The 71,631-nt window shown below is 36.6% G+C and overlaps 4 protein-coding genes and 1 pseudogene across 10 annotated transcripts; 2 read left to right on the top strand and 3 right to left on the bottom strand.

Annotated features, from left to right (window-relative positions):
* Nucleotides 1-1,100: 1,100 nt before the first annotated feature.
* LOC104597890 (U-box domain-containing protein 26-like) lies at nt 1,101-2,715 on the bottom strand (annotated as a pseudogene).
* A 15,490-nt stretch (nt 2,716-18,205) lies between these two features.
* On the top strand, nt 18,206-24,828 carry LOC104597891 (uncharacterized). 6 transcript variants are annotated; one of them, XR_016085622.1, is made up of 6 exons: nt 18,206-18,345; nt 18,619-19,599; nt 20,309-20,421; nt 22,587-23,476; nt 24,305-24,561; nt 24,685-24,828. XR_016085622.1 is itself a non-coding variant. In XM_010259665.3 (6 exons), the coding sequence occupies exons 3-5, from the start codon at nt 18,935-18,937 to the stop codon at nt 23,456-23,458; spliced, it is 1,674 nt and encodes a 557-aa protein (XP_010257967.1). In that variant the 5' UTR covers nt 18,206-18,345; nt 18,619-18,688; nt 18,819-18,934; the 3' UTR covers nt 23,459-23,476; nt 24,305-24,828. The 6 variants fall into 6 exon arrangements, 3 of the variants coding, with proteins under 3 accessions (XP_010257967.1, XP_010257970.1, XP_010257964.1); XR_735272.3 differs by having other exon boundaries at nt 20,309-20,445; XM_010259665.3 differs by having other exon boundaries at nt 18,619-18,688; nt 18,819-19,599; nt 20,309-20,445; nt 24,305-24,828.
* Nucleotides 24,829-30,914: 6,086 nt separating this feature from the next.
* Nucleotides 30,915-33,439, bottom strand: LOC104597892 (protein DROOPING LEAF-like). 2 transcript variants are annotated; one of them, XM_010259669.3, is made up of 7 exons: nt 32,764-33,439; nt 32,191-32,319; nt 31,805-31,907; nt 31,615-31,663; nt 31,397-31,472; nt 31,234-31,293; nt 30,915-31,142 (listed from the first exon to the last, which is right to left on the bottom strand). In XM_010259669.3, the coding sequence occupies exons 1-7, from the start codon at nt 32,830-32,832 to the stop codon at nt 31,065-31,067; spliced, it is 564 nt and encodes a 187-aa protein (XP_010257971.1). In that variant the 5' UTR covers nt 32,833-33,439; the 3' UTR covers nt 30,915-31,064. The 2 variants fall into 2 exon arrangements, with proteins under 2 accessions (XP_010257971.1, XP_010257972.1); XM_010259670.3 differs by having other exon boundaries at nt 31,805-31,898; nt 32,764-33,435.
* Nucleotides 33,440-38,176: 4,737 nt separating this feature from the next.
* On the top strand, nt 38,177-45,098 carry LOC104597893 (N2,N2-dimethylguanosine tRNA methyltransferase). Its single transcript, XM_010259671.3, has 12 exons — nt 38,177-38,536; nt 39,813-40,103; nt 40,314-40,401; nt 40,789-40,910; nt 41,140-41,279; nt 41,373-41,445; nt 41,756-41,844; nt 42,007-42,112; nt 42,778-42,990; nt 43,625-43,819; nt 44,162-44,239; nt 44,625-45,098. The coding sequence occupies exons 1-12, from the start codon at nt 38,390-38,392 to the stop codon at nt 44,871-44,873; spliced, it is 1,791 nt and encodes a 596-aa protein (XP_010257973.1). The 5' UTR covers nt 38,177-38,389; the 3' UTR covers nt 44,874-45,098.
* An 11,632-nt stretch (nt 45,099-56,730) lies between these two features.
* On the bottom strand, nt 56,731-59,848 carry LOC104597894 (UDP-arabinopyranose mutase 3). Its single transcript, XM_010259672.2, has 4 exons — nt 59,385-59,848; nt 57,764-58,014; nt 57,506-57,674; nt 56,731-57,263 (listed from the first exon to the last, which is right to left on the bottom strand). Exons 1-4 carry the CDS (start codon nt 59,703-59,705, stop codon nt 56,928-56,930), a joined length of 1,077 nt encoding a protein of 358 aa, XP_010257974.1. The 5' UTR covers nt 59,706-59,848; the 3' UTR covers nt 56,731-56,927.
* Between the last annotated feature and the right edge of the window lie 11,783 nt (nt 59,849-71,631).

Genomic DNA, 71,631 nt, shown 5'->3' with positions numbered 1-71,631 from the left:
AAAAAAAATTCATGAAATTAAATGATAGAAGCTAACGACAGCTTCAATTAGATCAAAAGCAACCTAGATGAATTTGGATCAGCTACCAACACAGTCCAAAGAACATCCCAACCATCCATTTCAGCCATACATCAGTAACATCTGCCCATGAATAACCAATGTGCGACAGGTAGAGGTGTAAAATGGAGCCCACACAATTATATTGGATCTGAAATGGCCTGTGTGCCATCGTGCTGAGCCATTATAGGCCGATCCAAAATTGAGCCGGACTGCAGGTGGTATAGTCCGATTTACACCTCTATGTACCGGTGAAATAGACTGTTGGGACAGTATTATTGAAAACATTGTACTCGCGACACAGCCTGATTTGCACTTTTATATGCGGGTGAAATAGACTGTTGGGACAATATTATTGGGAGGAGATAATCTGTGCCCACAGATATTTATATTTCATTGGGAGGAGATCCAACTTGATAAACATGTTTCAAGGTGCCAGCCGGTTTGTTGGCCAGGTCCGAGGTCCCTCGCTGACTGATAATTGAATAGAGTCCTAATGTGTAGCGCTCCTCAAACGGGCCTCACAGCACACATCATGAAAATCTCTGCCCGACGTCCGTACTCAGGGATGAGTATCATGACTCCCCCAAGAAAAAATTCATTAAATAAAAATAAAAAATAAAATGTTACCATACCACTATACCTTAATTACTACTATATATAATGTCGTATTTACTGGTTCAAAGTGTTTGAATTCTAAGTTGCGTCTTGAATATTTTCACAAATAAGAAAATAAGAAGTGTTAATAAAATATTCACCTTTCAAAAAAAAAAAAAAAGGGAAAGCAGTCTGAGTGGATAATCAACAACACAATAAGATCATATTTTGAATAGTCAGAAAAAAAAAAAGTTAGAAGGAAGCTGCTTTTTCAGGAAATGATGGGTGAGACTACATGCAAAAGATGGTACTATTAATAATGCACTTCATATTCAAATTGTCTAAATATCACCATGATATTTTAACATTCCTTTTAAATTCACTGTAACTTTTCAAAATTTCAAAGGAACCTCATTTTTTTAAGGATAAAATATAAAAATTTCTGATTTCACTTTAATAAAAACTTTCCTTTTATTTAAAAAAAATTAACAAAAACTTTCTTTCTATCAATGATCAAGACAGAAAACTGTTAAAAAGATGATATTTTTTCAAAATACCTTTTTACCCCATTTACAATTAATGTGCATCTGTTTTTACTAAAATAATCCTGTCTCAGCGACTCCATAATCCAAACTGTTCATCTTCTTCCTCATGATGCAAAACTACACGAGAACCATAAGTCTGTCCTTGGCTGACCCCATCCCCAGATTGAACAGATTCACATCGTGAGGCTTGCACTCCTGTACTTCAACATTTGGATCATTCTCAACCCCTTCAACATCATACTCATTGCTGTCGCTAATGGCCAAAGATCCACTCCCCGCTGTTGATGACACAGGAGGGCAACTCTCAGGGTGGAAGCCTCTGGTACCATACTGTAATTTCCACAGTGAAAACACAGATTAACTTAGGCACCATACTGTACTTTATTTGGGTCCTCAGCCCACATCGATCTAAGCAACTTGAGCAACATCCAGGACTTGTTCTTGGCCCTGGAACCACACTGGCTCTGAAGTAATAGTAGTAGTTGTTTCAAGACACCAACGCTTATTGCTTCTTCTCGCACCCTCAACGAGTCGCGTAGCACATGATCAGCAGAGAGCTGACTGCACTCTCACTGCCTTCATGATCAGATACTCTGAAAACCATCTTAACAAGAGCATGAACTGCACTTGTGTTCTTAATTGCAGCCTTCTTGCCGCTCTCTAGTCCTAATAGAAAGCTCAAGCGTGGCCAATGCTGTTGATGCTTGGCGTATGTTGGCAGTAGAAATATAGGCTATAAGGCCGTCCACCCCGCCTGCCTTAACAATATTTTCTTGATTCAGGTCTAGAGGAGAACACAGCAGATATGGCTTTAACTGCTGCATCAGAGGCTTTTGAGTTATGATGCAGGAGAGTTATCAATCCTTGCAAGAAATTTCGGGTTTTCCGATGCTAAATTAGAGTCTTCTTTGAGCATATCTAGAGAATCCAATTTGCTGAAAGCCAACATGTTCAAAACACAAGTGAGAGATTGTTCTGCGAGCTCTGAATAATCTCGGTCGAGTTTTTCTTGTCGGCGACTACCGACGTTAACGAATAATAGTCGCAGTAGTAGTGGGAAGAAGCCTAACTGGATCAAGCCATACCTCCACGCCAAATCCTTGGACAAAATTCCGAGTTTCCCGAGTGTTTCTATCTTAGTTGTCAAGGTTACTTCGTGAGATTCAAGCTTGTGCTTCAGGTCGGCCAAGGACAGGTCTGGATCGATGGTTTTTAAATAATCAGGGTCGAAGCCGTAGTCCATGCAGAGCCACTGGTCTATCAGATGCCGAAGCGTGTGATTGGGGACTAGGGAAGGATCGTGGAGCTTTTGCATTGTTACAAGACAAGTGAGATTCCCAGCTGCAAGCCATTTTTCAATGCTGGATCGACCATAGGTCTGGCCTGTACATAGAGTGACTGGATCTGTGAACAAGTCTAAACTAATGGGGCATCTGAACAAGGGAGGAATGGTCATCTGATCATCCCAAAGATTGTCGAAATCGATACAGTGTCGAGATCCCGTAGAACCAACACCTCAATGTCGGAGTGCGGCAAAGACCCAACTTATCAAACGGTCCCCTCTCCCCTTCCATGCCAGATTCCTGCTCATCTCTCTATACCGGATTGCCGTAATTTCATGGATTTCGACTGGAGCTTCATCGGCGACGAATGTAGGTTCTCCACTGCATAGAACACCCCTCGGTTTGTAAATTCCGGTGGGTCCAATGCACCCGTTACTCCTGCTAAAGAGCGTTTGCGGCGATAGCTTCTTCCTGAGACCCAGCTCTGGCCTGGCCTTTGCTTTGGAGCACTGTTCAACCTTGGATGGGTTGTGCTCAGATCGTAACGAGAATCTGGATGGATTGTCCGTCGACCTTCTGTAAAAGGGAATTGAATGTAGAAGTTGCTGATCTTTCATTTCCTTTTCGGCGTTCCTCCGATCGGCCATCTTTTGCCTGAAAAACCAAGAAACCACCATTACAGGAAGTTGACCGGCCTTGTCATTTTCAGGCAATCGGAGGAACAGAGTTTCACGCTCAGTACAGAGGGCAAATGGTATTTTAGTAAAAATAAGTATACAATAACTCGTACAAAGGGCAAAGGGTATTTTAGCAAAAACAAGTATACAATAACTCAAACAGGGGTAAAACAGGTATTTTGAAAAAAATTATATCGGTTTTACATTTTCCGTCATATTCATGGACGGAAGGGAGGCTTTTATCGATTTTTTTTTAAAAATAGAAAGGAGGGTTTTGCTAAAATGAAAATATAGGAAAGGTTTTTATGATTATCGGAAACTTCAAGGGAGGTTTTTATATTTTATCATTTTTTTAAAACTCGCTATCACTTAAATTGTATTTGGTTTGAAGGAAAAGGCAACGAAAGGAAAGAAAGAAAAACAAGGAAAACATTTACACACATAGCCTGTGTTCATTGACAGAAATTATCTACATCAGCATAAATGTAATTTTTATAATCAAGCTGCTCCTAAATGACATGTTAGCTTTATTAAACATATTTTTTATGTTAGTCTAATTTTTATTCAATACACCTTTGTTTTAACTGACATCTATAGAAGTGGACGTTAGGTTCTACAAGCAGCTATGTGTCCTCTTTTTGACCATACATCTTTTTTTGATTTTTTTTTTAAATTTTTGAAACTCCTTTTTTTACTTAAAATATATTGTAAAAGGGCAGAAAATTTTTTAGACTGGAATATTTGAGATATATTTTTGTTATTTTTTTTATTAAAGTTTTGCTTTATTTTCCATTTACAATAGAACTAAGGGCATCCGTTAATCTATTTAACGTTGACTTATTGATATAGGGTTTATTTAACGTTTTGAAAAGTTATAGTGAATTTAAAAGAAATATTGAAAAGTCATGGTGAATTTTAAACAATTTCCCAATCTAAAATTAACGATTTCAAAGATCTCAATAGTCAGACTGGTTGATTGGACACTTGAACTTTCTCTACCATTTTCTGTGGTCAACTCTATGGTGTATATATCAGTATTGATGAGGCTGTTGAATCTATACTACTTAATGGCATGCGATTATTTTCTAAACAAGTCATTTTTGTGTGATTAGGTTTCAAATGTGGTAGGCTAGTTTGAGGCTTGTGTAACCTGATTCACTACTTACACCAACCTCATAGCACTTGTAGCTGTACATCAGGAACATCTCCTATACTTGGTATGTTATCATTCATGAAGAAATGTTCTCAATGCACAGCTACAACTTGGTGTGAGGAGCTCTCCACAGTGCCCAATCATTGGTAGGACACTTGGACTTGTAACAATGGCTGCAGCTTGGGAATTGGGATGATTTCTCTAAGCTCAGGGGCAATGCAACCCAAAGTTCAACCGATGATTGGAATGGGCCGGCAATTTCAGGCCAAGCCCAACCCAGCAGGATTTGGTTGTGCCGAGCCCATCTAACGCTTATTTCTATCTTTGTCTAATCTTCTTTTGTAGGGTAAGCACAAATGCTTACACATTAATTTGGCACAAAGTAAACCTATTCACTTGATGTGTGTGATTGAGTGGTCATATGTCTCTATGGCTATATCGTCTATGTCTGATGTAGTGATCGATGGATATATAAGTGGGTCAACACATGAACATGAACCAACTTTTGTAATATTCATGATCAATTAGTGATGTTAGATGGGGACCTCCCGCCTGATGGACAATGACAATGAATTTGGACGGAATAAGAACATCAGATCCGAACCATCTATGTGTTATGTGTTGGTGGTCAATTGACGACGACCAACCCTTCCGGCTTCCGTGTCTACTAAGTCAGGACTCAGGAGGAGGATCTGGAATCTGCAGGCATCAGGACGATCATACAGATACAGCATAGGTAGACAGATGGATATAGATGATGCAAAAGAGGTTCAATGAAAATGACGTGGCTATTACTTAATATATCATGTGTATGTGAATGTGAAGTCAAGTAATACGGCAGCAGGCACATGTTTTTTGGATATGGAATATGGTAGCTTCTATCTTTCAAATTTCAAATTCAACAACCACCACCATATCATTAATTTGCTGCAATTTAGGTCTCTTTTCTTCGCTTCTCTCTTCTTTCTTTATCTTTATGGCTTATTATCTCTTTCTTAGTTTGTTTCCGACATCTAATAAATAACATGTGGCCTGTCCCGACGACTCCGAGTTCGTATGCATTCCGGGGAGCAGGACCCAACCGGGTTGGGCGCTGAGTCAGTGAGAGTGAGTTCCCTCTGAGTCTTACAACAAATACCAACTACCAACCAACTAACCCCATCATGCATTAATTAACATCTCCCACCCTCCATCTTAATTAACACATTTTAGTTCCCCACATGGCTTTCCTCATCATATATCTGCCCCCACTGCCACCATAAATCCACTACTGTTCCAGAGCTAAAATGTTACAGTGCTGTAAACTTTCAAACCCTAGTCGTCAACTTGGATCAAGAATAAAAGAAAATGGGCGCTGTGACTGACTTCATTATAATATTGCTTAGTGAAGAAAACCTGTCTCCAGAAATCCAAGCTTTGACCTGTCCTACGCCTAGCCAATAACTCCCCTCTTGTCTCGGATACATATGATTTCAGTTCTAATAGTGCCTTCAACCGGGCTCGACCACCCAGACCCAACTCGGGTGGAACTGAATGGGTCTTTGCCCGAGTCTTTTACTGCCTTAAGCTTAAAAATGAGTTTGCTGCGCTTCATTGCTTGGGCATTCATTACTCAAGCTCAAGGTTACCCTTGAAAGGGACGTTGGGCAAAAGAAGGACCTCACTCATTACAATGAATGAATCAGTCAAAGACTCACATAACAGGACCTTAATTAGGTCTCTTTAATTTCTTGACTGATTATAATGAATCAGTTAAACCCTCATTTAAACCAATCTGATCTCCTATCATAATCCTACCCACTAGACACTACGCTGTACATTGGAAGCATCTCCATGCAAATATGCAAGATGTTCTCAATATGTTGCTCTAGTAATGTGTGGGTAAGGTATCTGAACAACATTTAAATGCCCTCTGTTTTCTTTTTTTTGGCAAATAGAGGGGAGAGTGGTTACCGTCAGGTTCAGATCTGCTACTGACAAGACGCTCCCAACATGTCCCAAACTTGCCATTGTAGCTGCACATTGAGAACGTCTCCCCAGTCCCCACCAATAATAACAAGGGGGCATATTTCCAATGTACCGCTGTTGGGACTGTGTGAAGAGTGTTTTGTTGGTGGCAGATCCCTGCCCCATTCCAGTCCATTACCCAACTATCCCATGGGTCCTATCATAAATTGCTTTTCTCTAGATATGTATCTTCTACGTGAAAAATTGTCAACAAAATTGTCCCTTTCAATAAATATATTTTATAAGTAAAAAAGGTTAAAATAATATTTATCCAAAAAAAAAAAAAATCACAAGAACACGGCTAAATGCACCCAGATCAATGACTTACCAGACAATGGGAAACACATTTGATAAAAAAAGAAGGGGGCCCCCCCTCAAAGTTAAGACCATGCCAGTACAAACTCACAAGGCAATGAATTAGTGAGATACTACCTCAATCAAGGTCAAGACTCAAGACCAAGTCGAATATTGCCTTGTTTCTACAGATCAAGGTTTGGCCAATGCTTTCAGCAACCAAACCACACCAACTGATCTGATTCTAGAATCTAGACCGAGGATAATTAAATAAAGAAGAAGAAAAAAAGAACCGATTAAACCCATTAACTGGCTCCACATGAAAATAATGAAGCTTGGCCTTAACAAATAGTCAAATATAAACTGCATTTACAATAGAAATGAAAAAGAGGAAAAGGGAGGAGGGGGTGGAGGAGAACAAATTAAAACTGGGAGTGAACTAAATGATGCGTCTGTATAAAGAAATAATGAAGCAGAAGAAGATGACACTCTTCTCAGGCTCATGTTCATTTGTCCCATCCACAACACAAACCCAACTCACCTCAATACCCATGAACATGGCCAGTTGGTGAATTGGATTAATTATGTCCGTCTCCGTAAATTTAAGTGAAAACATTAATTAGGTGGTAGACACTAGACAGGTGGGGGAACAAAAGATGTGAAGGTTGCCTAAGCTTGAGCTTAAAATGTGAAGAAGTAGAAATTAGTAAAAACTGATGCAAGTATTTTCAAAAAATAAATGTCATGTCCATCCAACTTTGGTTTCAATCCAAATCCCAGGAGTGGATCCCGTGACCTTCTTTTTAAGTCCAAATGGGTAGAGCTGCACCTGCACCTGCACCAACTTTATATGATGAACTTTCCTTGAACCTTCTGTTTCTTTTGGCAAAACAAAAGAGGTCTGATATGGTAAAGATGTGATGGGCCCCTCTTCTCCCCTTCTCTTCTGTACTTGCTTTTTTTTCTTTAAAAAAAAAAATGTTTTGAACTTATGCTTTAATTTACTAGCATAGCAATCATGGTAAGAGGACACAAGTTTCTGTAATCATGGGTCATTCACTTTTTACCATGTCGTTTCACTAAAGGCCTAAGCCAACATGATCTTTGCAAAATATACCCATCTCTCTCTCTCTCATCTCCATGATGGTGAAGAGGACATGTTGATTTAAACCAAGGAAAGGACCATCTTCGGTCCACAATAATGGAGCTGCCTATCCCTTTCCTTTCCATCTCTCATCACTCAGCCAAACAGAAGCAACACAGGAGCTGAGGGTCGACAAGCAAGAAACATGTAACGTGTTGAAGGAATAATTGTGGAGGGGGTCAGTCACTCATCAGTCTGTCCAAATACACGCCACCCACATCAACTTTCAAGTTTCATCCATTCCCACTTTATTCTCTTGTTTAACTTTGTCTTAATTACGATGCCTATCTTTCCCTTGAACTGCCCAACCGACCAAATCTTCAAATGCTAGCTACCCACCCTTGGGCCTTGGCTTTGCCCCTCCCTTCTTTTTCTTTGGGTGCATGGATTGGAGATCGTAAGGGTCCCATTATGTCCACTTCTCTGGTTTAATTATTATAATTAATTTCCAATGGACCCACCACCGGGTTTCAGTTCACATCTTCCTTTCTTGGATGACATTCCATCACTGTTCTGGATTCACCCACTTTGCCCCATTTCTCTTCTCTCTTCCTTCCACTCTAAATTCACTGGTTTGAGTTTAACCCTGGAATTAATGCAGTTTGAAGGTTAATTAGATCCATAATTCCATATACATTCCACCCCACTCCCTATATTTGAAATCGTCTGGGGACCAACTGTTGGTAATGACCTTCCATGATTTCTTGTTCAACTCTGTCCCTTCGTCAGTCATCATCCCATCCCCTGATGTATAAATGTAAAAAATAAACATTTTTCTCTTCTCTGGTTGCTGGCAATGGATTTCGTGAAGTTAAATCCTTTGATCTTAATTTTGCTAGCTTTTGAATCTTGATAAAAAGGAAAAACAAAAGAAGAGGAAGTGATGCACGCATGGTTAACTGTGGGAATGTCCCAAAATTCACATCAAACACACAATAAGTCAGCAGTAGCACAGTCATAGCTAGGTGGTAAGCTACTTTCTGGGCACCTTCCGTTTACAGAACTTACTGATCATGCAATGATTTTGGCGAACCGTGTTTCATTGTTCTTGTTGGATTACTTTTTTAAGACAGATTATTGTCTTTTACTGTGCTCATTAAGCATCATACTTAGTCCATTTTATGTCTAATTTGGATTACTTTTTCTCGAATAAAACTTTTCCACGTCAATGATTTACTCCTCCACCTTTCTTTTTAGCAACCCAAATCCCAAAGCAGTGCATAGATATATAAGAGCAAATTTCATGGTTAATTGTTTAAAGAATAAAGATGGCGTTAATTAAAACCATATAGAATAATTGTGTAATCGTTTTCGTGATTTTGAGCCATGATGTGTTTCTGTACTTTAATGGAAATCAAGATTAGTTGGTGGTTGAGTTGCTTAAATTAATTCGGTTTGGCTTCCATCAAGAAAAAGGACGAATCCTGTTCCTATAGTCGTTCTCGTTGCAGATAATTTAGAGATTGGCTGGGTCGAATTTAAAAGTCGCATAATCAAGACAAAGAGCTTTCTGAGGATGACATAAAAAGACAATGTTGCCATTGTTTCAGGCCTTTGAGTCCTACCCAGAGGCCAGAGCCAGCAATAGCACCACAACTCTGCTCCTCTGGAAGACTAGACTGAAGCTCATGAGCCAATTTTATTAAATGAATAAAAAAAAAGTTTAAATTAGTTTCTAATAATCTTTACAAGGCAAGGAGATTAGGGGACGACCCACTTAGACTTAGCTAAGGCCATCCTTCCACAATTGGATAGGTTTTAAAATTTGAATTGTTACTTCTAGAAGATGGGCCATAGCCCATACGGGAGGGGGAGAGTACAAAATAAGTAACAATTTCAATTTGTGTTACTTCACTTTCTCAAACAGAGCAAGGCATGAAAAATCACTTGGGGCAATAGGCCACAGGCCACAGGCCACTGATGGGCCTTTACCTCTAGGAAGCGTTATATCTGAATTGGCCCTTTGTTGAAGTTAAAGTGGGTGGGCCCTGGTTCATTGGATTTTGGCTCCTTTCCATAAATCGGGTGCAGCTTTTTTTTGGGGATTTTTGGACCAGTGAATAGTCCATACAGATTTTGAGAGGGACAAGTGCTCCTATAGGGAATTGGGTATCGCTTTCACTCAAAAAGTGCCATGGCTGTCACTGCACATCAAGGCAACTTCTCGTCGCTTCACGTTAGGTGGTATCCCCACCCCCCATACCCATGTTCCCCAATCTACCATCACACCTCAGCCTCACATCTCTGCTTTTCTTCCTCAACTATCTCAGTTCATGGATGCTTCATTTTTGATTTCTCATCAAACACGGGTTTCTTCTTCTTTTGTCTTTTGTCTCAAATCAATCTAAATTAACAATTAATAATCATATTTGTCTGTCCATCTTTGTTTATATAAAGCGGTTTAGTTTGGAAAAGAGTACAAATACAACAATGCAAAATCTTGTAATTGATATTTCTAAACCTTGTATATGTCTATATTTATACTCTTCCCAAACTCATCTTAAGGCTGTGTTTGGTTGCAATGCAAATAAATTTGCATTGTTGCAAAACTTTGGCAGTACAAATGATTTGAGTGTAAATTTTGACCTATTTTTGTTTTAAATTTTAGTTTATTTTGTTTGATTGCAATACAATTGAAGTAAGTTAAGATATGGAGCAGAATAAAGTAAAGGGCTTTTTACCATTCAGTCCACCCCTAGGTGGAGTTACTAGTAGACTAAAACAAAATTTGCACTCCCATGCATTTCAGCATTTGCACTGCAGCCAAACACAGTCAAAAGAAAAATAAGAAAAACACACAAAAAAAAAGAAAAAAAGAAGAAAGATATAGCATCCCTAAGACTCAGTTTGGAAGGAGTACAAATACAAATTTGTAGAGTGCAAAGCCTTATATTTTGTATGTATTTGTATTGTACATATTAGTATTTGTACTCCTTCTAAACTGAGCCTAAGTTACATACTTGCAAGTCATTTGTGCGTATGTATTTAAAAGTAATACAATTGCAAATATGTGGAGTGCAAAACTTATATTTTGTATGTATTTGCACTGTACATATTTACATTTGTACTCCTTCCAAACTGAGACTAAAAGAGTATAAATACAAATATATACAAAATAATACAAAATATAAAGTTTTACACTACAAATATATATTATGTATGTACTATGAAAATACATCCAAAATATAAGGTTTTGCACTCTATAAATTTATATTTGCACTCCTTCCAAACTGAGCCTAAGTTACATACTTGCAAAGGCATTTAGTTTGAATGTATGAGTGCATGGATGCAAGGTGGAGATGCTAAAAAAATGATATGGAGTTTTCAATCAGTTTCACTTTTTGGAATCCAAAAAGGGTTTCATTTCTAATTCTATTATCTTTTGGGAATGATTTGGTTTTAAATGGCATTTATGTCTTCAAGTGGCCTGGAGCTATGTGCATGATTTGGGGTCTCTTTTTACCTTTATCTTCTTTTTTGTTCAAACGGGTCCCATTACAAATGAAGTCTTTTGTGCATCCAAATTGTCTCTTAGCTTTTGATTTTATAAATATATTTAATTAAAAATCTAAATTGTTATTATGTTGATCTTCTTCTACAATTTAGGGGTAATGGTCAACTTAGGGGCGATTCTGATTTCATGAATTTCAAAAGTTGGAATCACTGTAAAACACCAAAATCCCACCATGAATTAACCATTTTGTTTCATGTCTTGAAATTGAGCCATTGCTGCCAATGCTTTGAATGCTCCTCAGTTTTAAATGCCACTTTATTATTGTTATTATTTTTTTTTTGAAGCTTTTGAAATTGAAAAATCTCTGTGACCTACTTTCTCTCACATTTAAGTTGATGATAACTTGATATAATGTGTAGGGTAGGGCCCAGATGAGGAAAAAATAGAAGCAGTTTAAATGACTTGTCTTCTTCTTTTTCTTTTGATCTTGAGAAAAATCTTGGAATGAATTACTTTCTGGGACCCAGTTTTCCAGAAAACATCTGAGGAGAAACAGCAATGGTAAGTTGTCCAATAGCCATGATTTAATTTGGTTTCCTCTTTTTCCTCTCTCTCACAAACACCAACCAGAGGCCGCTACAGGCTACAGCCAGATCCTATAGCTTGAACAAATGTTTATGTTAGGCTAATGCAAATGTAGTAGAAATCACTTAGCTTAGAATAGAATAGCAGTGAGCAGTAGCATTGGAAGGTGTGCTGATGCCTGAAAGGTAGATGTCATTAGAGGATCTTAACCCTAAGTCTAGCACCAAGCAGCTACCTGTTGGAAGTTATTAGTTACTACTGGACTATCATTCTGAAAAAGTACTTTCTAAATCATGGTCTTGGGAATATTTGTTCCTTGGGAAATGGGGCTTTTTTGTCTAAGTGAACTATTTGTTTTTACAGTCAAATTCCTGCTTAACAACAAACAAAACTACTTTACTTGAAACCAAAGCATTTCCATGCACACGCACATGAATACTAACATCCAAATTAACAAGAGATGGAAGAGCTGTGATGGGTATCTTTCAGACATAGTGAAAAGGAGATTTTATGAGTATCCTATGAAGGGTACCTAGCAGAGATTTTCTTTTTTTACTTTGGTAAAGGATTGTTTGGCATCAAAGGAAGAGGTGGATGTGGTGTGGTGGTGAGTATGGACCATGTGATGTGACTCCTGAGTGGTTGGATAAAGGACAAGCTTTACAAAAGGATGGTTGGCTTTTAGTTGGTATCCATGAATTTGATATAAAGGAATTGTCATGCTCTTATCATAAACATAAAGAGGAGTTAGTGCATTAGGTCACTCCCATCTTTTGCTCTTCCCTGATTGGCTCACAATAGCATATACAAAGAAACTTTAGTGTCCCTCCCCTGTCATCCTCCATTATCACTCTGCACTGCTACAACTTAGTGCTTTCCAATGCCAACATTATCTTCATCTCAGGACATTTAGCCAATTAGCCAACAAACAATAAAAGCATTCCACCCCAATAAACAAGAAACTCTACACATATTATATGGTCTTATAAAGTATGAGCAAGCTATTTTAATTTTTAATATAATATAATATGGAGTTGCAATCAATCACCATTGTCACAGCCTTATCCTGTGACCAACCATCTATTTCTTGACTTTAGGGTTTGGTTTTGGTGCTAGGGGGCCCCATTAGGACCATTGCTATATCCTCAGAAATGAAATTTTATGTGTTTTTTTACTTCTCTAGAGTAGTGGGCATGCCGAATCATTTTCACCCGCTGTTGTTTTGTGGTTGGTGATTTAGGTGATACCTCCAAGGCTGCAACTGTGGTTATTCGAAATTCAGACTTGATAACATGCTGCCATGTGGCGTCGCCCTCTTAATTTAGTGGTCCAAGGCCACCGGAGCCACCACCACCATTTCCACATGGAAGACCCAATGCAGGCCAGAAGATGGCAAAATCTGTCTCTTCAAAAAGGGCAATTTTTATCAACGGCCGGGCTAGGTTCAAGGAGGTCTTTCAGTTTTTAGATTCAAAAGTTAGAATAGAATAGAATAGCCTTGCCCTTGACCAACTCGTGAACCAGAGTAAGTATATGGCTCACTGTCACAGCCTCATCACCCAATGTCCTCATTAAGAAACCATAAAAAAGACTACTCTATTTCCATTTTAGCTTAACCGAAAATATATACCTTCTCATAGTATAATTTGAAGTTATGTTATGTCTCTAATTTCCCTTTAACTACATTATAATGAAAGAGACAAGATAAGAACAGTTTGGGACATTATTATGTAACCATCCGAGAGAGTTCTTAATAGGACAGATGTCCTACAAGGCCAAAAAAATTGGATAAGGATCGTTTGGTTGCGGGATAGCATGTTGCATGCCAAGAGTATGAAAGAATTGGGAACTAGCTACGTATAAATAGAAACACTATTAAAAGGATTTAAAAAAAAAAAGACAAATATATACCCATTTTAATAAGAGCAAAATACCCATATTTCTCAAAGAATTACTTTAGGATATTAATTAATAATTATTTAACCATTGTTCATCCGGGGTGGGGGTATTTATACTATCAAATATTTCTTTTTTAGGTATTGATTATGAATGTGTCCATTCATTATTATAAATGGGTGTTAAGTTGGATGTATACTTTAAGTTCAAAGATAGTTGAAAAAATAGCTAACTGAGGGGTGATTCAGTTGGTAAATTAGCTTGTTACTTCCAGCATAAATGTGGATTCTATTTCTACAACCACCAACTTTGAGGAAAGGGGTTATTAATGTGGTGTCTATCACCAAATACCCCCCCCCCCCAAAAAAAAAAAAAAAACACAATTAGTAGCAATAATCTTATTCTTGGTGGAGGGCCAATTATATTGCTAAGTGTGAAGAAAAATTGGATTTCAAATGTAGGAGGAGGTTTGGGGTAAAAACTGCAGCTAACAAATGTCCTTTTATGTTGGTTAATGAATAAATTAATTAATTAATACAGGAAGAGGCTCAATGATGTACACAGTTTACAGTGCTACTTTGACTAATAAACTTGTAGATCAAATTAATGCAAATCATAACTAAGTTGATTGTGAAGTACTCCATAAATTAAATTAGTAAAGCATTACCAATTTAGTCATGTGCAAAAGTCAATAATAAAAGATGATGATAATAATAATAATAATAATAATAATAATGTTATAGATATGATTGCATTAAACAAATTAGAATGATGGAACATAACTCATGTAGACATATAGTGGACCCCATGTAGTTGGTATAAGGCTTAGATGATGATGCCTATGTTAGATAGTGATTTGTGAAGCTACCCCTAAACAATTAAAGCATTATCAACTTGGTCTTGTACATCACAAAGAAGGTTGCACTAAAATATCAAAATAGGATTCATGTAGCTGATCCCGTATATGGGATAAGGCTTAGATAGTGATGGCTAAGTTGATTGTGAAGCTACCCCTAAACTAGTAAAACAGAGTGTAATGGTCAAACAAGATTCATGTAGATGACCTCATATGGGTGGGATAAGGCTTAAGTGATGATGATGATGATGATGATGATATTCTCACAATAATAGAATTAAGGCTCCGTTTGGTTTATCAAAAAGTCAAGGCTAAGTTATTAAGAATTTTCATTAAATTCCTCAAAATATTTCCCTCAATTCTCTATCTTATTTTTTTTTATATAAACCAAACACACCTTAAATGAATAAGGTGGAGATGCACTATTGGCATTTACCAATTAAATTTAAAAGATAAAAGAGGGGATATAGAAATGTAGTATTTTATGGAATTAAATACACAAGGTTCAAAGTATTGACATGTATCAGCTTGTATAGGCCGATACGTATTGTTTCGGGAGCTCTACGATACGCCCCTACAAAGTATATATCGGGATTCTGATCAGTTCAAGGGGTGGAGGAGACTTAAACCGGCCCCTCTGAACGTGTTTTGAAAAAAAAATAAAAAAAAAAGTATCTGATATGGCCCAACATATAGATATTTTGAACCTTGCAAATACATGCCAACAAAGAGTTTTCATCTTGTACATCACAAGCAAATAATAAATGAGTATATTAAACAAAATAAGTGAGCAATCACTTCCAAGATGTCTCAATCACAAGGCCTCTCTTAGAAGTTACAGAGTTAGTTTAATTGACATGTTGAGATGGGTGAATGGTAAGCAACGAAAATAGATCTTGGGTCTCTGTTGCAATGAAGCAAGGAACGTGCCAACTGGACCACCAACCAGCTGGTGGTGAATGGTAAGAATAAGAAGAAGAAAATTCGATGACAAATTTAAATGAACTTAAGTCCATCAACATAGTGATATGATCAAGGGTAGTGAACTAAGGTAGTATCTTGTGATCTTCTATGATAGAAATTAGTAATTTAAGATAAGATTGGTGCAAATAAAAACAAAGTGAAAATGGTGAAAGAAGGGAAACAGACAAAGTGGGGCTGAAACTTGGGCAAGATTAGCACTAATCCACTTAAATTGGATTGGGTTGAAGTTTGGGTTAAGGTTAGGGTTGAAAAGCATGAATCCGCCTACATGTTATACTTGTATGTATAAATATTATATAAGCATGTATTTTTGTACGTAACTACTTATGTATATGTATTTGAAGGTAAGGTAATTTGTTTTTCCCAAATTGATCTCAACCCTTGACTTCAGGAAATAAGACTATTTTACAAAGGGAAGTAGAGAAATCGGGTCAATACCCAATCCAAACCTAGGTTGGGGTTCAACAGCTCGGATTTGGGTTAAGTAGGGTTGACCACTCCTAAGCAAGGGTAATTTAATTAACATGTAAATCTTTGAAATGTGTACTTCGAATAGTAACCATATAGAACATTGTTGAACTTTGACATTCTCACTAAATTTAAGCCATCTAATACAATATATAATATATTAAACACCTTACTTACTAATGCCTCAATTAAGTGAAGACTTTCAATATGGAATAAGATTGACAGAGAAAAATATATATATCCAAAAACTTATATGTTGACAGAATATATGACCCAGGACAACCTATTGTGGCCCCAAAATTTAAATAAATAAATAAATAAAAATGGAGGGGAAGGTTTGCTGTTGACAATGACGATCATAAGAAGATTCAAAAATCAATAATGAAGGTGATATCTTTGCACTTAAGAAATCATCTCATGGGATTCTTCTGTCCCTCCCACATGAAATTGAGGAATCTAAGGACCATGTTTTATAATATTTCAAGGGTGGTCAATACTTCAACCAGGAATTATCTTAACGACTGCATATTGTTATAAAGGGGTTTTGTCCTTGTTTCTGTACTTGATTATGCATTTTAAAAAGTGATCATTCTAAATATCTTCCTCTCATCCGCTTGAAAATTTGGTTCTGATCTTGTTTAGACAGCATTGAAAAAGTAAAAGAACCAAATCTTATCTTATCTTTTCATTTATCACTCAAGTTTATATGAATAATGAGGCATGCAGTATAAACTAACTCACAAAATTGATGGATGCAAATGAGAGGCTGAGAGAAAACATTGTAAAATTAAGGAATTTTGATAAAGAAATTTATTCAACTCTCGGTCTTGGTAAACTTTGACCCTACAAGCATGCATGGTGGGACCAATAAAAAGACAGAGTACAAGACAGAGTTGGACATGTCTTTTCATGGAACCCACAACTTGTTTGAAAGGGGAAGAAATCCAAGAGTTTCCTCTAACTAAACTCTTACCGGCCAGACTAATTTCCCTAATCAAATTGTAATTTTCAACCATGCCTTTGTTTGAATATAAATCAATGTATTTAGTATTTACCATTTAGAAAGAAATATCATTAAGAGGAGAGTAGTCCCCTTGTCAACCTCTTTACAATTACACAGAGCAATCTTGTATTATGTATAAATAGAAGAAATTTTAATGAGATGAGCATGAAGCTATGAACCACTCCCTCTCTTCTAATTTGCAACTTCAAAGTTCAAACCTTTCCTTATCTAACCCATACCTCTCTCTCTCTCTCTCTCATTTTTGGTACGACACTACACATGCTTTCCACTAGTTATTGATGATGACATTCAATTTAATAATACATGCTATGATGTTCAAACTTTAAGACATACCATTTTTTTACTCTTAGGAGATATTAAGCCTTTTTCTGAGATTTTAACCATTACATCAAATAACTGCATCAATTCTTTTCTTAAAAAAACCCTTGTATTTGTAATATGTACTTTTTAGTAGTTATTAAGGGAGATCCACTGTGAAAAACTTTTTCAACAGAGTGTGAGATATTGAGTCCCAAATTTTGGGTAGATCCCACAGTTACAGGTTTTAAGTTGGCATTGAATGCTCATGAATCATGATCCTCCTTTTTGTCTCTGTATTGGCCTCAGTTACTGTGAAACAAGTGGTGAATGAGATCTGATCTCCAAGATGACAACTGATATGAAATTCCATGGCTACATGTGTATGGTTTGGAAGTTAGGGTGCAGTGCAGACCCCTACCCACAGTCTCATTACCCATCTTCCTTGAAACTCTCTGCTCTCCTACAGCTACTGGGTCTCACGTGATATAATTGATTTTCTGACCGTTGGATCCAAGGAGGATTTATGCTGTGTAAATCGAGTAGGACAAAAAGTTAAGGGAACAGCTCAGCTCACTCAAGTCTTTGGAAATTGGAACTTGGAGTCTGGGCTTGGGAAACAAACGGGGCTGCCAAGAAAAACCAAACGGAACGTGCTGACAAAGTTTGGCTTGGCATTCATCTCCGTGGAACAAATCCCGAGACTGATTAGGATCCGACGGATCATCTATCCATCGTATCATCGTATGGTTGGTTCTTTAGGGTGTTGTCGTGTCCTTGCACCAACACTGATCAAGGGGAGAGAACACAAAAACAGGTGGTGGTCTTGCATGTAATTTTCATTGTTTCCTCTCTCTCTCTCTCTCTCCCCATCCCCTCTCACTCTCAGTCTCAGTGAAAAGCTACAAATAGGCCACGACAAAGCTTTTACATGGGGGGTTGTGGATATAATGTCGACTTCTCTTTCACTGTCTCTGCTCCATCCTCACTCACCTCACAAGTTCACCACGTCACTGTGACTCTGGTAACAGAAATCTCTATAGCTCATAATTGAAGCATTTTTAAATTATTGTTTTGGTTCATGTGCTTCTGATTTTTCTTCTCAAGAGCTCATTGAGAATTTTTACTTGGTTTCCAAGTTAGAAAGATAATGAATGTATGCAGCTGATTGAATTTGGTGGTTTTTTTTTTTTTTTCAAAAGAGATTTCTGCAGCTTTAATGATGTTCTTAATTTATATTTTTCTCTCTTGATGGTTTTTATTTATTTATCTCCTTTCTGCTCATGTGGGTTGTCAGAAATTGAAAGTTCCAACTGGTTTTGAGCTGCAGAGACGGTAAAAAGTTGGACGTTTCTATTTGAATCGAGGTGGGTATTTTATGTGGATTGTCTGCAACCGTGCTGATTCACTCTTTATGGAGTATTGAAGCTGCTGGGCCTATGGAGACTCTTTAATGGGTTTTCATTTCTTCTGTTGTTCTGCTCTGTTTGTTCTCAGTCATTAAATTTCGAACTGGATTTTGGGTAAAAGTGCAAAAGGAAGAGATGCTTTTGTTTCTTCAATTGTGCTGGGCTCTTACGTAAACTCTGAAGCTATTCATTCCGTTCCGCCTGATGGAGTCTTGGAGCTATGGTTCTGAAGGGAAGGGTTTTGTATTATCCGATGAAATGATTTCTCCTGCTGATGCACTTACGAGAAGTAGAAAAATGTTCATGGGTTGGGACTTAAAACCCCCCTGTAATTACGAAAGCACCATGTTAGTCCAAGGTCGAGAGGCTGTCGAGAGCCAGGGTTTCATGGAATTGGGTTTCCCTGACATCATCAAGAAGCCACTTCCTGACAACCAGATTGATGGGTTTATGGCAAGTAAGACCGATAGCGAAAGAGAGGCATCTTCTTCTGTAGTTACTCTGAAAGCATTCTTTGGAGAAGAGGAATCAAGTTCGAGGCTTTCGAGCTCTGTAGTGGACTCTAATAGTCGGGACTCTTCACTCATCGATTTGAAACTAGGGAGATTGGCCGACTACAGGGACTCAAAGAATGGTGAATCCTCCAAAGAGGCGCCGATTCTGTCCTCCGTGAGGTCATCCCTCCCAGCCAAAAGAGCCCGCACAAATTTGAATTCTCAGACTCCCTTTTGCCAAGTTCATGGTTGTGACATGGATCTCAGCTCCTCAAAGGAGTACCATAAGCGGCATAAAGTCTGTGAGGCTCACTCGAAAACTGCCAAAGTTATTGTGAACGGAGTTGAACAGAGGTTTTGTCAACAGTGTAGCAGGTCGGTCTTCTGCCTTCCAAACTTCTCTTTGAAGTAACTTTCCGTTCAGTATATTAGGTTCCCCATATCAGACTATTTCTCTCAATGTTTTGTTTTCCTTTTTCTCTATTCTTTGGTGATAGGGAGTGATCTATTGACTTCATTTCCAAGATTTGGTAATGAATTTTGAACTCAGTAACTAAATTTGATTCCCTTGTTTGGAGAGGGGGGAGTGTTTAATAGCAGCTTGTTATTACTGGCGTGATCTACTATATTTTGGATTTTCGGAATTTTATAATTTCTCTTGGTTGCGTGCCTGCATTGTGTCTTTTGCAACACATGGTACGGAGGCTAAATTAAATTGTTAGGAGCAAATAGCAGGACTTTTAAATTGCTTCAGTGAATCTAAGAATTCTTTTCTATTTTCCCAAGTTAAAATAGAAACATAAGGATTCATTGGTAATGCATTAAAATTAACACTTACATGTTACATCCAGACCAGACCTAATTGATTCATACCTTAATTTGTCAACCTTAAAGTATCAGTATTAGTTTGAGTTACAACCCCTTTAATAAATAATACTTCCAGACTATGTTTCATGAACATTCACTTTATATTTCCAGTTTTGAGTTCAGACATTGTTGGTTAGAGCTTAACCTGGTCAAATTAGTTTGGTTCTTGGCAACTTTTTTATACGTAATTGATGCAAAATAGCTCTTGGTTATTCAGGTTTCATTTACTGGCTGAGTTTGATGATGGCAAGCGCAGTTGTCGTAAACGCCTTGCAGGCCACAATGAGCGTCGTAGGAAGCCCCAACTCGGTAGCCAATCTGGTAAACCTGGCAAGTTGCTTCCATCATACCATGGTATTAGGTCTATCTGATCTCTTTTCTGAATTCTCTAGAAACTATTATTATCTTCTTTGCTAAACAAATGCTAGAAATAGGTCTGTGAAAGACGTTACATCTCAAGTAGTAATGAGTAATGACACAAAATGTTTATATTAATTGTCTTCCTTATATTTTAATGCTGGAATATTATTCCTTGCCAACTGAAAATAGAGTAAAAGCCTTTTCATACGACTATGAAAAGAAAAGATTTTGTGGATTATTTATTTTAAATTATATTAGATAAGTTTATTCAATTAAAGTTCAGCATCCATCTATTATATTATTAGTTGAGCTGAATTTTATAGGAGAACAGGTTTACAACTAGACCTGTTCATGGGCCGGGCCGGGCCGGGCTCGGGCCGGGCTTTTACTCATCATTAATGGAAATACGCTAGGCCCGAGCCCGAGCCTGGCCTGACCAACGGGCCTATAACGTGGGCCCGAGCCCGGCCCTGATAAAAAGCCCGAAGCTCGAGCCCGAAGCCCGACCTAATAAAAAAGGTTACAATTTTCCCTATTCAAATTAGAATTAAAAATTCAGATGGTTTTTGGCCTACAAGATGGTTTTTTTCCCTTTCTTTTACGTTTTAAAACACAATTTTACATTCTTAAATCAAAAAATTTATTCAAATGGACATAATCACATAACCCTTTTTAAGTCTAATTTTAGGTCGGGCCGGGCCGGGCTCGGGCTGGGCTATTTTGACAAAACCCGAGCCCGGCTCAAATTTATTGTGGGCCGGGATTTTTGGCCCGAGTTTAAGCCCGCGGGCCTATAAACATGTTCAAGCCCATCCGGATTCTTTTTCTTATTTCAAACCTATTAAAGTTGTTATTAGTTTTGTTCAAGTTCCCCCATGTTTTTCTTATATTCTCACATGTCAATAGTTTGAAAATTTTCTCACTCTTTGTGACATTCCAATTATGCCATATAATAAAACATGTGGTTATTTTACTTGGCAATTAATCCATGAAGTAAGAATTTGGAAATGATGAGTTTTAAGGGCATAGTTCTAGTGAGGCAAGTCCCCCCTGTAGACTTTTCAACTCTCGGATGTTCTTTGGAGGTGGCATCTTGAGGATGGCCCTGATTTTAGTTGGGTCGATTTCAATTCCCCTGTGTCTAACTACAAATCCGAGGAATTTGCCAGATGTGACCCCAAATGCACATTTGAGCGGGTTCATCTTGAGTTGATGTTTCCGGAGTCCGTCAAAGATCTTCTGCAGGCACTTCTTTAGAAGCTCCCCGTTTTGTTTTGACGACAAGATCATCGACATAGCACTCAAGTTTGTCGCGAAGGGGGTCTCCGAGTATAACAGTCATGGCCCCCCTTTAATAAGTTGCGTAGCCCCAGCATTCTAGAGTCCAAAGGGCATATTACTTTGTAGCAATAGACTTAGATGTCTTTCAAGAATAAGAAAGTGATATTATGAGTTTTTGAGCATATACCAATTGTCACACTCAGCTCATGATGATGGACCTCTGAGCATTTTCCTTTAGTTATGATATACTAAAATTCATTATATTTTCCATTACTATTGCAATGCATCTCTGTTTGCCTACCTCCTAAAATGAGACTTCTACCCCATTACTCTTCTGGTACACGTTGCCCATTTAAAACTTTGAAGGACTTTTACTTTTCTTAATATAATCTCATAAAGGAAAAAGGAAAAGTAAATCTTCTTTTCCTAGATTCACTGATTAGCACTGCATTTCCTCACATAAATAATCCACATGCTGATCTCTGAGATTCATTAGCTGTATAGGTGAGGTGATAAATTATATGAGGTATGGATGGATATGGAAGATCTACAGCTAGCAATAAGTAGGCTGCTATAGTGGGTTCTATGAGTGACCTGGGGAAGAGAAGAGTTTGCTTGGAAAGAAAGAAAGAGCCTGTCAAGCTAAATTTAATGGGATTGACCCACCTTGCTTCTGATTACAGACCTGACATCTGTGTATTGAAGCCTCAAATTGTGCTGCTTGAGTATATTCTTATTAAATGTTACCATTCTCCTCAGTTCCTTAGAAATGTATATCTGTAATATTGCACTTAATGTATTTTGTTTACGTAAGTTTTCCATTCAGCCATCCTGACATTATGGTGGTTCTGTAGGTGCGAGATTTTTGGGGGGTCCATTATCCACAAAGCCATCCTTTATCTGCCCAGACATATTTCCAAATGGCATGCTGCGTCCAGTGAAATATGAGACCAGTAACTGGTCAAGACAAGTAAAATTAGAAGATACAGTTTATGGTCCTCAGCCAGCAATACCTATTACAGATGGGAATTTGCTTCCTAAGTCCTTTCTCCCTCCATATGGTGTAGAAAAACAATATCCATCCTTGCATGGTAATGTAATTGATGCAACACCAGGAAGCATTTTTCATGAGAATGGTAACAGGTACCATGATTTAGTGGGTCCGAATTCTTCATCGCGATCAATGTTCAGAAATGCCTCATCAGGAAGTGAAGACTTCACTGTTTTTGATACAGCATCAACCATTCAAGGATTATCTGGAGTCTCTGACTCCGGTTGTGCTCTCTCTCTTCTGTCAGCTCAATCACGGAACTCGTCAAGTCATTCATCAGGAATTCCCATGGCTCGGCCCCTGATTATCCAAGGCAGCCGAGCTCCATACAGTATTAGTCAATTTCCTGAGAAGTTTCTAGGAGTAAGCTCACAGGCTTCAACAAGTGTAGCATCAACTAGGTTTTCATCATCTGGACTGAATGCCCTGGAAGTTGATCATATGGAACCTGTACTGGTCTCTGATGCAAGCAATCCTGTTGATTTTGAAGTGCGCACGGACGGAATTTTCCAAGCATCGGATTTTGTGAGTTCTAAGGATTCTCTCTCTCATGACCATGGCCCTACTGTTAATTTGCTTCAACTTTCATCACAACTTCAACGTGTGGAACGGCAGAGGCATTCTCTTCAAGTAAAGCAGGAGAATGATGTCTTTTACTGCCTGCCTATCACTTAGAGCAATATGACAAACTAGGTACACAAGCATTTCCTCTGAAATTTTTGTTACTATAGTTTGAACCAACTTTCTATTATTCTTTCCTATTCTCAGAACTTCTATATGGAGTTGGAAATGGGAGAGTTTTGTTAGTTTGATTGATCAACCTCTTTTTTATTGGTAACCATTAGCTTCATTGTTTATGAAATTAAGAATTAGTTACATAAAAAAACATGCCTAGCATCCCCGATTGTTAGGCTAGCATCTGCCACCTAACCTTTTTTTTTTTGCCATTTAAATTTCATGCTCAATTACTGGACCCCAAAATAACTGGATTCTGTTTAGCCCCTGTTTGGCCATATCATCTGCCAAACAGTTTTCTGATCTATGAACCCAAGAGATGTTGATTTCCATCTTCTCCAAGCCTGTTATCTCCCTCATGATGCTTTGGTATTGACATGATCTTTGACTGTTGATCTTTAACCAATGCACAGCCATTCTAGCATCCCCTTCCACCATTTCCTAATTCCAGTGGTCAGAAGCTGGGTGTGGTTGGACAAATTTGGTGACTTTGATGCCACCCAATTCACTAGTTGTTTGGTTTGATGAGCAAAGCACTAGCAAAATAACAGGACGATTGGGCCATTCACTTTCAGTTGCTTGTTGAACTTTACACTCAAATAGTGCATTATGTTAGTGCATTATGTTAGTATAACGAAAATGTAGGCTAATCTGTTATAAAAATAAATCCCCAGCCCCACATTTACATGGACTGTTCTAATGGTTTTTCTCTCTTTCAGATTTGAGAGTACTTTCTGGAAACATGATTTGTCCCTAAGGTTAATGGAATCTTTGCCATCTGTACAGGTTTCTAAAGGATGTGGCAATTGGATGAATGCTTCATCTTATCTTTTGAACTAACATGAACAAACTACTAGGAAACAGGCAAGGAGGAACTCCAACAACCACCGTGAAACCTCTGCACATACTGGAAACTATCCTTCCAGCCACCTTTGATTCTGTGAACAAGTCAAGTGATCATGCCTTTTCTAATCTGTGAATAATAAATGCTATTTTGGCTTTGGTACTTTAATCTTTTGTGTACGTTCTCCTTAATTTCTCAGGTACTAAATTCTTTTGCTCTCCAAAGTCTGTCTTCTTTTTTTTTTTTTCGTTTTCCTTCTAGACCAGTGAAAAAAACTCTGTGCTGGTACATGGGAGCTAATTGAGTGAATGCTATAAACCAGGGCGTCAGTTGTGGGGAAATACAGTCGTTGGAGAAATAACAGACACTGCCAATTTTGGAATGATGATGTATTTTCTTTGTATTTACATGCTATGTTAGGAACTTGACTTCGGCTATTTGAAAACTTTGACAAATTATTGTTTCTCATGCAAGGCCATATTTTGGTTTAAGAAGAATTGAGGAAAAAATGCAGGAAAAGTTCCCAAAAGATGGTAATGATATGTAGGACAAAAGTCTAATTTGATTCTTCATCAGTGCATAATCTTGTTAATGTTAGTTCCAATATTATGAACTCAATAGAACAATCCTTGGTGACTTCATTCTGTATGCTACATAAAATTCAATCATATTCGAAGTCTAAAAAGCTGGCAAACTATTTGAAGCTTCACCATAAAGAGGCAGCATATTAAAGATGTATCATTGGAGGGTGAATTGCTAGACTGGGTGTTAATGTTATTGGTGCATCTTTTTTCCCTTTCTGTAATCTGTTTTGCTTGTAGCTACTTCATTAGTCATTACCCACTGTCTCTTTGGAAATATTCCCTCGATGCGAGAGTTCTTACCCATCCAACTTCCATTAAATAGAGTATATTGTTCGAACTCCTTAAATCTTAATTTGTTTTCAAAGGCAAAGTGGGTCTGGTCACACACACGATCTCCAGTCCCTACTTCTCTCCCTTTTATTTATTAAGTTTTTTTTTTTCAAGTTGAACCAAATGATTTTTAAAACTTACCAAGCAACGAGGATTAAAAATGCCTTTTAATTTTTTTTCCCTCTTCTGAAGCAAATAACAGGAAAGTGGTCAAAAGTTAAAATTTGAATTGTAAACAGCTGTGAAAATGGTGTACTGATCAGATGGTATACAAGTAGGGAGATTTCCTACACGTGGCAAATGTTTTAAGGCTGTAAGGCACCCATGAATGAAGAGGCCAGCGAGATGGGACTCTCTGGCCTCCCAACTGGGTTGCCACCTAGAAATATTGCTACATCTTTTGTGGAAGCTTCACCAAAAAACCCGATTAGCACTTTAGCAGAGCTTCTCACATATGTATAACCGCATAAGACTCTTGCCTCCTGCCTCCGGGTGGAAAGTTCCAAGAATGGCTACTCTTCGTATCGCTTAAAAGAGCAAGGGCCATCATGCCTTCTGGGTCCTTGCATGTGCAATCTACTCTGACCAGAGTAGAAGTATATTCCAGTAGCAAATTAGCTAATAAATCCGACTGGCTTGTCTGTGTATTAATGACTGGATCGAGTTTGATGAATTTTTATTGGTTTTCTGCTCAAATTCTACCTATATTACAATACCTCACCTCTTGAATTGTGATTACGTATCTAAGATGGTGAATCAATAAAACCCTCTATTTTCTGAGAGTGACTCATAACCCCAGGGTCAGAATTTATAAGCTCAAAGTACATTTGTGGTAGGTAGTAGCTCGGAATTCACGGGCAAGTATGGGTGCATAGAGTATGGTTTTTGGACCTTCTGAATGTTTATAGCTTTGCGGTGGGAATTAGAAATTTGCATCAGGTCTGTTTATAGTTTTCTGATTTTCTTTTTATTAATGCTTATTGGGAAGTGAGGACCAGTTATTGAATGGATCAAACATGAGCATGATCAGATAATCTTTCCGGACTTTGTTGTATCTTGGAGCTGAAATGAATGTATTAAACAATAATACATGTGAGAAGGGTGAAGTAAATAGGAACGGGATCTGCTCCTTACACATGGGCGTCTTACAGGCACATCCACCATGCCTTGAGAACATTTTCCATGAATAATAACTTAAAAGTATGAGAGATGTTCCCAATGCATGATAGGATGTACCTGTGAGGAGCAGATCCGGCATCAAATAAACAATGGAGACTTAAATAGGCTCCAGGCTGTAGGTATAGGTGTAGGAGTCCTCCTTCACTGTCTCGATTGTTAAATTGAATGGATCTCGGATCTTCTTCTGTCAAAAAACTGTTCGAATAATGAATACAACATCTTTGGTGTCGATTGTTATTTGGATATCCGACATAACTGACACTCTTGCCCAACTAAGGCTGGGGTCTTTTTGAAAAAAAGACTCACCCACCCACCATCTTGATGATACGACTACTCTCTCTCTAATAATATAAATCATGGTCCATGGGCATATATAGCCTATCCTTGAAATTGGGAAGTACGAGCTAGAGTTAGATTGTCTGCATTATCCCATCTTTACTAAAATTTTCTATTTTGACAGCACAGCAGAGCAGCACCAAAATCCTTGCTCTTGTGATGATGTCATCACGAGTGGAGTACAATTTAGTAGTGTAGTGTAGGATACAGTGGTGGCCTATGACTATGAGGCAGCTGAGTGGCAGACTTTGGTGACAGGTGTTGCACATTTGCTTGTGTCTTTGATATGCTTACTGAGACTGATGAGTATGGCTACCAGTACCAGATCCCATCATCATACCAGGTGGGATCTGGGATGGTATGGTCCACTCATATGTGTGTCCAAATTACACCACATAAGTAATGAGACACCTGTCATAGTGTACAGTGCAGCAGATCTGAACTCAAGGTTTGCCACTTGGACAGAGCTCAGGGGAGATGGGATGAGTCTCATGAAACCAAAAACTGTCACTACTTTGAAAGCCGGCTGCGGCATATTAGAAACATCTCCTCGTGATTCTGCCCATATATCCATATGTGGTTGCAGGTTGGATGCTGTTTTCTCATAGTTTTTTTTTTTTTTTATGCTTTCAAGCGGCACAGGGTAGAATTTTTACTCTGTTAAGTGGGATTTGATCCCAAGTCTCAGTTAGAGAACTCACTAACCGAGTCTGTTGGCACCTTTCAAACACCAATCTAAAATTTTAATTTGTTGAAGCATGATTCAATGCTTGTGAATCCGGTCTCCTTCCTTGTGAGCTTGATCATGTACTATTAATTCCAACCCTTTTGGTAAGGCATTAACATGATTCAATTAATAGTCATATTTTACTTCTCTCTCTCTCATCATTGTGAACATTTTACATTGCTTTGGTCCCCGGCTTGGGGCTGGGCCCATTTCTCATGAAAAGGTCAGATTGTGGCATAATGATCCAAATCGACCCAATCCAGCCTTATTAATTACATTGTGTGAACTTTCTGCATTTTTGAGTTCCAATTGCATCATTTGGTGTTATCTGTTCCAATCCGATAAGAAAAAACCCAATTAATTATGTAACCGCAAATACACTAGAGTAGTGCAAGACAAATATACATACCCTGTCTACTGACAGAAATTCTGAGCTTCTTGTCTAAACTGATGAAAATATCCCTTCAGTTGGAGTCTGGATATAAATCCTATCAAAAAACAAATATAATTAAGCATAGGATCATGAATTATAAAGATGCATGATGGAACTCTTACACTTAGCTTTTGTTAATGCTCAAGGAAATTGATCATCGGTGCATGCTTACTTGCTTCCTAGCTAGCTAATAATAAGCATTTTACATTACTCTTGTGAGGTGAATTTTGACGGGTTTTATGGTTTCACCAGCCGGTGTACTATGCAAATTAATTAGTTAGGTCTGATTCTAAATTCTATTGGCTGTTGCATGCATGGGAGCCATCGATGTGTTAAGAGATATGACAACACAGAAAGACGAGGACTTCTTTCTCATAAATGATCTGTATGAGATATTTGAAAATTTGAATGGTTGTAGGTTTACGGTGGAATTCAGAATTCTGAGGTGGAGTGCAATTCAATTATCCTTTTATTTATATTATTCAATGTATTGAGAGGCAAGCCTGACAGTCTCACAACGAATGCTGACAAGTAAATGACGCCAGAGCTTGCCGGATTATTCCCATGAATCTCTGATGATCTAAGGGGGAGCTGATCGAATCATTTGGGGTCTATAACTCAGAAAGATCAGAGCTGAAGCAGGGTAAGGGTAAGCTTTGCCGTATTTCGCTTGTAATCCTTCAAATATCTTCACAAGAATTAATTCTTGTTGATGGTTTCTATCTACTGTTCCAAAAATCAGAGATGCCTTCCGAATCAGCAACACCATTTTCGGAGGGCGCATGAATAGAATTATAAAATGGTTCATCATTCAGCTCTTGTGTAGCCTTTGACTATGAGCCCCAAATTGACCAAATCCAGTTTTAAAATAGACGGATGATACAGTTTGTTTATTCACTTCTGGTTAGCCAAAGCACAGAACCAAGTGTTAGTTGATCAATTCAGACCAAGTGTACTTTTTGTTTTTTAGATATGGGACTCTTTCACTCCTCGTACTCACATGTGCATCTCAACAATTCACCTCTTGGATAGGTATACATCTAACCTATTTAGGGTGTATTTGCCATAAGTGTATGATTTTATTTTTCAAAAACAATCATATCAGCAAAGAATAAATAGATTTTGCTCGTGTTGCAGTTTTTCTTTTTCCGTTTTTCAAACACAAAACGCATAATCATTTTGTGGAACACCCCCTTAATGATCCAAATTATTATCAAATAATAACCATTAATTAATTTAGTGGGTCTATTAAGATATCATCATTTATATGGTTATTATTTTTTTTGGTATCTATCATTTATATGGCTAAGGTCACAATATGATGGAATTCTAGAGTGGCAAGTTCCATAATGAAAGTGCTCTTACCAATCACAATAACAACAATGACATGTCCTACTAAGCAACCGGTTATCTAAGTTGAGATGAAGACCCACTCTGAGAAAGATCTCACTCTAAACAATGTTTAGGTAAACAATATAAAGTGAGGTGTTCCGAGGTGTGAGAGAGTGATACCCTCTCGGCCCAGGTCTCCAACAAATTCCCTATTTTATTCTTCTTGTAAATTTTGGTGGTAATACAAATGATTCTATTTTAACCATCTACGTGTAAATCGAATTGACCCCAGTTAACAGTTAACATTTTACATTGTTTCAGGCTCGGGCTTCTGATTCCGATTGAGTCTATTGAAATTTTGACAAAATCGCAACTCTAACCCAAAAATATTGCAACCCTAACTACTACACAACTGATCTAATAGTTGGCCTAGAACATTAGTCCGAAGCAGTGTAAAATGTTAATTCTAGCCACCCCAAATTGTCTATATCGACAATTGGGGGGAGGGGGGGTAATTGCAATTTGAATTTTGAAGGGAGAGCATTATTACAGTTATAATTAGGGTATCCCCATATTGAAACATGGTCCTGTTCTACACATGTAGACGTTTCCACAATTGGCAGACATAAGGAAGGAGTGAAGCAAAAATAAGGATCTTCTGCTGGTGAGATTTGGGAAATTTCAGATTTCGCCTTAATTAATTAGCTACCCTTTGACAAAGAAAACAAAAACCTTGAATACTATGCAGCAATGTCACATCGTCACATATTATCCAAAACTAGCTAATCATACCTAATGTGATGATTAAATTATAGTTGCTTTAGGGGTTTGATCAATTAATTGTAATTAAACCAACATTGACAAGGATGGAAATCTCTATTATGTCCATATGGCATCCGTTTTCTGACATTATTAAAAAAAAAAAATAAAGGAGAGCAACTATTTTACCCATTTAAATTTAAGCAAATTGAAGAACAAACTGAGGCCATGGGGGGATTTGAAAAACTACTAAATAAATGAGTCTAAGGAGTGCATACAATATAGCAAATGTTCATGTAAAATTTGGAACCAACAATAAAGAATACGGAAAATTTTGAATAAATAAACATATAGTACATTAAAGGATTGGCCAAATACATATTCGTGTTTAATATCTTCTCATAAAAAATTGGCATGTTTTATAGGTAATAAAAATATGTTTAATTTTATATTATATTATATATATATATATAATTTTTAAATTTAAAAATATTTATAAAGTCTAAATTTCCCAATTGTTTGGTACCCTATTTGAAAACCCAAATTATTTACATATTATACATTTTCCCAAATTGATCATCAGTTTTATTTTATTTTTTTCAAAATACAGAAAGATTACAATGGTTATTAATTCTCACAAGCCATGCCACTAATTGATCACACCTTACCCTAGCGCGAAGCATTTATACACTAACTAAACTTACTAGAATGTTTTCTTGTAGAAATTCCGAGCTCCTAACAGATTAAAAGGTTTGTTTATATACAATTAATTAATTGATTGAGAAAGATGACCTCCTATTTTATGATTTTATCTGGAATTAATATGGTTATAACGTTAAGAGTATCTAAAGCATTTTCTCCCTCAGCAGATATACTTCAGATTACACAGGTACATAGATCTCAACATTCTGTACATAGTTCAGTCCATGAAGAACACAACCATCATTAAGCATAAGATTGTGCAAAACTGCAAATTAAGGAGTCTGAAAGAAGTTAGCTGATGAAATGACCTATATATCTGTCTATCTCTTGTGCTCGGTGGACTCCAATTTTTTGGGGGCATTGTCAATTCTTTCCATTAAGGAAGTAATACTTCGTTCCTGCACCAACAGATTATTAAAACACAGAGCCAAATTTGAAATATACGGAATGTATTTCAAGCTAGAAATTGAAGGAAATTGTTATCCTTACATTGCTCTTATTGTTCTCAGAAATCGATCCATTTGGCGGATATGGAATGTACCTGGCCCACTATAACCAAACAATTTAGGAATGTATATCGAACTGGAAATCACACGACGTTTCTAAATTCTAAGGGGTCTTACATTCAATATTGCCACCAAAAAGTACTTACATTTTTTGCTGCTGTGCTGAAAGCTTCTCGATGGGGTATTTCAGGGTTGGCCGCTTTGATGCGCTGTATCTCCTCCCTTCCATGGAAAATAGAAAATAATAGTTATAAGCCACTATTTCATATTTTCCTGATAGTTTATTTGATGGGAGGTATAAATTAATACTAAATTAGCTATATATAACTACATTCAGAATAATGTATCTTCTTCTTCTTCTTACTTCATAAACCGATTGTAAGCAGATGGAAGCCTGTGTTTCTTCTCGGGTGCTGCCAAAGAACCCAACCAACATAAACCAAACAAAAAACGTCAGAGAGAGAGAGAGAGAGAGAGATGTGATGATGCAATTTAATCCAAGAAATCGGTGGAATTAATACTAGTTTAAAGCAGGGTAGCTGAAAATAATCTACGTTTTACAACATAAGGAACATTTGGGGACGTCTGCTGGGTAGACGTCGATGAGGAGGATGAGGATTGGCTCTTTCTGTAACCATTGCCAAAAACCTGCAATTTCTTCAGGAATTGAACACCTTCATCAGTTAGTAACCAAATTTGTTCCGTGCATATTATATTCTCTTCTTTTCTTGGAAAGTAATATATAGAAGAAGAAAATGGCCAATAAAGGAAACCAACTACAGTAACATCAACAAATAAGGGAACACCTAGGTAAGATGGAGAGAGAGAGAGAGAGTCATACTTGAATCAAAACAACTACAGGTAAAACTAGTAGAAGTGGTAGCAGCAGTGAACAACAACATTAGTATGAAGGAGAGAAGATGAGAGTTTGGAGAGTGACCTGAGAGCCAAGTTGCTGATCCAGACGTTGGCCTTGCAAAGGAGGTCTGGTGCTTAGAAAGGAAAGGTTACTGCAGTGACCACATTTTACAGTCACTGTATCCAAAAACCGTTTGCATGGAATTCCAACCTTCATCCACAACAACACAAAGAAACAAATTAAGGAACCTCTTATATAAATAAATAAAATATTCACCGATCGATAAAGTTTTCAAGTTACAGGCAGCAATAATAAACACGCACCATCTTCCTAATAATAAGAAATTAAGAACAAGATAATTAGTGGGTTCTCCACCAAACACGTTCTAGCTTTCTTGTTCTTTAATTTATGAGTTTGGTTGAGTAAAGGAAGAAAAAGATGGTAAGCAGAAAGAGTGCATGCGTGAAATAATTAAATAACAAGTCTAATTATCTCAGACACAGGTTAATTATTCTCTGTATTTCAATTGGCTCCATTCGTTTTCCCTTTCTCTAATCTATAAAGACTGCAAGAATTGCTTTCTTCTAACTTGTATGATTTGAATAAGAGCATCCTCATCATGATGCTCTAAGTAGGTCTTTGTACGTAAATTACCGCTAGAACTGTGTTGCAAAAGTTGCAGCGGACGTAGCAAAGATGCTCCGACGAAGGGACGTAATCCATGGGGTGGGGAGTGAGGATTTCTTCTTCGACGAGTAAGAGAGAGAAAGAGTGTTTGTGTATGTCTATGTGTATATGTGTGTGAAGAAGAAGAAGAAGAGATAGGTTTGAATTTTAAAGTGAGACAGAGAAAGGTGTAGGTTTTCTGATAGATATGTGTTTTGGTATCGCAAAAAGAAAATCTAGGGCTACTACAACTATGCTCGTTATGAGCTCCGGTCTCGCTGAGATGCAGACTGCAGAGATGGCTTGCCCCGCCAAAAGATACGCGACACACACGCACACGCATGACGCAGTCACGCACTCGATTAGAGAGAGAATCACAGAGAGAGATTGTGAAATTCTCGCGATATGTTTAATGTTTTGTTGATGAGTTGAAGATTATTGGTTACATGTTAGTGTGATGCAGATTCAAAGTTCAAATTTTAAGGAAGGTGGTGGGGTGAGGTGAAGGATCTCTCTCTCTCTCCCTCTCATATACTGATGTAAGCCACACTGTAATGCATGGTCCGTCCATGACACCCCAGGACCAGGAGCCTAGTCTATCTTTTCATACATTGCATGGTTATTAAGGCCTGCACCATGGCCCGCCCAAGCCCAAACTCATTCTCGGTGGCACCTCCCAGTTCCCACTGTATATTTGAGATCAAAGACTGATCTTCTCTCTTTCTTTCTGGGTATTAATTCAGCGCGCTCCTTTTAACAAAGCCTTATCCGCCTTTCTCTGTCATCTCCTTTTTCTTTTATTTTTGTATTATTGAAGCTGATCAGGGTTCTTATATATGAAAAAAACTACCTTAATTTATACAATTACCGGCAGTCCAAGACGTGTTTGCACACTAATTACTTCAATCAAAATCCCATTAATCAGCTACTATTTGTCTCTCATGCACTCTCTCTCTCTCTCTCTCTCTCTCTCTCTCTCACACACACACACATTCAGACTTAAAATCTCAATTACTTCTTCTTCCCTACTTTGTTAACCCGCGAGGAATTCAAACTTCCGGATAGATATGTTCACTCCACATGGAAGCCTACAGTAAACAAAAGCCAAAAAGTCTGTAGATGAAGCACTAAAGCCTTATTAGCCTGACCATCGAAAACAAAAAGCAGCCTTATGTTGACGAAACCCAATGACCAAAAAAAAAGAAAGACCAAACTAGAATCAATCCATCTAGCAGCTAACTTCATTTCTCATGGCACTTGAAAGAATACGAAACATCAAAACTATATATGGATTGTTTCTCGTGGTACGTTGTTCATCATGTAATCAAATAAAATGGCACATCCATCGATCTATAAGAATAAGCCCCCCTGATCTAACACTACTACTGTGTCTGAACTCTAAAGCTAGGCTTGGCCCAATATCATACACCCATCTGATGATCTTGGGCACCCAATGACCCTAGCTTTAAAATTATTAATTAATTGTAAATTCTGAAAGCGTCAAGACTTGGACCCAGCAGGCAGCAACGAAATGGGCGTTCAAGGAACGTAACCATGAATATATATATATATATGTTAGTCAGTGAGGCAGATAAACGAAAAGAGAAATTGGGCCCAACCGCCCAAGCGTATCGAGAAATATAAAGGATTATGGGGGTTGGGGGAGGAGGGAGGAGGGAGCCCCTTTTGGGGTACCGCGTACCGGGTACCGGGTACACTCACAAACAAAGAAACCTGAAAACGACGGAAGCTAGGATCACATGTCACCATCATAGTAAATTTAGGGGTCTCGGGCCTCTCGGCTTGTGGTGTGGGGGGGGAGCCGGGAGCCGGGGATTGATGTGACGATTCCTCGATTACCAAACATGGAAACACCCTCTCTTTTCTCTTGCTATCTTCAACTTTCTTTCTTTATATAATCGACTTTCCCAAGGCCTCTCTCTCTCCTTTTGTACTCTTTTCTCCAATTCTTCAATTCAACGCCTTTGTCTTCTACATTTCATGTCTTCTTCTTCTTCTTCCAAGTTCCAACCAATAACACCCCCCCCCCCTCCATTCCCACCGGCCCTCTCGTTACTCTGAATCTCTGATGGTGATCTGATCATTAACGGATTTGGGTATAATAATTATATCTGGAGAGACACTTTTCGTTACCTCTATCTGGAAAGCTTGATTTGAAATCCCATCACACCACTAGCTTGTTTAACAGCTTCAACCCCTCCCCAATCCCCATCTCTCTAGTCAATACATTGTTTATCATACCCAAAGCACGAGAAATTTCTCTCTCCTTCGTTGGTTAGAGACTTAGAGTAGCCAATGCTGTCCTTGGAGAACCGAAAGAGGGAACTAGTTAGCTTTAAATAAAACATAAAATAATCACTACTTCACGAAAAGAACAAAAGTAACCTTCACCCGGCCCGGCCCATAGATTACAAGCATTTGATGTGGCTATATGTTCTATGGAAGGGTGTTGTGGCAGCAATAATAATTTAGTAGATTTTTTTTTTTGTTTTTGTTTTGGGTAACACATCAATTCATTGCATTAGAACATAATAAGGATCACAAACAACATTAATTATCTGAGTTTAAACAAGGAATCAGCCAGCTCTGAGGGAAGAGATCCAAATCCGAAACAGCCAATCCCTGCTAGGCTGCTATCTACGAAATTAATGAGCTACACTACTCTATTAACCTTCATGTTCACAGACTCAAAACCAGATACTTGGTTAAATGTTGGGCTGACAAGCATGAGAATGCAAGAGCACCCATTTTGTGAAAAGTTAGGACAGTGTCCAATCCAGCCCTCCCAAGACCTCATATAGCTAGTAGCCTAGGACCAACATTGAGTAATTAATGTCCTTTTTAAATTTCTTGTGTTGTAATTGTCATTATCATATCCTTTTAATTCGGATTAATTCTTGAAAAACTGCCTAGAGAAAGTAAGGAAGTTTAATTTTGTCTTTATAGTCTGGAGCAACTGGAGGATTTATACGGCAAAAAATGACAATCTTCGATCGTACCTAGGGATGACAGGCCCGTGGGTTTTGGCAGCAGAAATCATCGATACAAATAATCACTGCTTCTAAAGACTACACATTCTCTGGATGCCAAATTTGCTTCTTTGGCATTCATTATATATGTCTGAATTTCTTCCCTAATTCCTGCTTCTCTTTATCTGCTTTATGATTATGGGGGAAAAGATTTGGACCCACTTCTTTATTTTATACATATATCGCATTGAATTATTAGTAGTGGTACATGTACAGCCATGTCGTTTGTGACATTTCAAGAAGAAACCAAACACTACCTCTAGAATCGGATTCTCATTGGGTGAATACATATACATGCATGCCATGAAATGAATCCATCCTTGATCCAGTTACTTGTGAAGTATAAATATTTACTCATACCTCTGCCATTACATGATCCTTCCATCTATACTGATGATCATGGGACTTTTGTTTTTCGCCTTGTCACTCTAATTTTTTACTTTGACCATGTTTTAATTTCTTGACTTAATTCCATTTAATCCTCTCTACAAATCAGATTCTAAATGGGTTTGGTTTTGGTTCACCCAGGTCTGACCACCGCCACTCTGATCTTTAAAGTTTAAACCACCAAATTTACAAGGGATCTAATAAGCCCTAATTAAACCAGGCACATGATTATCTGGTCCAATCCGCCTTTTACAGAATTGCCACCTTTCCTATGATATGGTTTACAGGCTGCATTACTCAGCACTTAACTCTAGAGGCAAAGGCGTTAAGGCATGAAATACATATATATTATATATGTGCTTCTCCAAAAACATACTTAATTTCTAAGTTTCAAGTTTCAAGGTAAGAAACATCTATATACTTAGGAGTTGAACCTAAGCCCAATCCAACATAGATAAAGGCCCAAAATCAGCTTTCATTTCTAAAATCTTGCCCAATCCAACATAGATAAAAGCTGTGATTAATACACTCTTCTACTTATTTGTTAACTGGCATTACCCTGATGCACTGTGACCAACCAATGAAACATGGACATATCTGTTATGGAAATAAATTCAAAGCATCACTTGAATTTATTGTACATTAATTTCCATTGCTAGCTTTCCCGTGTTCATTGGGAGAGTAAAGGGTAGATCGGTTGATGGCCGGGCTCGGGCTTGGCTTCTGCTATAACTTGAATAGGCCCGACCCAAAGACGAAGTCCAAAACAGTGTAAAGTTGGGCTTAACGGGCCACCTGTGATCCTTATTTTCTAGGCTTGAGCAGTTATGGACTCTGGAGTCGCTAACATAGAGTATAGGGGCAGTGAGGCCCAATGACTGTGTCATGTCTCCGCATTGGCCATTGGGAGTGATATTGAGAAACCATCACAATTGGGTCAGCATCAAATCCATAGATAGTGCTGCACACTGAGCTTGGCTAGATTAATGTGCAGTTAGCGAGGCTTTAGGTTTTGGCTATTAAATAGATGATCCAGTCTGGGCCTTGCCTGTTTATTTATTAGAGGGACCACGCGCTAAACCCAAAATCAGTTGGATGAAATTTCTGGCAAATTGTTTCTTTCAAACTAATCTATTTTCATTTATTTGAATATATTGTGCATGAAATATTTTTATATTAGGGAAAATATGATAGATATTGATATCACCTTTTTAATTGAAATATTAAAAAGTTAAGTTAGATACCGCATTGAGTTCAGATCTGCTACCCAAAAGACGCGCATAACATGTCCCAACAGGCCACCTCATAATTTCATATCATGTGAGCCTATGAGGTGGGTCCGGGCACGAATGATAATCCATTTATTTTGGATCACTTTGTGGGTCATCCGTTTTCGCGTTACTTGGGCAGTTGGGTGGGTGGTGGAAATATCAAATAGTGGAATGACAAACAGCTGCTGGTTGGAATGGATCGTGGTCCCTCATCCCTCTGAATCTGATATTCCCATTCAGCACGGTGGGACGTGGGTGCGTGATTGCGTGCGTTGCGGCAATTAGCTTTGTTGTTCACTTGTGCACTCTTAGAGTTAAACTTGGTCCAACAATTAGCTTCCTTGCTGTACTAGCTTAACTGTTAATGGTTCGACCATTCGGTTCGGTTTATCTCTCTAGTCGATTCTAGTGCATTATAAACTTGATTGAGTTGAGTTAACACTACCAAAAATAAATTCCCTGCTAGGCTGCTACAGTGCTACTGCAGAAACAAATAACCTATAGATCTGCTTTAGAAATTTACACTTCTTGGACTGGATCAGATTGTTGTATAGACATGAATCCATGATGCCACGGTTCAACCAAACCGATTATTACCAACTCCAGCGATTCCATATCCGGTCTGATTCTCATGACGTCGCAGCTGCAGGTAACTGGCAACTAGGGTTTAAGTACCAAAAGCAAATAAGGACTGTGAAATCTGAAATAGTGAGGGTTTATCACCACTTCATTATATAAAGATTACAAGCAGTATATGAACGTGGTTGCAGAATCCCTTACGATTCGGCACAAAAATCTGCGTCTAGAGTTCTTTCATTGTCATCTCCTTTGTTACCAGCTCTATCTATCGATAACACGAACAATAAAGGGAGCAGTAGACAGGAAAAATATTCCTCCTTGGACGTCATGGGTGAAGCTGGAGGAATTGAGCAGCAGCAGAAATCGAGTGATAAAACTATGTCTACTGACCCCAATGATTACACCATCATCAAAGAAGGAGAGGCTGAGATACTCATGCATGCCAAGAATGAAGTCTTCTATAATAAAACCCAGGTATTGTTTCTCTTCTGCGTTTCTCTTGTTTGTGCAAATTGTTTGAAAGTAAGCTACTTTAGTTCAAATATTTATTGGATGATTACTTGAAAAAATGTCATACTTATTCTTTTTTTTTCCCTCTTCGTTTTATTTTGAAATTTTGGTTTTTACGATTTGTTTCTCTGTTTTCTGTGTGATTTTCTTTCTGGAAATTTTTTGTTTTGAATTGATCACTGCATGGGTTTGTTATATGCTCTCGGATGGTGGGAAATACTGGACTTCTATTTCTTTACTTTATAACGTGTATTCCAGCTTTAGGATCACATTACACATAGACATTTGAGGCTATCCAATAAATTTGCAGAGTGGAAATCTCCAAGAAACGATTTTGATGGGAATAATGGATAAAAGTAGTTAACTTTCAAACTTATTGCAGACTTTTATACTTCAAAATAGCTTATATACAAAAATATACTTCAAAAAAGATGGAGGGAAAAACATGTAATTGGTATTCAGTACAAGATTCACATTCTTTATTCAGTAAGCAAAAATGATTGCAACTCTCTCTCTCTCTCTCTATACCTGAAGTAAATCACTTTCGTCGAGCCTGGATATAATGCCTCACCCTGCATCTAAGCATAACTCCCTGCTAATATTATGACACTGGACAGGGTTTCTACAAAAATCAACACAAATCAAATCAATCAATGCCATAAATAACAACTTATTTTATCCTATCTGAATTAACTAAAGTCAAGTCCCAGTTGTCCTTCCAATACATAAATAGATGTGATTTTTCTCTGCTGCCTATGCTGCCTTTCAACTTCACAACTGGAAGCATTAACACTCATGAAAAGTAGAATAGCAAGACCAATATGATTTTGACTCACAATTCTGGCTGTTTTACTTGGATTACTTTGGATGATTTCTTGGAAGTTTAAGCTATATTTGCATTGTCTTTTTTATATTTCATTGTCATCAAAGTTGATTTGAAAAGTTCAATTCATTGGAATTCCATGGTCTCCTTTTTCTTATTGTTGATTTAAGGTTTTCTCTTCGTAGTACTCTTTCTGTAGGATCCCAATTAGGATTTCTTTATCAACAAGTACTTTTTTTCTTGATGGTGATTTAAGATCCCATCCTAGCTTGTTTCCCTTCATTCTGTTTCACATGGGTTGGAACATTATTTGTTTGACATATTCATTTGTTGTCTAGGGGAATACTTTCCATTTGTCAGTGGCCTTGGCATTTCTTCTGTGAATTAAGAGGACTGATCTTGTCACCTTATAAACAGGTTAATAACAGAGATTTATCAATTGCCGTCCTAAGGACTTTCATATCTAAACTTAAAGAGGAACATGAAGCAAGGAACAATAAAAGGATGAAGACACCACAGAAGGTATCAGAGGAGGCTTATTCTGGGAATGTAGAGGAAGCAGCAACTGATATACCTGTCTCCCGTAGTCCGAAGTCAAATGGAGAATGTGATGCTAAGGCTGAGCCATCTGAAGATGATCCACAAGAAACTGTTGACCTTACTGAGGGAAAAGGGCAGAGGCAAGTGAAGCCACCCATAGTTCTTGAGGTTGATTTCTGATCTTTAACTGACTTATTTCTTTATTTTTATTATACTGCATAATCATAAGCATGTTCTTAATTTCAGTTTCTTATTTACTGAATGTTTTGATATGTATGATACTAAGATGTGGAAGTATTCTGTTTGAAACTATACGCCCTTATTGGTTGGGTTCATCCTTGTTGAACTTAGTTGGTCTTTTTCACTGTGAGATTTCAGGCTTTGGCTGCTTCAGGGTTAAGAGCCATTCGATATGCACGTGAAGTAGAGGGTATTGGTCAAGTTGTAGCTCTAGATAATGATAAAGGTAGGTCTAAATTTTCAATCTGTTAGGTTTTGTGATTTGCTATTTTCAATCTTCTCATTTGCTTCTTAATCCTGCTGAACCATGCAGTGACTATGGTAGCAAACTGATTAACAATAATAATTGGTGTATTCTAATGGAAAGTTCAAAACTTGGTTTCTCTTTTATGGCACTAAAGTTTAGAACTCGGTCCTTTTCAATATTTCAAGGTGTTAACATGGGAATGAAGAAACAAAACGGGGGCCTTTTGGAAAATCTTTGTATATCATTTTATCATGCAATTCATTATTCCCTTTATATTATAATTTTTAAATCATTCTATTGTATTTATATTTCTGGAATGAAGAATATTCGTTAAAAAACCAAGCATGATACATATCCTCTTTGCAGCATCTGTTGAAGCTTGCAAGAGAAACATAAAATTCAATGGTTCAGTAGCTTGTTCAAAGGTTGAATCTCATCTAGCTGATGCTCGTATTTTCATGCTCACCCACCAGAAAGAATTTGATGTGGTATGTACCATGTACCATTGGTTTTGAGATTTGCTAGTCTCTTGGGAGCTGTGTTTTGTCACACTTTCTGAATATAGGAATGTGGGATGTTTATATTGTGTAATGATTAAAACCCATCTATCCTCTATCTTTGTTTTGGAGTTTGTTTTCCTCCTTTCCTATTTCTTTTCTTGCTTCTCATTTTGCTAGCAAACCACATACAATTCTTACCCAGTGACTGGCATTTCAGGTTGATCTTGATCCATATGGATCGCCTTCTGTATTTCTGGACTCTGCAGTTCAATGTGTTGCAGATGGAGGCATGTTGATGTGCACTGCCACTGATATGGCAGTGCTTTGTGGGGGCAATGGGGAGGTCTGCTATTCCAAGTGAGGATTTTTGCTTCCTTATCTTCAAATGGATCAGTGTTTGCTACTTTATGGCTCTTTTTTTTAAAAAAAGTACTTGATTGTGGAATTCAGGTATGGTTCATATCCACTGAGAGGAAAATATTGCCATGAAATGGCTCTGAGGATTCTACTTGCCTGCATTGAGGTGCTTCTATCTCCTTAAAGAAACTTTTGGTTTAAATTTGTTTAAATAGTGGATAAGTTTCATTTAGAAAAGGGAAAGAAGTATGGTCCTTCCAGGTTTTCTTCCTCCCAATGTTTTCAAGTTTTAGTGGAAGTCTGAATCAAATGATTTAGAATTTACCTCCCTGTTTTCCAAAACACACAGTATGAGCCTTTTTTCCTATTTCCTTCTTTTTTTCTTTTTGACATTTTAGTTAGTCCTTGTCTATATTTTCCCTATTAACCTTCTGGTATTAAATTTTCTCCTCTTTTCTTTCTTTCTTATAATGCAGAGCCATGCAAATCGCTACAAGAGATATATTGTACCTGTCCTCTCTGTACAAATAGATTTTTATGTTCGTGTCTTCGTGCGCATATTTACGTGGGTGGCTTATTTCTTTTGAGTGAGCATGATATTAGCTATTTGATGTATCTAATAAGATAAATGATTTTTTATGGATAAATAAGATGATTGATGTTTCCCTGTCATCCTACTGGTTTATTGGATAATGTTGTCTGCTAATGCATCAAATGTGATTCACAGATCTGCTAGTGCAATGAAGAACACACCTCTTAAGCTTTCATATGTTTATCAGTGTATTGGGTGTGACTCTTTTCATCTGCAATGTCTTGGGAGGTCTGTCACAAAGGTAATGCAACAACTATACATCTGGTTCTATATACACTTAATTTTTCCCCTGATAAAATTTATTCAAGATGTCCAGCTGTATAATTAGGTCAACTGAAGTCAATTCAATGATTCCAAAGTATGATGTTCCGTTTGTCACATTAAATATAATGCTACCGTTCTCTCAAGAAAAAAAAATGATGATCTCCCGTTTATCTTAATGCATTAGAATATTTAAAACTGTACCAAAACCCAAAAGAAATTCCCATTGGTAATTACTAAAATCTCACAAAAAAGCCACAATGATTAGGTTCACAAATTAGTCTAGGCAATATTTCACTAGGTTATTGTTGCGAGAAGAGAAAATATTTGAAGATTCAAATTGAAGGGAGGGCAAAATAGGCTTTCTGTAGCCAACCCTTGTAATTGGAATATGGCATTGTTGACAGTTCTTTTATCTATTCATTAGCAGTTGTTCTTCTTCTTCTATCTGTGCTTTTATGCGTCTGCATCTATATATCTTTATATCTATTAATTAGCAGTTCTTCTTCTAGCAGCAGCCATCTCTTTTGTTTTAAACCTATTTTTGTTAGTGCCTATACAAATCAAAATTGATTTTATTGCTGTTTAAGTAACTCAATTTAATTCTTATTGCTTCTTATCCTCTTCTCTTTTATATTTTTAAAGAATAACAGCGTTAGATATTTACCGGGGTTCGGTCCTGTGGTTCCTCGAGAGTGCAGCGACTGCGGGAAGAAGTTTAACATGGGTGGACCTATATGGTCTGCCCCTATCCATGATCAAGAATGGGTAGCTTCTATATTGGCAAATGTTAAATCTATGAAGGACAGGTATCCTGCATATGATCGGATCTCTGCTGTGTTAACAACAATATCTGAGGTATCACAACATTTTGATGTTTTCAATCAGGCTGATATTAATCTTATTTTGTAAGAACATTCATTAGTAAAAGAGTTGTTGCATTTGAAGTATACATAATAATCCTATTTTTAAATAGAGAAGATACAGGTATTATTATGGTTTGTTTTACTAATGGGAGAGAGAATGCAGTTTTGCTGATACATGATATTTTGTAAGGAAAGTCCTTTCACAATGCATCATATGATTGCATTGACCATAGTTTCCTATATCCGCAGGTGGGCCATTTCATTGGTTTTAGGCAATTGGCCTCTTTGTTAACTGGCCATGGTTAAACTCTGCATCTATTTTCTTTCATGGGCCTGACTTTCTGATCCATGATATTTCTTCTCTTTTCTGTTTTTTATGTGAACAGTGTCCAACCTTCATTTTAGACAGTTTATATAAAAACTGTAGATGATAATTACTCTAGTTTTGGGGCAATGGAAAAATTCTATAGGTGGGAGTGGAACATGAATTTGGATATTCCAACTACAAACCAATGAGGTTACTTCTATAGATATTCTTTTTCTTTTTAATAGAATGGTATGGGCCTTCTACTTTCTTTTAGCTTTCCCTTGACTATATCTCATTCCTATTGACATCTTATCTGCAGGAGTTGCTTGATATTCCTCTCTTTGTGAGTCTTCACAGCTTATGTGGGACACTGAAATGTACATCCCCTTCAGCAGTTATGTTTCGCTCTGCTGTAATTAATGCAGGATATCGTATCTCTGGAACTCATGTCAATCCATTGGGCTTGAAATCAGATGCTCCCATGGATGTCATTTGGGATATTATGCGTTGTTGGGTAATCACTATACAACTTGCTCTAGTATTCACACCATCAGTTGGTGTGGCATATAAAAGCAACCATAATCTTACAATGTCATATCAACATGTGTTATAACTTGTAATATTCTCTAATTAGTTGGTGTTTTTTAAATGAGTAGTGGATCATATCTTGCTGTCTTGGCTAGGCTACTTGCTAATATATTACTGAAAATAACTACATTCTCCAAATGTTGTCAATGCCCTCTAGACTTAAATTGTTATTTGATTATGCAGTACTATAAGATTACTGTGCTACAAAGATTATCTGAATGATTTGCAGATTTCACATTGTGGTTCATTGATTGGTTCACTGGTGTAGGTCAAGAATCATCCAGTAAAAGCACAATCCCCAGACCAATCTGGAACTGTAATCCTCGCCAAGGAACCGACTTTGCAAGTTTGTCTCTGATCCTACTTTGTTGCTCTATTTTCCTCATTCCTGTTATCTGCATTTCAAATAGGTGAAGAAATTGAGCCTAAACTATGAGATTATAGTGAAAAAAAATTGCAATTAAAGGTGGCTGAACCTGATAGTTATGATTAGAATCATGTATGGAGAGTCCTTCAGTTTGACTACTGAAGATGCCGGTGTATGTTTTTGTTTCTTCCTTTTTTTGGGACCTGATTAAGTTTAAATATAACTTAATCAAACACCGGTTGACGTTGATCTCTTAGCCAGAGATAATCATATAAACACAATAGTGGAATCACAAATTTAGGGCCCCAACCGTGATTGTTAGCTGAAAATTATATAATCCACCTCTTATCTCTTCTTTTGGCAGGCCAATTTTGCTCGAGCAGTTGCCTCCCTTAGCAAAGCCCAAGCCAAGAAGATAGCACGATTCCTTCCAAATCCAGAAAAGCACTGGGGACCAAAGGTCAGAGCAGGCCGTCAGATCACCAGCAAGCATGCATCTCTGTTGGGTCCACATGTAATTAATGGAATTAATAACCATGAAGAAGGAGATGAGCCAGAAGCTAAGCGTCAGAAAACAGATAACCACAATTCCCCTTCATGTCAAGAAGTTTGATCACGCTTTATTTATTACATGTACCACAAAATCCATGGAATGCTGTTGTTTGAGAGACCAGAACCACCTCGTATTCTCAAAGTGTGGAGAGAGATACCCAATGAAAGAATACATTGTCGAAGAATCCGAAGGGTTCTGTGAAATTTTGATTAAAGTTATTGAGACAGAATTGTATGTTAACGTTCTCCATTTCCTAATGTGAAAAATACATCTTTTACAAATCCATATTGTGCTTGTGACATCTTTAATAACAAGTCTGTTTTTATGTTCCATTGCCACCCTCCCGAGTTTACACTTGAAAAATTGATGTGGCTCTACATGTAGCTGACAGATGAGACTTGAGAGATGACTAATGTTGTGATCTGCGACCACAAAACGCTGGCCACGTCCTATGCACAACATCCCGCGGCTGCATATGGGATCTCCCCATGAATTCCAGCAGAGTACAGGAGATGTTCCCCCACTGTGGCCATGTTTCAAATCTTGGAAACATCCTTTGTGTATATATATTTGCAAAGGTAGTTCTGCACATATTTATCTCTCCTAGGGCATAACACTGCATTTAATACATAGAAAAAAAATTAAAAATCAAATTCAATATTAGAGATGAAAAAGTTCTTCAAAGTTCGTTTGCTGCTCGCTGGGGCTGTTTAGTCACCCTTTGTCCTTTGAGGTGGATAGTTGAGGCGTTATGCCCTCCTAGTTTTGCCTCCATTTTGGTTGAGTGTGATGCAGCTCACCCACCTCAATTTATATATATATATATATATATGTATATATAAACCTCATTCTTGCTTTCTTCTCAACTCTCTCTCCATTCCCCTTTTCACCATTCACATTAAGCCAAGTCAATAGGGGTTTAGCCTATCTTATTAGGCCAAATCAGCAGCCCTATCTTTTTCCTGATTTTTCTCCCCTTTTCTTCTCATCTCTAATATATGATTGGATTGTGTTTCTTATTTTGAGTGTTTTTCTGGAGAAAATAACTGGCCTAACCATTCTTTCATTTCCATATTTACTTAATTTACGGAGTGAAAGAGAAATTATGAATGAGACCTGCCATGTCTCCCACTAGAAGAGGTCTATTGGTTCTGTGTTCCAAATGTAATGCAACTTCTCTTCAAACCCAACTTTTATCAATGTTTTGTGGATCTTACTTGATAGAATACCTTTGTGACACCACCCGGCCCTTAACCCTTTCAAATAAAGCAAATTACACTTAAATTTGTTTCTTTCTGTTTCAGATAATTGCATGTTCACATAATCACATCTTTGAAGTTTGTATGGTGCTTTTGTTTGAGTCTAGACAGTGTTCAACCTAGGTAAGCGTTAGTCTCTATTTTTTCCATTTTAATCTTCTTTTTGTTTGTGCCAGAGAAAATGTAGACAAGCTTTTGAACATCGATCTCTATTTGGAGTACAGACTGTGTTCAGCGATTCTATGTGTAAGTTTGCTTTACAAGAGGAGTCTGTGTTAAACGACTCTAAATAAATGTGTTAAGCAACTCCCTGTTAAGTAAATGTAAATCTATGCAAAGCCCCCTTCATTTTGGGAGGGGACTGCGTAATGTTGTATAGGCTGACTTTAACTGCTATGGAGTTGTATGGATGAATAAGATGATTATTTCAGGTAATAAATGATCTGTTTTTAGCTTTTTCCGGTGTCAAATAGTTTCTGTGTGATTTTGAACAAAGATAGGTAGGTCAATGTCATAGAAAACATTAATTTGCACTGACAGAGGGTTTCTATGTTGATGAGAATTCATGGCCATTAGGAAAACAAGGCATAAGTTCGCTCTTGCAACGGCTTGGGGTCGGCCGTCGGGGCTTCCATTGCATAAAGGCTGCACAAGAATTCACGGGAACATCAAGATGTACAAGTCTGTAAACTTTCGAAGCTACCTTGGGTTCTTCCTTCATTCCTGCAATATTAATAGCATCCTACTCTATTAAATGGCAAAGTTAAGCTCCTTGCTGATCAAGAAATGTAGACAAGCTGAGTTGGGTTTCTCACAAGTCATTTGTTGAAGAGAAAAAAAAAAAAGTCCATCTTTAACTTTACTTGGCCCCACGATTTGCTCTTTCTGCCATGTTTTGAAGTTGTCCTAAATGTAATAGAAGCCAATACTATTATATTTTCCAATCTTCCTTTTTAGAAGCTTCCTCCAAAAAGTTATAAAAAAATATGTGGAGTTATAATTATTTAATTTTTTTCTGTGATTTTGCTTATATTAGTTTTAAGATGGTTAAATCTTGAGGCTGTGTTTGGTTTCAATGCGAATTTATTTGCACTGATGTAAAATCATAGCAGTGCAAATGATTTTTGTGTAAATTATGATTTATTTTTGGGAAATTTCTACTTTATTATCCTGAACTTTAGGGGCAGTGTCAAGTTAGTACGCTAACTTTCAAACGTTTCGCTGCAATACCTAAACTTTCAAAAAGTGTCAAATTGGTCCCTATCATTAATCGACCGTCGGTTATCTGTTGAAAATGCCAAAACTACCATTTAAAAGAATATATTGTTCATTGTCTCCTATCTTGAGACTGAACTGGTTATCTTCAAAGAAAAAGAGAGAAAAAAACATGAAATATCACTGTTTTCAAAACTAGACCGGACCAGACAGTTGGACCGGGAAAATCGGGAACCGGTCACCTGACCGATTCCATTTTCCTCCAAAACAGAATTTTCCCTCAAAACTGTTGATTTTGGTCAGCAAACTGCTGAACCGGTCGGTTAACCGTTCGAATGGTTTTGACCGTTTTGCAATTTTTTAATTTTTTTTTATTTTTTTATCAGAACGGGCCGGCCATTTGAGTCCAACGGTCATACTGTTCGAACTGGTAACCGGACCCCTGACCGGTTCGTTTTTAAAAACCATGTGAAATATGATAGAAGGGAACAATAACTAAAAGCAAAGAAATAACAAGACAAGCATGTGCTTCAGATCCAAAGGTAGAAGACAATAACTTCATTATTTTATAATCTCAAACACTTCAACTGGTTCAGTCTCAAGGTAGAAGACAATGAACAGTGTCTTCTTTTGATGGATAGTTTTGACATTTTCAACAGATAACTGACAGTTGATTAATGACAGTGACCAACTTGACACTTTTTGAAAGTTTAGGTACTGTAGTGGCACGTTTGAAAATTTGGGTACTAACATAATATTACCCCCAAAGTTCAGGGTACTAAAATGGAATTTTCCCTTTATTTTTATTTCAAATTTTATCTTATTCTGTTTGATTGGAGTACAAATAAAGTAAAGCTACACTTGAAACAACATAAAATAAAACCCAAAACAAAATTAAACCAGAATTTGCATTCTTTTCATTTGCACTCTCATACATTTGTACTAGTGCAAGTAAAATTACTGCAACCAAACACAACCTAAATTGCAATTTTTGTCCTTTTGACATAATTATTTTATTCATGATTACATGTTTCACATGAAAAATGACATAGGAAAAATGACATAGGAGTAAATGAGTAATCAATAGAGCTCTTCAATTCAATTTTCTTCTTTGTAATTTTTCTTATATTCCTGAAGTTTTTTTTTTTTTGAAGCTCAAATTTTACAATATAGGTTTTGATATAGTGTTTTACATGATTCTATTGCGGTGAACATAATTGGCATGAGAAATAACATATATATTGAAATAAGCAAGAAGCTCTCCAATGAGTTGTATCTTTGTCCATTAAAGTATTAACATAATAGCAGCTAATTAAAACCTATACAGATTTATCTACCAATAATAATTTTTTTTTAATTTTAGTACTTTTGAGTTCTAATTGAAAATAAAATTAATAATAAATTATCAATTTCAAATTTAATTTTATTATTTTAAAATTCATTTAAATTGAAATCAGTTTATAACCTTCCAATGAAAAGTATACTAAAACCAAGGTTCTAAATATCGATATAGGCTTATACGCTGGTAGGGTGTACCGGCTTGTATCAGTGTTTTATTTATTTTTTTCAAAACTGGTTCAAAGGGGTCGGTTTAAGTCCCAGCTGCCCTCTGAATCATGTGGGGGTGTAGGGAAGGCCCCAATACGATATGTATCGATTGATACGGGATTATACATGATGAAATTTTGAACCTTGACTAAAACTATTTAGTAAGTTATTATACAAAGGATATACATTTTATAATAATTCTAAAATTTTGAACCTTGAACCTTGAATGAACTCTAAAATTAATTTTAAACTACTTTTTATTAAGTTAAAAATCCATTTTAATTCATTATAAAAATAATAAACATCAGTACAAATTTATTTAGTAGTAATAACACTTATTATTTCTAAAATTATTTTTAAATATATGTTTAAATTCCATTTGAAGATAAAGCATATTTTAGGAACTTAAAAAGAAATTTTAATTTTAGAATTAATGTTTATTAATTGAAAATCCATTTAAATGTGTATCGATTTATAACCTTAGATTTTGTAAAATGTATGTGCTCGTAGTAAATTGGACACTCTCAATAGGGGTGCAACTTGGATTAGGGTTGGATTTGGGCTGACTTAGCTCTATTGTGAAGGTTAGCTCTTTTCTGCTTCAATTTTATTAAAATAAACTCGTGCATCGCACAGGTCCCGACTAGGTAAACTTGCTTCTCCTTGCTCCATTACCCCAACCCTACATTCTCCTTGACTCTCTCTCCTCTCCCCCTTCCCACTACACCCATTTTGTCATTTCAGCACCCACTTTCTTCATTCCTCTCCCTTCCCATTGGGTTCCCTCTCTCCCCCCACAACTCACTCACTTTCTATAATAAGTTAACAACCTAATTTCTCTCCTTAATTACCTCAATATATGTTTTATCCTCTCCTTCACTTCTATCTCTAATTCTCTTCTATTCTCTCAACTTTTCCATAAAAAATAAGGCAATAATTTGTTAACATTTGGTTTTCCAAATCAAATAATATTTATATCTCTAAATCTGATTTCAAGCAAATTAAAGAGAGGGGGATAAGGGGAATTCGATGTTTCCTATATATTCATGGCATCTTCCATTATTGTTAAATAATCTATTATTAAATGATAATCTCCCGTTAAATATCCATTAGTTATGAAAAGTAATAAAAATTTCTGGAGAATATTCTACCAAAAATTATGAAATAATTATTTCAGAAATAATGCATTATTTAACAAATATTAAATAATTTAATAATCTATAAAAATAATAAATTCATTATTTAATAATTTTTTGTTATTAATAAATGTTCAAAATTTCAACGTTTAGCATAATTTACATTAATCATTGTATTTTAATAAATTTTCATTAATTTTTTACAATAATAATTCATTGATAAAAATATTACTAATTAGCATAATTTACTAATTTCTATAAAATAAATAATTATAGTTAACAATTATAAATATATTAGGGAAATTCTTTAACTAATAATCCAGAATTTTTTTAAATAAGTTATTAAAATTAAGAAATCAATCTATGAATAAATATTCTCCATAACTATTTAAATCCATTATTATTATTTAAATAAATAATTATTAAAAAAATTAAGAAATTAATCTATCAGAAATTGTTTCATAATTATTTAAATAACAATCCATTATTATATTTCAATAAATAATTATTAAGTCTATCCACACCGATCTAGACCACTTGGTTGACTTCGATCATACCTAGTTTTACATTAATTAACAACAAATGGTAAATAATTACATTAATTTACTTTAATTACATTTACTTTGATTAATAGTAAATAATTTAGGCTTAAAAAGTAAATAATTTACATTAATTTATTTTTATTGTAAATAATTAATTTACTATACATTAGTACTGATCAATAGCAATTACAATAATGTTTTTTGGAAATCATCATAAAATATTGTAATTTATTGTTATTTAATATACTATTAGTTAGGGATGGGGTTTGCATATAATTCCCCGACCTTGATGGTAAATTAGTAAATTATTTGTAGATTTAATATTGATGAGGCCGATACGCCGGCATGTATCGGTACTGTTTTTTATGTTTTTTTTTTAATTTTTTCAAAACTGGTTCGGAGGGGCCGGTCTACCCTCTGAACAACTAGCCTACCCGAAACACCCCTTGTAGGGGCATATCAGGAAGACTACGATATGATATGTATTGGTCGTTATGTGCCGATATGTGACGAAATTTTGATCCTAGGATCCCATAATTTCATTTATAAAATACCCCCAAATTGTCATAGTCCAATTTATAAAATACCCACAAATTGTCATAATCCAATTTATAAAAACCCTCAAATTCTCATAATCATATTTATAAAATATCCATAAATTAGATTTTCTAGATAATTGCCTCAAGATGGATAAAATTTGGGGGTTCCCAATCCCCAACGGGGGAATGGGTGCCTCACCCCAAACTCGCCCTGCTACTGGGGCCAGGGCAGCAATGGAATAGAGTGTCTTGACTTACACCAAGGTGAGGGAGAAAGAGAGGTGCCCCACCCCATGGATCACACGACCCCCCGCTAATTGTTTAATATAATTTTACTCTTACCAAAAGTTAAAAAGATTGGATCATTATTCATTGGACGACACCATCTGAAATATGACCATTTCATCTTAACTCTGCATAGAAGTCTTATATTAAAATTAAACCACTCCTAAACGCACAATAAAAAAATTGTCTCCACCAAACACATTTTTCAAAGAGACGATGCTAACTCGTCCATACCAAAACACCCTATTTGTTGTATAGAATGGATCCATCATAGTATACACTGTTGAAATTTGAAAAGTGAAGTGAGTTCATTTTCTGTGAAATTCCAACTCAATTATGTTATTGAATTAGGAATGATTCTGCTTTAGATTGAATTTGTAAGCCCCAATGCATGCAGAGGGAACGCAATGGTAGCGGTGGCAATTGGGTGGGTTGGGTTGGGTTTGGTTTGGGTTGAATTTCAATCTAACTCATTAATGGCCCAGTTATATAAAATTAAATGGGTTATCAAACCCGCTTTAACCCAATTTAATCCGTCCAAAATCATTAATCTTATATTTATGAACTTAAAAAATAAACGAACTCTCTTTTAACAACCGAATTATCTAACCGGTTAGATCAACTTGAACTATCTAATTGGATTATCTCTGAGCTAATCACATCAAGGATAATTGAACCGTTTAGATTTGGATCAATCCGGTCGAACTGGACTGGACCGGTTTAGTCAATGGTGGATTGACTTGGAACGGACCATATCAGGTTTGCGCACGGGTTTGGGACCGATCCAACTTACCCGAAGTGGGTCAACGTAAGTAAATCGGATCGGTTCAGATTCGGGTCGGTTGTGTGGATAGTGGTTGGCTGGACGGTCCCGACTGGGCAAAGCACGCTAAGACCGAACCATCCCACCTGAAATCGTTCCGAATTCAGGTCGGCTTGTACCGGATCGGGTTGGATTGTGTGAGTACTTGTTGGACCGAATGACCCAAAGCGGGCAGAGAAAGCAGTAACGAATCATTTGACACAAGGTCTATTTCAGATTCTGGTTGACCCGTATTGGTATATGTCAAGTCGAGTCAGACCGCGTTGAACTGGTCCGAACTCGGGTTAAATTAATTTGGATTTATATTGGGTGAAGTGTATTGATTCAAGACAAAACTAAATTTAGTCAATAATTAATAAAAAAATAATATATTAATTATAAATTATTTAATTCAAATGAAAAAAATGCTAAAAAATTAATACTCATATCTGTAATAGTTATAGTATAGTGGTGAGTATTCCCGCCTGTCACGCGGGTGACCCGGGTTCGATCCCCGGCAACGGCGACTTATTTTACTTTTTCAGGTATTGGGAAAGCTCAGAAAAGTATATAAATAATTTCTATAAATTAACCACAGGCTATTAAAATTGTCTTCTTCACCTAAACCGAGTATAGTGGTTAGTATTCCCGCCTGTCACGCGGGGGACCCGGGTTCGATCCCCAGCAACGGTGGCTTAATTTTACTTTCCTAAGGAAAGCTCAGAAAATCATACAAATAATTTCCTATAAATTAATAAGAGATTTTAACGTTTTCTTCTTTATCCAAAAAAATTGTCGTTGCAGTATAGTGGTGAGTGTTCCCGCCTGGCCCGGCCACGGCGTTACTTTCGTTTCTCGTATCCGCCAGATGCCATTAAAACTTAAGGGCTATTTGTCGTTTTCCATTTTTTAAAAGCTTCGAGGGAATCTTTTCTTTTTTCCATCACATCCTGCCTTTATTTTCGTATGGAAATCCCTAGGAGGGACCTTGGGTCAGGAAGTACTGGATCAGCTCTCTAGCGCTCGAATTTTCTTAGAGGTTGAAAGCTCCTAAACATGCAATCCCACTTGATTCTCTCTGGTTTATTTCTGCTGAACCCATCATCTTCCAAAGAAAAAAAACTAGCAAGTCAGCACCTACTTAATTATATCTCCTTCTGTTTTTCCAATTTTACGTAGTTATAGCAGATGATTTAAGTTATCTATGATTTTCTTCTACTAAAATTTAGTGAACACCAATACATGTGTTACTTTTAGGCTACTTGGTAATATTAATTGGTTCTTTAGCTTTTTACTTACTTTACTTGGTAGACAACAGATGCCTTAGTGTGTTGTTGTTTCCTTGCTAACTTTTTCACACTGAAGTAGACAAATAGAAAGTTGTAAACATCAGGGCTGTCAAAACGTCTACCCAAACTAATAAGATAATATATATACTTGCACCCAACCAAACCAAGACCTTATAGGTTCTGTAAGCATTAGACTCGAACTGACCTTATTGTTGATTGGGGTTATCAGCTCTGATCCAATAAGACCGAATTATGTTTATAAGCCATTAGTTTGGTGTTTTAATGAATGTTTTAAAAATCGACCCAATTAAAGGTTAAATCATTTTTGCCTTTTGGTCATGGACCATCATAAAAGCATTTTATCAATAAATAATGTATAACTGTATTTTATATTTTTAATTCAATTTATATTTTTAATTTTTGAAAACATTAAAAATGATAATTCAAATCTAAAATATATATATATATATATATATATATATATATATATATATATATATATATATATATATTACGAAAATAGTGGGGCAAGACACCTATGGTTCCTTGGGATGCATATAGTGGAACCGCCATATAGTCGAACAGTTTTTAATCAGGTCAATGGTTTTTTACCAATTCCTGGATTTTAATAGAACTGGATCCAGAGTCATGGCTGGGTGACAGTTCAACAGGTTGGGTCAACAACCATTTAAAGCACTGGTTTTCATAAAATCGCTATCTTCTTCTCAGATTATCTTATATATTCCCTACTAAATGATAATTTTGGAGAAATGTAAGGTATTTTAAAATAAAAAACAAATTTTCTAGTATAAAAATTATAAGGTTTGTAAAACACGATGTTGAATAATCAAATGAATACAAATATGTTTTTGGTTTTAGTTTTGAAAACAAAAAACATATACACAATCAAGAACATGTTTCTTATGTTTTCGTTTTAAGAAATAATCTGTTTTCAAACAAGACCGTTTTGATTTGCTTTTAGGGCTGGCAACAAGAAAAACAATTCACTTTAACACCCCTTTAGTTAGGAAGAGATATAGAGTTGGAATCAATTACAGCAAAACTTTGCAAGTGGATTTGGGTAAACCCATGTTTTTGGATAAAAGTCATTCTATATAAATGAAGGCTCATATTTTTCAGGGCCTTTGTTGAAGACTTGAAGCAGAGGCTAATGGCTAGGTGCTGAAAAAAATTGTGTTTGTTGAAGCTGATAGAGAAATTAAGTGAGGTCGAGTGGATAACTTGGTAGCCTTGAAATTGATGATAAGGGAGTACTACCCTTATAATGGAAGATTGAGAAAAATCAGTCTAAATATTAGGGGTAGTGTTTGGTATCACTATTGTTTCTATCTATCTGAAGCATCTTGGGTTTATCAATATAAATTGGCGTACAGTTGTTATTTGAGGCTATTTATAGTTAAAATATGCATACCTTATAAATGCACATCCATCAATTTAGGCCAGTATAAGAGGGAAGACAGAGCTTTTTGGGATCAATGCTTCCTTTTTTTTCCGTTAAGTTTGCTTATTTCATTACAAAGAAGTTGCAAGATTCTAGATAGATTTCTGACAGCAGGAGAGAAAAGGAAGAGGTTTGGAACTGGAAGTGCTTGAAGGCCATATCTGTGGGTCCTAACTTGGTTTTGTGGTAAGGAGTTAGAGAGCGTTGTGCTGCATACTGTGTTGCTTTATGACCATGCAAGATGCTCGATTTAATGAAAACACAATAAATTCTTCCAATAGCTTTGCCAACACCAACAGGTAGGGTTAAGAAATGTAGTAGAAACAACATTCTTTGCCTTTGTTATGGAACATATATGCAAATCCGGAAACAATATATACCATACTTGATGATTGTAAATCCTGATCCTAATTTACCTAATCAGTCAGTAATCTCTTCTGTTTTCAGGCAGCTAGCTGCTAGAGGCAGGGATAAGGGTGACGATGACGTCGCTTTTCTGGTGAAGCTTGTGTTGTGCTGAACATGAACATTGATGGTTCTTTATTGATCAATAGGAAAGCAGGTTTTGGGGTGGGTGGGTGTGTGAGATTTCAAGTAGTTTTGGTGCTTGCCCTCAGTTTGCTCCAGTTATTGGGTCATTTTGGAAGGATTACTTATTGCCTCCGGTTCGAAGGTTGGTCATGTCGTGGTTGTCTGTGATTGCAATAAGCAAGGCCACGGCCCTATATTTCAATTCAAAATCGTTAACCCTGAACTGAATATAACTTTAATTTGCTGTGCATGAGTTGGGTGATTTGAAACTTGAAAGTATGTATGCTGTCGGACTGTCGGTTGATAGGTTTCTTCACTTCCAAGAACGACGATGGTTTTTCTTTCTTGGTATAGCTTGTCAGCTAGCAGCTGGAGCTGGTTGTCTTTTATGCTTGGTATAGGTTTCTTCACAACTACAGATTTACTCAGAACTCCTCCAAGTAAGAAATCTTTTACCAGAATAAGGAGACCCAAGAGACATTAACCAGCAAAACAAAACAAAACATTCTAATTTTGTTTTATTCGGGTATCAGATGTTCAAAGAAAATGTTACAAACCTTCTCTTTGCGAATTGCTTTTTTGGGAGTAGATCCTACATTAGCGAAATAAATAAAATGGAGACCGGATCCAGTAGGCACAGCTTTGTGAGCACAATCATCAATAAGCACCCGATAAATATTCTGATAATTGTCTTAGAAATTTGTTTTGAATATTTCAAGGGTAGACTGGGGGTATTCATAGGACAACTGTCCTAAAAATTTGCTTTGTTTCCACTTGTTTTTGAAATTGCCACATCAGCAAAACAAAAAAAAAGCACATCCTTGAACCAACTGTGTTGGTTTTGTTTAACAAAAACAAATTTTGAAGTAGATTATATTAAACCATAAATTCAACAACACTTTTGTCTTTAATTTTAAAACCAAAAACACATGTAACCAGTAGTTTTCTGTAATTTTGTTTTAGAAATCAATTTGTTTTCAAACCAGATGGTTTTGATATTTGTTTTTGGAACTTCCAATTCACATGGGAGAATACCCCCCTACATGGCAACTTATTTATAGATTTTAGATGTCACATTTTTTTTTTCAACTTCCCAAGTTAATCTCTCCAACAAGTGGGAAGTAAAATTTAAAAAACAAAGATCACAATGATACAGGTTTGGTTTCTGCATCGTGACAAAAATTCGTTATCAATTTACCAGAGCAATGACCACCCTACACAAAACAGGAAACTGCTATACTGGAGAGAGGAGGACAAGGCCCTAGTTATTGTCATATTTATCAACCAAACAAGTGGTGCAAAAACCTAATTTCAATTCCAAAACCAATATTTTATTGTTCTAAACTCAAAAATAAATTACATGCATCCATCTGCAAAAAAAAAAAATATATATGCTCCAAGCTCTCATCTAAAAAAGCTTAGAGAAATATAGGAAAATACAACAGTGAGACAACTACCAAGTCCAAACTATCAAGATAAAGAGTAGTAACCGTTAACCAAGATTCTCTATGCAGTGCCATTAGGTAGCTGAGCAGCTTTTGCAGGTGGATTGAGCTCATCCCAAGCTTCAATCCATGTGACCATGGCATCTGCTAGCTTGTCAAAGTAGGGATCTACTTCCCCAAGCTTAGCCTTGACCTGCTTGGAGAGTTCAACGTAACACATCTGAACAGTGGTGCATTCCTTTGGAAGGGTTACTGACTGGAAGAAAGGGATCAGCTCTTCTTGCCAATAAATACCCTTGTATTCCTTCTTAAGGTTCACGAATGGATTGCTTGCTTTGCTGTGCCAGATGTAGGGCAGACCAGTTTTGATACCCCATCCCAAGTGGTCAGATATCACCTACAAAATCACAAACCAGAGGGACAAAATTTCAACATTTTTCTATCAAGCAAAAAACCCATGCAAATGCTACTGATTATGCCAAAAATTTTCTTTGTATTTATGCCACATTCTGAGGAAATATGAGAAATTCATAACTAATTAGGGAGGAAAACAGACAATTCATACAAGAACAAAGATCTAGCTTCATAGTATCACAATACAACTCAGAAGAAAAAGAAGGAGCTGAGAGATGGATTTACCTTAATGCACCAGCCAGCCCACATATCGTCATAGCGCCCAATTGGTTGACCATCACCCATGAGTCCAAAGTACATTGCAGGACCAATCAGTTCCCGGTTGAATGCCAGATTCATACCACACATAGGGAACAGGGTGCCCTTAGGTACGGTCAGAACCGCATCGACATACCTGATAAAGATAAGAAAATGGTTAACAAACACCAAACATGGAAAGAGAGTACATATCAGGATCTTCTGCCACGCAAAACACCACCACACCTTGTGTTTCGCTCAAGAGGCTTGACAAGCTGGGTGGGAGCATCATAATCTGGGATGTTGAGCCAAAGGCCATGAGAAACAGCAGTTGGTACACCCTCACGTAGACTGAAAGGGTATCCACGGACAAAGTCTGCGCCTTCTCGGTAAGGATCATACAGAGTGTTGAAGAAAAAAGGAGTAGATGGGGAGAGAAGATTTTTTATGTGCTGCTCCAGTGCATTGATCTGTTTGCCAGATGGATCCTTAGCAACCTGTGTATATCCAAGCACAAACACTTAGATAATAAAAAAAGAAAAGAGAAAAAATAGATAAAATCCAAGCATAAAGATCCTGTAATTGATCCCTAGCATCTAAAGCATCCAAATTGTGCAATTTAAAGTGGAATTCCATAAAGCATCAATCTCTGTGCACTTTTAGGTGGCTTAAACTATAGGAATTGGTGCTTCATAAAGATCCTCTCCACAATAGGGGACCCTCTTTTAAATACTCGCAGCTGTACATTACATTATGAATCCAATAATGAATTTAAAATTGCATAACTAATGCTCTACAGCATCTGGAGAGGGGGAAAACTGTTCTTTCTAAAAGTGAAATCTCAAAACAGAAAAACAAACTAGTCTAGCCGAAAATGCAATTCGAATTGCTGCAGCCAAACCACTCAAAACACTCAAATCTGAGATCTTATCTTAAGACAACTACTATAGCCAAATGAATATAACACTTCACAGGGATGATAGAAAAGACAGGAAATCTCCAATAAAAGAGTACAGATCTTGGAGAATAACAAATAAGCAAAACCCAGAGAAGTTAAATGAAATCCCACTCCACAAAAATCCATTGTCAGCAGTTCCCAGATATTCAAAAAAGATATATGCATGTATACATGAACAAATTATTAAAACCAATCTTGAATGACACTACAGATAATGACATTTTCGCTTCAAAGCAGTTAGCACTAGGCAGTAACCTGATCTTTGCTGTTTAACTCCAAAGAAGGTTGCCAATTATTTATTTAGCTATTAGGGCAGGAGTTGAGGAAAGAAAGAAACTACTATTCACACAATAAATTGAAAAGAAAATATTTTCGTAAAATATTCATAATAAAAATTCAATCTTTCTAGTCACGACATCACATCAACAATGTTGATTTTAGAAAGTGGATGAAAGGAACCTCATACCTAGTAATACAACAACAGAAAAATTAAGAGTTAAGTCCATAATCAAGCTATGACTAAAAGTGAGACGAAGCTGAGAACATAGTAATCACAAAATTAAGGAGATATAAGACGCAAAGAACAGGACCAGATCTAATATGAATAACTTCAGACAACCCTACAAAACCCAACCAAGAAATATGCACCGACTCACAATAAACAAAACTGTGACAGCAAAAGAGTCATCAAAGCAAATCAAAGCAAAATCCGGTCTTCACACTACAAGCAAGAACATGTAAACTAAATCACATGAAAAAGCCTACCCTTCCCAGAATCCTTCACACAAAATTAAAACTACAAGAAAACAGAGAAAATTCAGAAGACCCATCCATCGAGATCCAAACTTCATCCCTAACACCAAAAAGCCACAAAGCCCGCACTGAAGAGGGGAAATGGGAAATACTTACAAAGCAATCATCGTCAATGGTGTAGATGTACTTCTTCTTAGACACCATGTAGCCGAAGCAACGGCAGGCAGAGTCCTTGAATGAAATGCATGAGGCCTTAGGACCCAGAATCCTGTTAATGTCATTGCGGTTGTAGAGCTCGTAATCGAAACCCTCTGGAACCTTGATCGTCTTGGAGGGATCACCATCTTGGACGATGATGAGATGGTAAGGCTGGAAGAAGGGCCTCCACATCTCGAGAAAATCGAGGTTCCGGATGGTGGGTATCACGATATCGAGCTCATCCTTCAACAGTGGAGTGGGTGCCGGAGCTTGTGCCATTGGAGAGGGAGAGGAGAGGTGAGGGGGGATCCGATCCGAACTTCCAAAGCAGCAAAAAGCAGAGAGTAGTAGAAACGGAAGAGGGAACAGAGAGAATTTCAACGAGAGGAGAACGCGCAATGCAGAATTATTTAAAGCTCGCTCTCTCTCTCTCTCTGTCAAAAGTCTCTAGTCTCAACAAACGGAGGAGAGAGGTAGCACGTGCGAGGAGGCGTGGTTGGCACGAGCGGAGCGTCGACGTGGGCCGTGCCGTGGGCGAGCAATGGTGGTGGGCAGTGGGCTACAGGGGGGCTAGGGCGACTCGTTCAAAGTCGCCGGTGTTTTTGGACCTTTGTGTGGAATCAGACCAAAACAAACAACGCTGAGTAATTATAGTCTATAGACAGGAGGAATGTTTCCATGCATCTACCATCCATATATTATTTATTAATCATCCGGATTCATCACCGTACACGTGTCCAGGAAGAAAGGTGTGATCGATAGACTCGTAGGTATTTTGAGAAATTTGAGACTGGGTCAACTCACTTAGATTTGGTAAGGAGATTAGGAAGAAACCATATTGGAGAGTGGAGACTGGGAGAGGAAGAGAGAGGGAGAAAATTGATTGAGACGCGGTGGAGGAGGAAGCGGAGATAAATCCGGGAAAGAAAGAAAAACAAGTGAGGAATTAGAAATCATTACGTGCACTGCGAGTTTGGGATTTTGTCTGAAAATTTGACCAATACAGTAACAGGGTAGAGTAGATCTAGCAACTCAAACAACCTCAAAAGATTATTATGACCGTCCAAACCACCTGATCTATCAAGTATGGATGCAAACGGATCGGAATTCACGATATATGCAAATCCGATCCGATAATATAAAACTCATATTCTATTCCGATTAGATATAAAAAAAAAAAGGTCTCGAATCCGTTAAAAAAGATATCCAAATTTGATCCGATTCGAGTTATTTTTTATAAAATTTAACAAAAGAAAGAAAAACATAACAATCTATACAAAGAAAAACAAAAAAATACAACCATTTTCAATTATTTTTATAATATATATACATGTTTTCATAAAAAAATAATCAATATACAAAAATTAAAAATATAAATATATTAATAAATAATATATATATATATATACACATAATTAATATATACTAGATCAAATAGGAGGTGATCCAATTTTTTAATTGAATCCGATCCGATCTAAATCCGACAAAATATGATAATATTTGATTTTGGATTGAATCGTGATCTGATCCATTCACCCCTACTCTCAACACCCTTTATTATAATTTATAGCAAAATAAAAACTTGACATTAATAGGTCTAGGCCAATGTTCATGTTTAGGGTTGGTTCTTTAATCTAAATCTAGGCAAAGGCTTATTTAAGGGAGTTAAAAAGGAGTTGAGAGAGTTTTAAGAGGAAAGGATGGATATAATGAGGAGGGAAGATGTTATAAAATTGATCCTTAACTTTCACTGTGTCTTCTTGTAACACTCATCAAGGTTTTTGGTGATGTGGAATGATATTTTCTTGAGACTTTAAAAAAAGGGTTTGTTTGGCTTGCAGCTAAGATCGAATTGGAATTGGAATAAGAATCTCTTTGAATCAGAATCAGAATTGCTTATTCATAGCACTTGTTTGGTTTATTTGGAGTCAGAATTGGAATCAACCAAAATTTTTAAATTTATATTAGTTTATTAATATTTTTATTATTTTTTAGAAATTTATTATGAATATTTTATTACACATTTATTATTTTAATCTATTTTATTTTTTATTAATTTATATTATTATGATTATTTAATAATTAATATGTTTTTATTAATATTTTATTATAATAATATTATTTTATTGCTATTTTACTTATATTTTATTATTTTATTAATATTAGGATTTATGGTTATTTTTGTCAAGAGTTTTTTTTTTACTTGTTGACAGACTCTAGAGCACAAATCCCATTCCACCAAAAATGATAATCAAAATTCCATTCTCACCGTATAAACGGTTGGAATCGGAATACCTTAGAGCGTGAATCCCATTCGACCAAGAATGAGAATCAAAATTCCATTCTCGCCAAATAAATGATTGGAATCGGTATGGGCCATTTCGGTTCCAAGTCCCTATTCTAGGAGACCAAATGGACACAAAACTATTGTCAAAAAACCATTCAGTCTAAAATCTTAAACTATTAGTTTTTATTCTCTAGCATGTCCCCTTACATGGAAATCTATCAAGCTTGAAGCATGGATAAATACAAAGCCAATTGAACACTAAATCACTTGGTCAAACAAACTGTGATAATATGTCTAGTACTTAAAAGATTATGTTGTTTGATGAGGTCTTTAAATAGGTTTTTATTCTCTAATAATGATAGTGGATTTTATTAAAGAAAATTAAAGCTTGAGAGCATTTTTATTCTAACTTTCTATGCTTTTAATAAGTTTTTTAATAGGAAAAGAAAAAGAGGATTTTATATATTTTTAATAAATTAATTTAAAAATAATAACCACAAATGTGAATGATGATACAAAAAGGAAGGTTTTTATGAGCATTGAGGTGAGAGGACTCTTGCCTCCCTCTTTCCTCTATAAAGGACATTAATTTTTTAGTTACATTAAGTTCATATTTCATGTTGAGCTGGGGAAACCAGAGACTTTTATGCATTACTCCCATTATTTAATAATATGAGTAACCAGCTTATTAATTCCACCAGAATTTATAACTAATATTTTATTCTCAAAGCAAATACGTACTACATTAATATTAAATTATTAATATAGCAATTAATTGTTCTTATAAATTTGTGTTATACATGTTTTTTTCCTCAGTCTTCTATTACACCTAAATCTTTTATAAATTATTATAATGGATGTCTACAATTTCGATTATAAAATAAAAATTATAAAGCCCTCCATGTGCCTTGCATGTGAAGACCTTAACTACTGATCTAAATAAAAATATATCGTTAAACATTAGAATAACCATTTTACCCTTTATTACTTTATATATAGAAAAGAAAGAAACGCTCAACCTTTCAAAGATAAGCTGTTCTCCAACATTTCGTAGTGTTTGGTTTCCCTTCATTCCATCCACTTTGTCCTTTCAAACAACGCTATTTTCTGGCCAAGTAGATCAAATTAAGGTCATGTTTGGGAGTGCTTAAAAATAAGTGTTTATTTAAAATAAGTGCTTATGTGGGACATTAATTACTTATTGGTATTTGGGAAATAAAGCCGAAATAAGTGTTTATTATAAAAATAAGGGCTTATTTTTTAAGTCTAAATTTCCAGCTTTTTTTAAGTGCTTATTGTATAAACACTTATTCAATTTTTTCTTCAAAAATTATCCCTAGTTGAATTTTAAAATACCACTTATAAAATTATTTCTAGTTGAATTTTATAAAAATATTTTTATGAAAGCACTCTTATAAAAGTATTTTTATGAAATCACTTTTAAGAAAGTATTTTAATGAAATCACTTTTAAGAAAGTATTTTAATGAAAACACTTTTACGAGAGCACTTTAATGAAAGTAGTTTTACAAAAGAACTTTTATGAAAGCACTTTTACCAAAGTATTTTTACAAAAGTACTTTTGTGAACGCTTTTATAAAAGTACTTTAACGAAATCACATTTTCGTAAAAGTACTTTCGCAAAAATACTTTCTTAAAAGTGCTTTCAAAGGGTATATTTTCAAAATTTAAAAGAAAATGAAGGGCAAAATAGTCATAAATGCTTCTTTAAGTGCTTATTAGAGAAAAAGACTACCCAAATGCTCAATATAAAAAAAAAAAAAGTGCTTAGTTTAGAAAATAAGCACTTGAGAAGTTGGTGCCAGATGCAAATTAAATAAATGCTTATTTGAATAAACACTTATTTTTAACTTAAATACTCCCAAACATGGCCTAAAACTGATGTTGATGATGCATAATCCACAGTAATGTTTTTAAAAATGGACTCAAAATCGCTTTGGCCACCGATTTTCTGAGTCAACAGTTCAATTGAATCGGTCCAAATTAATGGATCAGGTCATGTTATTTTAAAAGATAAAAAATCGTTAAGATAATATTGGCCAAACAAACCATTCTAAATGAATGAATTGGCAAATTAAGCGCCCAAATGACTGGACCAATTCAGTGGTTTTTGGAAAAATAATGATTTGAGATCGACTGGATCAGAATCGGTACTCTGACGGTTTTCAGGCTAAATGGTCCAACCATGTGGCTCAACACCGGTTTTAAAACCTTGATTCACCAGAAAAAAAACTAATAATATATAATAGTATTTTCACCAACTTAAAAGAAATTAACCATAAAGTTGATGAGCATTAAGCATCACTTATTTGCTGAAAACAGACGGATCACAAACTTTTAATTTTCGTGGCTTAATAGAATACGATTTTAAAAGGTGGTCAGGTAAAGGTCACAACTCACAACTAGTTGCTGTTTTCGGGTTCCAGAATAGACATTGTTTAGTAATAGTAGTTGATCATTTGAATTTTGATATGCACTTGCCAAAGCAGTTAATTAATCACTTTTTAGAAGAATTTCACAGATTAGTAGACAAACGTACGTACGTAGAACATTTGGGAATTTCTCCCCTTTTGAATGCTGTAACCCTAACTATTAATAAATTCTGACATTCCAAATTATGAATTAGTCACTGCAAATAATGTATAATGTTGTTTCTAGCAAATTGCAAAAAGGTTGACCCACCTAAATTTTCTCTTTCTTTTCGTCCTGCCTACACTACTTACTTACTAGATGGATCATGGAGGTCGATATTTGGGGCTTTCTTCTATTATATATCTAAGTCTTGGATAAAGTTCATATAATAAATTCCAGCAAATGAATGGTCCAAGTTGATAGATTGGTGAATGATTATGATTTGTATTGTATGTTGTGCATATGCGACTGATGATCGATGTTGCTGTTCAGTCTCAATAGCATGTAAATGGAGGTATGGCATCGTTTTTTAATTATAATATATGGCTTTATCATTCGTTGACATAGCAACCAACAACCAGATAGCCTCATCTCATCATGGAATGAGTTTTTTTATTCATTTTTGCATTAATAATTTAACAATATATATGACATTATATAGAACGGATTCATATGACCGATCCTATATAATTGGGATAGGGGCAGAGCCAGCAGGGGGTGGCGGAGGGGTCTGTTTTGGCCCCTCAATTAAAAATTCTAGCTCCACTCCTGGTTGGGATAAGGCATGGATGATAATATGATGACGAGATTTTAATCTAAATGGTATAAATTAATGCTGGAAACAGTATTTAACGTATGTGTTTGGTTTTGTTTATGTTTTTCATTCAATATTTATACTTTATTTGTTTGTAAAATCAATAAAAGGTAATATTTACAATTGTTTATGACAATTTAGCACCATTAGGCACCACATTAGCATAACAGTGAAAAAATGCTTAAACCGTTGGGAGAAGCTTTAAAAATTAACTTCCCCAAACGGTATATATGCACAGAAATCAAAATCACCTTTTATTATTCTTAATGCGTATGGAAGAGCATGAGAGGGAAACTACTGAAGTGACGCCTATGTAGCAGCATTTATTGAATAAATGTCCATGATTTCAAACACCCTCAACACTTAGAACACTGCATTTTTTCCATTTTCCACCTGACTCAATAATAACACAAGGATACATTTTTTTTCTTCAAGACTATAACCTAGCTACTAGCATAGTACCCCACTCCCCAGGAGCGAAATAAACAAAAAAAAAAAGAAGAAAAATAAAAATGAAATAAAATGGTAGGAGGAGTCATTGTAAGATTAAGGCTTAATTTGTCTCGTTCAAAAAAATAGAAAAAAAAAAAGAAGAAGAAAGAAATAGACACCACTTTCTCACTAAATCCATTGACTAATAAGTAGAATAATGTATGTTTGCTTTGATAAAAAATAGAAAAAAAAAAAGAAGAAGAAAGAAATAGAAATTAATTGAGAGGATTCCTTTTAACAACTTTTCAAAATTTTCTGTTTGTCTCTTATTTTCTATCAAACCAATACAGCCTAAGTTAGTAACTGCTTTGTCCAATAATAGATTATTCGCAGATTAAATGCCTAAACTATAATAAATAAAAGATATTTTTTTTATAAAAAAAAAAAATACAAGTTGCAAAGTGGTCATCCATTATTGAGCTATTTCTTATAATGTACTAGAGCAAAGTCAAAGAGTGATACCAATCAGAACTGAGAAGGAGATTTTATTAACTTTGAACATACGAAAAGGGATTTTGTTTTATTTAATTATTGTTCATAATAAGTACTTAAGAAATGCATGTAACATGTATGGCATCTCGGAGTTGGAGGTCTGTACACTGAATTGAACTGAACGGCCAGGGGATGAGTACAGATAATGGGGAGCCATGTCATCTGTGGAGGGTTGAGATCGATGGAGTGGCGAGCGACATTCCCGCCGGATGACGGTGATACCGTTGCCTTGGTAGTTGAGATGTCGGTTATATGATGGACAAGCACAAAGCATGGAGGAACGTCGGTAGAAGACAGAAGTAAAAGAAGCTTCTTCTACAACGTGAACGACAGCCAAATGTTGCTCATCATCTGCATGCAACAGCCAACAAAGAGGCTTTTTATATACTTGTTTTTTTTTTATTACGTCCCTTTTAGGTGTTACCATTACCATATATCACATGCCCTCTGACGCCCTCTCTTTCTCATTTTCACCCTGCATGTTTTCTAATTAATTGAGTAGTGGTGAGACAATTCCCATGGAAGAGAATAAACCTATCCTACGTACCTAGAAGGTTTTGAAATTAGTTTGGCTCCGTCTTGTTTCAAATTTTGTGATGAAAAGGTGAAAGTGAAATCGATCAAATTCCATCAGTTGTATTGGAGTTGAAATTTGAAGATATGCTTTTGGAACCAACCTGCTGTTTGTGACTTTTTTTATTAAAGTCAGGCCGGAAGCTTGTGTTTTTCATCCATCGATTGAAGAATAAAAAGGGAGGAGGTAGGGATCAAGTTGATTCATAAATCACGTCAGAGGTCTGCATCAAGTGAAGGTCCTCTTCCTCTTCATCTATTAGTATTTAGTAGCTAGAATGGTGGTACCTTTGCCTGCCCAAAATAGCGGTTGGAATGACAAGTTTGGCCAATTTCACTTTGACTCAAAGCTGGGAATGCGGTGGGCAATTCCCTACTAGTGTTTGGTTCTGTACTAAATACAGAGAATGGATGACTACTGCACGACTCATCGACATCTGGGAGTGTGCCGTAAAGTGTAAGGTGATTTAGCACCAAAAGGCTGACTTTGGTTAATTTGTAGTGCTCCTTTACTATGTATTCGTCAACCTAACTACTCTTCATCCCCTGCCAAATGACCTAATTACCATCCAATGCTTACTACCACTATATTATATTAACGGGAAAATTCTCAATTAATACCTTTTCTTTGGGTTTAGTGTCATTTTTTACCTCAAACTTTAAAATATGATAATTCAATATCCAAACTTTCAAAATGTGCTACTCTAATACCTATTGTTAATTAATTCTTAAATGACATTTGAAAAGACACAAATGTCCTTTGAGTGTCCTCTAATTCTCTTTTATCAACCATCTAAACCTTGGCAAAAAGAAAAATGAATCATCATAAATCCTTCCTTCTTCTATTTAAGAAAGTTGGAGTCACCGAAATGCCCATTGAGACATGACTCCAGTTTTCTTAAATAAAAGATGCAAGGATTTAGGATTGTTCATTTTTTGTCAATGTTTGGATGGTTGATAAAAGAGAATTAGATGACGCCCGAAGGCATTTGTGTCTTTTCAAATGTCATTTAATGGTTGATTAACCGCAGGTATTGGATTGGCACGTTTTGAAAGTTTGAGTACTGAATTGTCACATTTTAAAATTGGGCAACCAAAGTGATACTAGGCCTTAAAGTAGTACTAATCAGGAATTTTCTCTTTATTAAATTAGTCTGACTTTTGTCTTTGTAGCAAATAGGACTGTAGAGAGAAAAAGAGAGGGGGGATTGATTAAATGATTATTTTATACTTATACCTGATTTCTTATTTGGGAAAATTACAAAGACCTCCTCTGTATTATGGGGTCTGTGACAAAGACCCCCTATACTTTGTTTTGCAACAAAGACACCCCCTGTACACAAAGACCCCCTTCTGTTGAAATCCGCGAACCAGATGAGTGATGGTGATGTGCAAACTTCCGAATTCCTCCCCCTCCCCCTCTCTCTCTCCCTCTGTTTTCTGTTTTCCGTGCCCTCCTCCAATGATCTGGACGAATAAACTACAAGAAGAACAGAGGATTTGAATAAAATAAAGCACTTAAAAAGTTGAAAATGAGATCTGTGACACTGTTTAGTCCTTTCTCTCTCTCTCTCTAGTCTCTACTCAAAGTCTTCATCGCCTCGGTTTTTTCAGTCAAACACCTTTTTTTCTCTCTTTATTATCCAATCTCAAGCCTCTCCCCATCTTTCCTCTCTCGCTCACTCTTCGAAGTTCAAAACCAGATGACTTAGATTAGCTTTTCGCTCCTCTTTTTCCCCAGTTTTAACTCTCCTTTTTAGGGCGAATACGAGAAGGTGCAGAGAAAATTATAAGAATTAAGAATATTTTAACAAAAGAAAAGAGAGCAAAAGGGAAGCCCTGACCCGAGAGGAAGTAAGATGTGTCTGAAAATTCGGGACCGTAAATGGATTCGGGTACCATTCTGATAAGCGGTCTAAACTTTGACCCTTATTTCTTTCTTCATATTGTAAAGGGGAGCAAAGCCCGTTTTCTGCTCCCTCTATTGATAGATCAAGGGCCCTCCTGCCGTCCTTTCAGTGACTCATAGGGCTTCCCTCAGTTCAGACTGGTGTCGCCACCTCTCCAACCCTCTAGGTTCCAGACCCAAGAGTCAATTTTCCCGTATGAGCATTCGATAAGTGTATCAGTCCGTGGAAGAGTGAAAGGGTCACCACTAATGAGGATCTCCCCCCCTAATCTTAGATAGATCGTTTGAGGGTTTGTCGCGGTTCATTGCTGTGCTTAAACACTAAGCTATCCTTCGGGAAGAAGAAAGGGGAGGAGAGAAAGGGGAAGGGAAAAAAAGAAAGATCGGGAAGAGAGAGGACTTCGGAAGTCCCGCTGCTGTTCGTGTATCGTGAGGTCAGAGAAGATGAATTGTGTTTTTTCCGAATAGTTGTTGCAACAGTAGTATGGGAATTAAAAAATATTGCATCAGTGTTATAACAAAAAGAGAGGATCAGAAGGGGATCTTTGTTATAACAAAAAGAGAGGAAAAATTATAGTATATATTGGATAACTAAGAGAAAAATAAGGGAAATATTGGAAAAAATACTAGTACTATTTGGACTTCTTTTGGTTGTTGGCAATTCAACTACATCTGACACACACACACAGATATATATATATATAGAGAGAGAGAGATACTAACATTAAGATTTCTCCACTAACATTAACCAACCACCTACAAAATCTCTACCCCTAACTAGGAACTAACTTATTTGACTTGGTAAACAAAACAAATGCAAGCAAGTAGAAAACAATTACTAATTTTTAATATTTGTCTCACAGTCATAATACAGGGGTCTTTGTAATTTACTCTTATTATTTTGTTTAAATAAACAGCTAAGATCATCACTTGAGAGAGAAAAATAATGCAATAATGGTGAGATCTAGAGCTGACTTGGACTGGAATCTTAGCAATTTTTAACATTTGTCTCACAGTCATAATACAGGGGTCTTTGTCGCAAAACAAAATACAGGGGATCTTTATAATTTACCCTTATTATTTTGTTTAAATAAACAGCTAAGATCATCATTTGACAGAGAAAAGTAATCCAATAATGGTGGGATCTAGAGCTGACTTGGACTGGGAAGGTAACTGTCAGTCTGTCACCTCCTCTCTCCACGTTGGAGTAGGAAAGTTCTTTTATAGAATAACCCTTGGGCTATGCATGATTTGATAAAAAAATAAGAGGGAAATAGGAAGTTCTGAGAAAGTTCTTAGACTATACCCTTCGAAAAAAAGGGAAAAAAAAAAAGAGAAAGTTCTTAGACTCATGCTTGGTAGACTTGGTTAGGGGTTGACTTGCCTCAGCTCTTCCTATTCTAGAGTCGGACTGAGTAAATCCCCCAAGGTCATGGACTGTTTGGGAATGTCAAAAATGGGTCTTTGCCCTTTTAGAATGTAGACTAGGGGGATACTTGAGGCCAATGCTTGTTTGCCCTTTCTTCTTTCTTATAATCATAGACAGAAACAAGGGGTTTCCCGGTTTCTCCTCAAGCTCAAGCTGTGTTTGGTTTGTAAGAAAAGGTAGAGAAAAATCTGTCATTGCATAATTTGACCTTACAGGCTTACAGATCTTTTGGTTGTCCAGAAACCGGTAGAGAAGAATCAAGGCTGGAATGTGGAAAGTGGAAACCTGTGTAAGGAGTTTGACGACGCATATCCTTTATGGGAAGGAAGCCCAATTCAATTTTTATGTCAGATCCGCATTTTTGGACAATTTTAAAACCAGCCCTATTGTGCTAATGAAAAACCCAAGCCCACTCCGCGAAAACTGAAAACAAGGTCCTCCCGCCTCCGTCCAGTCAGATTCAGGTAGAAGTAGAACACAAACACAACAGTGGTTTGGTGTCTGGACACTATTCATGGTCAATTTTGCTGGTTCCTGGGGTTTTAATTGTTTTTTGTTTGCTGGGTTTGCTTTCAAGTGGGGTGCTGCTGTTGATTGGCTTCTATGAGACTACGGGCTCTGCTTCTGGCCTGATTGGGCCTGTTGACTTGTGATGTATGCCCCTTTGGGCCTGTAGTAAAATTCTGGATAGGCAGTCTAGGATTTAAGCCCATCAAGCTAACAGTGCCCAATGTAAGCCATTTGGTCTTACATCCGACATTTTAATCAAATTAATAATTTGAAAGCCTTCTATGGAGCCCATTTGGTGCTGCAACTCTAGGGAATTTCAGTATGGAGTTAGTCATGGGTTCTTACCTATTACTTGCTTAAGATGATACTGAAAAACAAACTAGTAGGGGGGGAATACTCCATTCTTTCCCTGGGTATAACCTGTTTACTCCTACAAATAGCAGGAAGTAGTTATGCCCATTTATGGTGTAACAGTGACAACGATGAATCTGGCCTGATCAACAGTAACTTGCTCATGAAGATAGTCGACAGACATCATTTTAAGTAGCTGATACAGTCTCGATCACCTCACCCTGAATAATACAGGATTGTAAGTAGTTGGTCAATAATCTCTTCTTCACTGAGTAGTTGATCAATAATCTCTTCTTCCATTCACCATTGTTTTCAATATGCTAATCTGATGATATTCTTTCATTCTATCAAGTGGGAAAGTTCCCCAAACATGAGAAAGAAATGGTCAAATTATGAATTATATACTAAACCTTGAATCCATAGCTGTAATTTGTCCATGAAAGGTTTAATGAGTAGTGAAAAGGTCCCTCCAACGAAATTAAAAGTGGATGAGGTTTCCTGGTTGCGTATAGGTACAGGGTTCCAACTGCAACTAATAGAGTTTTCATCGTTTCATGGAAACCAATGAACTTTTAATATATCTTCATCTTCTTCCCTGATTGAGAATTCCTCTCCCTTGATATTGTGTCAATAACGATACACATGCACCACATCAGTACTGATTGGCTCTTTTCCACTTTCCAGTGGTTCGCTAGCTGCTGGATCTCAAGTGCTGTTTAGTGTTTACTTACTATATATATGCAGCTTGGTGAAAGTTCTTTTGGGTTTTGAAGATTCAATCAACTGACCCCTTTCGTTTTCTCTAGGACAACCATAGTTTTTTTTTTGTTCCATTATTTCATCCCAATAACTGAGGTAGGAAGACCTCATAGACTGATCAATCTTAGGCAGAAGTTGGTGTTCTGATCGTCATGGTG

Source organism: Nelumbo nucifera, chromosome 4, assembly GCF_055504915.1.
Source record: "Nelumbo nucifera cultivar China Antique chromosome 4, China Antique-T2T, whole genome shotgun sequence".
Classification (NCBI taxonomy): domain Eukaryota; kingdom Viridiplantae; phylum Streptophyta; class Magnoliopsida; order Proteales; family Nelumbonaceae; genus Nelumbo; species Nelumbo nucifera.
This window is presented reverse-complemented; position numbering and strand designations above follow the sequence as displayed.

Excerpts from the sequence above, each read along its gene's own strand:
- LOC104597891 (XM_010259665.3), top strand. The coding sequence starts at position 18,935 with ATGGAGTCTTGGAGCTATGGTTCTGAAGGGAAGGGTTTTGTATTATCC. Across the intron at positions 19,600-20,308 it reads TTTTGTCAACAGTGTAGCAG|GTTTCATTTACTGGCTGAGT; the intron begins GTCGGTCTTCTG and ends TTGGTTATTCAG. Across the intron at positions 20,446-22,586 it reads GTTGCTTCCATCATACCATG|GTGCGAGATTTTTGGGGGGT; the intron begins GTATTAGGTCTA and ends GTGGTTCTGTAG.
- LOC104597892 (XM_010259669.3), bottom strand. The coding sequence starts at position 32,832 with ATGGATTACGTCCCTTCGTCGGAGCATCTTTGCTACGTCCGCTGCAAC. Across the intron at positions 31,473-31,614 it reads GCTTACAATCGGTTTATGAA|GGAGGAGATACAGCGCATCA; the intron begins GTAAGAAGAAGA and ends TTTCCATGGAAG. Across the intron at positions 31,294-31,396 it reads TCAGCACAGCAGCAAAAAAT|TGGGCCAGGTACATTCCATA; the intron begins GTAAGTACTTTT and ends GTTTGGTTATAG.
- LOC104597893 (XM_010259671.3), top strand. The coding sequence starts at position 38,390 with ATGGGTGAAGCTGGAGGAATTGAGCAGCAGCAGAAATCGAGTGATAAA. Across the intron at positions 40,911-41,139 it reads ACCAGAAAGAATTTGATGTG|GTTGATCTTGATCCATATGG; the intron begins GTATGTACCATG and ends CTGGCATTTCAG. Across the intron at positions 42,991-43,624 it reads TGTTAACAACAATATCTGAG|GAGTTGCTTGATATTCCTCT; the intron begins GTATCACAACAT and ends TCTTATCTGCAG.
- LOC104597894 (XM_010259672.2), bottom strand. The coding sequence starts at position 59,705 with ATGGCACAAGCTCCGGCACCCACTCCACTGTTGAAGGATGAGCTCGAT. Across the intron at positions 58,015-59,384 it reads CCATTGACGATGATTGCTTT|GTTGCTAAGGATCCATCTGG; the intron begins GTAAGTATTTCC and ends GGATATACACAG. Across the intron at positions 57,264-57,505 it reads GGGCTGGCTGGTGCATTAAG|GTGATATCTGACCACTTGGG; the intron begins GTAAATCCATCT and ends GTGATTTTGTAG.